This window comes from Bradysia coprophila, unplaced genomic scaffold (assembly GCF_014529535.1).
Source record: "Bradysia coprophila strain Holo2 unplaced genomic scaffold, BU_Bcop_v1 contig_350, whole genome shotgun sequence".
Lineage (NCBI taxonomy): Eukaryota > Metazoa > Arthropoda > Insecta > Diptera > Sciaridae > Bradysia > Bradysia coprophila.
The window spans coordinates 3946643-4018731 of NW_023503608.1; the positions used below are offsets into that span (position 1 = coordinate 3946643).

Consider the following 72089-nt stretch of genomic DNA (forward strand, 5'->3'; position numbering starts at 1 on the left):
TCGGAAACAACAGAAGACATCATTAAGTAACGAACCTGCTAATTTGCGTTTCAAAATTTATCGCACTGCTTACATCGTCAGTAAGTGGAATGTTTTTCATGCAGAACAAGTATAATACTCGTATCTTCACGCTCGCATAAAATATAATTTATTTGTCACGTGCCCCTTGTGCACTTATGGTATAATTATCTTGCAAAGATTGTGTGAATGAAACATGTCTGTGTTATTGATTATTATTTAGTTATTCTACATAATATTAGATGCAGACCGACGATCTATTTAGGGAAAAAGGTTCATTGACTTCAGTTAACACAGTAATGACTTTTTAATTAGAATAGCTTCGGGCTCGTAAATTTTAAAGTCAATAAAGTTTGATTTAATTTTTCAATTAAATTTTATCGGTCGTTCCGATCTACTAGACATCATCCAAATAAAACGAAAACATTTTATTTGGTTTTATGCGAGTTTGCAGGCAGACAATATATACATACAGTGGTAAAGGTTAATGTGTTTGATCGGGAGATATTACTCTCCGTGTGGCAAATCATTATTAACGGTCATAAAATGAACTTCTCTTTGTAAAAAAAGATTCTCATTTTTAAATAGAGCTTTCCATTTTTTTTAAACACGTAAATACATTTATCTTGTATAAGTTCATATCTATCAAAACTTTATACGGCTCTTGAGGACACGTAATTTTACACGAGTCATATCAGCTGAGAAAACCAGAGGCTTTTTTTGAGAAATCATATTTTCCCAAAGTATTCTCAAAGACCCACACTGACAAAAAAGATTTGAAAATCTTACCTGTCGCAGGTAACTTTGTCTCCTGGTAATCTACATTGCCTGTCACAGCTGTACTCTCCATATAAAAGCTACAGCTGTTGCAGCTATTGTGGATTACCTGTAGACAAAGTTACCTGTGACAGGTAAGATTTTCGACTCTTTTTTGTCAGTGCATAGAATTTACGTGACCAATTACCATGAAGTCATGATGGTTCATTTCTGTACAATTTAAAAAAATGTAGAGGACAACAGATCCACTTTTTTGTGCATTTGCACAAGAATGAGGCCAATATAACTTAACAGGGAAAAACGATTTAAATAATGTCTCGGTCAAAAATATATCGTTTAAGTTCTATGAGTTCTTCCACTTCCATTTCTTCCATTTTCTGAAAATTGGTGAAAATGTAAGAAAATTTGAGAAAATGTTTCTCCAAATGCATTAATGTAACATATAGCATATTAAAAATGGCAATGCTCCTCAGGATCTCAGGTGAAAATACTTAGTCCGAAAGCAATGACTGACACCTAGCATAATAAGGCAAGTGCAGAGAGCAAACTGAATAAGTAATCCAATCAAACAGCGCCATTGTCACACAGAGAGAGTGTGAGCCAATCAGTTGATAGTATTTGCCCTACGAGAGAGAACGAATTCTTTTGTTTAAATTTTTTGCAAATTCATGCAAATTACGGCAGAAATATTCTATGATCCTAGCCGTCTGTGAAAGACTCATAAAGATATGCTATCAACAGTCAAGTTCTAAGTCATCGTTTCATTTCAAGAGTCTCGGTCTCTCCAAAAGGATTTCTTTGAAAGATTTGTTTTGTGACAAATCCCAAATACGTTTTGATAAATGAATGCTCTTGACTCTTGTGACAATTTGTCACTTTGTAATACCGAGATTCATTTCAACATCCATTTAACAATGTACTGTTTTCATGTCCTCCACAAAGTCATTCATGTACGAATACATAACTAATATAAGAGTGTAACAACACTTCTTAAGAACGCCTTCTCTCGTCAAATAAGATTTGTCAGTCGTTTAGCCGTGTACAATATTTGCTTATTCGGATGTTCAATATTATTTATGCCACATAAACGTACACGAATTTTATTTATTTTTTTCTGTCACAGCTCGACAATAAACAACAATTTGGTTTTGAATATAGGCAGGCATTTTGTGTGTATCTTAATAATAAAATATTATCACCTTGAAAGTGACTGAAGAAAATATTGTCAATTAACATACGCAACGAAAGTAAGAGCATCCGCTAAGATGGGTGAGATTATACGCTATTATAGTGCAATACAAATTGTATATTGCGTTTTCCGTCATATTATTATTCATGATGAGACTTCTATGCCATTATTTATCATCTTCAATATTGTGAGTGATGCACCGATGCTAATTTATTCATTTCTTTTTGTTTATGTTTTTTTTTTTTGCGTCAAGACCGTCTGGTTACAAGAAGGGACAATGTTATTTGCATAAAATTAAAAGAGTGAGTAGGAATACAAGGATAAAATTGTCACATCCATTGAGGTAAATATTGTATTCACCACAATAGTCACAGCTCACAGACTTCTTTTTAAAATTTAAACAAACCGACACGGTTCAGCTTCAATGAGCTTGGGTTCAAGTTTCGCTTTATCGAAGCCCTACGAATCGAAAATATATCAAACAATAACTCTAATGAACAATTTTTACTAGGCCCCACTGTTTGTGGGTCAGGTCCCTTGACTGCCTTTTTAAATTTAGGGAAATTAAAGTAAATTATTTTTTTTTTTTAAATGAGGAAAGTTAGCAATGACCAGTGATAAAAACACTGGATTCTTACTTGTATAATGCTAACTGTAGCACCGACAGCACCGACCAGTGATAAGCTCACAGAATGTTTACTTTTACAATGGACTTTAGCACAGACTAGTGCACTCTTACATTTACAATGCTCACTTTAGCACCGATGTTATAGGTTGCACCCGAACAATATTTTTTGTTTAAATACTGGAATCAACCAATTCATTGAAAAATATTGAAATGAAAAGCGTCTTTCGAATTTTATAAATTGAAAGAAAAGAATTATGTCAATGAAAAGTTATTGGAATGCGTTGTTTTTTTGTTACTTCACAAAAGTTAAAAGTTATAAAAAAAATTGAATATTGTTAGAAATTATCCCTCATTTTATATTAAGCAGTGTACGACATAAATTTTATTAGTTTTTGAAAGGCGTTCAGATTTTCCATATGGTTTAGGATTCTTCGAGTTATCGTGCAATCAAAAACCAGATAAAATTGCTTTTGGGAATTACTTCAAGATCATGAGTGCTAAGCTGACCATCTACGAACTTGAACCCAAAAACGTTTTTCCTCGTCGAATACAACCAAAACTTCCAAATTTGGTTTACGAATTCTCGATTTATCGTGAAATCCGAGAGCCATACAAAAATGCTTTTGGGAATTACTCAGAGAGCATGAGTCTAACATTGACCGTATTCGAAATTGAGCACAAAAATGCTATTTCCCATCGAATAAAACCAAAAGTCCCAAATTGGTTCCGGATTTCTCGAGATATCGTGAAATCCGAAAGCCAGACAAAAATGCTTTTGGGAATTACTTTCAGATCATTTGTCCAACATCGACCACCTACGAACTTGACATGAGGAATTTTATTCCTCGTCAATTAAAACCAAAATTTCCAAAATCGGTTTAGATTTACTCAAGTTATCGTGCTATCAAGAAACTAGAAAAAAAAACTCTTTTGGGAATAACTCCCAGATCAGTAGGTCGATATTGACCATCTACGAACTTGACCTCAGGAATTTAATTCCTCGTCGATTGAAACTAAATTTTCGAAAATCGGTTCAGAATTACTCAAGTTATCGTGCTATCAAGCTTTACATGCATTTCAGTATTTTCCGTTTTCAAAAAACTCCATAGATTTTTGAGTGTGAGATGAGAGGAAGTTTTCTAAAATTTGTCATTTCTAGCATGAGCACTTAATGAATGGCCCAAAAAAAACATGAAACTAAACTGATGGAAACACGTAATTTCCTCAAATATGGTAAATTCCTTCGACTGAAAGAACATCAACTAATTCTAAAACCATTGAGCATACCCTTTCGATTAAAAATCAGTTGACATAGATTTTGAAAAAACAAATCTCCTTTCCAATTCCATTATGTTTAAGTTTATTGGATTAGCTGGCACGGTTCGATGTTCATTGTCATGTTTTTCCAATTCATCATAACAAAAAGGTGGCATGAATGTCAGCTTTGTGCATTTTATTTATTCACTTTACCAGCATATTTTGCACAATTTGAACTTGCAAATTAGTTATGACAACGAAAGGTTTTACAGCAAAAAAAAATTAACATTTTTTTTAAACTCAGTACTTTGTCTCCTATTTGGTGATTGACTGGCACAAAAGTAAGACGAAACGATCAGATAAAGTCGTGTCTACCTTGAAAAATGTTCGTTGTCTGATGATTTTAAATATAAAAATATATTTTTACGAAATCTCAACACTACAAATAAAATTGTTTTTTGTTTTTGAATTTTTTTTTTTTGCTTCTTTTACTTCTCTCAAATTCAATTTGTGTTACAATGTCTAACCTAAATAAATTCATCTCGTTTAATTAATCGCTTTACCGTTTTGAGTCTTGATCGCCACATCTAATTTAATAATAAAAAAAATTAAATAAAAGTATGACCATAAAACTCTATTGAAGAACAACCTATCCTTGAACTCTCTTCATAAAATTTAAAAATAATTGAAAGAATCTTGCCGCAATGGTAATTTTATATTAAACAATTTTTATGAAGAAAATAAATTTTTGTGCTAACTACTTCTAGCTATAAGGTGGTATTATGCTACTTTTGTTTTTATTTCAACCATAATTAAATTAGTCTCGCTGAATGGTTCTCAATAATGTTGTGCAGATTATTGTGTGCGGTGGTTTCTGTTTTTTTTTTCTTCTCTCCATCTCGTTGAATATATTTTTCTTGTTCATATCAAACAAAAATTTATATTTACCTTAGACAGATATATACTCTATCTATATACACAATGCATGATTGAGATTACTTTCAAATTATTTTATTATGCATTTAAATTCAACGTAAGTAACGAAGTGTAATGAATTTGTCTAAAAAATGTTACGAAATTATTTATAAAAAATACATTGTTGAGCTGCAAAATTTATTGTATTTTAACGATTTAACGATTTTGACTATAACCGATCAAATTAAATTTTACAATTATGGCTGGAATTTTGGATCGTGGAAACAGCGATGAAAAGTTATTGTTTGGTGCGCCACATTCTTCAAGTTTTTTTTTAATGATGGTCATTAGTTCTGCTAAAACATTATCTTCTATACGCTGAATTAGTAAAAGAATGTTGAGATTACGGACAGCTAGATGAATTATAGTACTTGTAGATATTTCCATAGAAATCTGTGTGGTCTGAAAGACGATCACTGATTATAGAGACTAGCGATTGCAGCTTCCATTCTTGTCTTGTCGTTGTATTTTTTGTATCGACTCTTGTTTATACAAACACCTGAATTTATATTTAAAAAAATACAATTTTTCTTCTACATTTTCAACAAGATTCAACTGGATTAGTTTACAAGCAAACAATACTTAGTGGAACACATTTTATCATTTTTAATCAGTCGTTGTTTAAACTTCTGTATTCATTTTTCGTTTTTTAAACTGCTTTGCAGACAACAAGCGTACTACTGTCGTTGAAATTCTTGAATCGAACTATTTCACAGCAACTATATTTGGGAAAACGTTTTCCAATACCCTCTCTAGCAACCTAGCTACGATACATTCATTAAGGTGGTAAAGTTACAACGTAGCCTTTGCATTTTAACATGTGAAAGAAGAACTTATTCACTTTTTTAATCGAAAATTATCAAAAAAATATCGATAATCGATAATTATTGATATTTTGATAATTATCAAGATATCGATAATTCGATATATCGATATTTCGGTCCGAAAATCCGATATTTATCGATATATTCCGATATATCGGTATATTATCATGAATTTTCGGATAAATATCAAAATATCGATATTTTTATAATTATCGAATCTCGATATTTTGATAATTATCGATAATTATTAAATTATCGATAACGATATGATTAATCGATAATCGATAATTTCTTTCGATTGATATTATCGATAATTTCGAACGCCTCCCATCCCTATTCATAGGTCAACAAATACAGAAATATAGTGTTATATAGATACCAGCTTCGTTTGCTAAAGAGAGTATTGCTCTTTCCCATATCTTAAAAAAAATCTCTTTTTTTTGTGAAAATGTGGGAAAACTTAAAACTTAAACTTTAGGAAAATTCGGGAAAATATAACAAAATGTTTCTGAATAAACGACTTGCTAAATAGGGCAAGTTTGGTATTTTTGGAAAGGTGCGGTCTCAGGCTATGAGATATGGTAGTAACTGAAGCTATACCCAGCAGTGGATGAGCTAGATATGACCAGAAAGCTTCCCGATGGTGAAAAAATCAGTGAAAGTTGTCCACATTCACAAAGTAAAAATGTTAAATTTTTTTTTAGTGCATATAATTGTTCGGTAGACCAGAGACAACCAGTATATAGCAATTAATTTCATTTTTAGTAGAACTTTCCATACATTTCCATTAAAAAATCCCCCTCTCAATTTTTTGATATGTTATGAAAAAGTCATGATTTTGAAATTTTCAAATTTTCTCAGAGTCGCCCGAGCCGGAGAGGTCGTTTTTAAAAAAAAAACTTCTTCTACGAAATGATCACCTTGAAATTCCCTATCGATAGCACCATAAACGTCCGGAAACAAAAATGGTGTGTCCGATTCAAAAAATTTTTCACCTGACGGCGAAATAATAGCACTTTTACACTGCTATTATTTCACCTAGGTAGATAAAATCTTTTACTTCATCGGTTTCAACAAACTTTTTGTTTTAAGAAAAATCTGAAATGAGCCAAATATTGATGTTTGAAAGCAAATAACTACTTTCAGCCAAAATGAAAAATCCAACGAACTTTTACGTGTGTATCGAGGTAGCAAATACAATAAGTATTTGAAAACTCGAATATGAAAAATATGAAATATGAATGAATTTACAAAAAGAGAAATAAATTTTTTCTGCAGATGAATGATAATTTAGAAGATAAAATAATCACAAAAATGCCTCAGAAAAATTATCTCCACCGCAGGTAGATATCGCCACCGACATGAACCGTAAAATAACACGAGGAAATCATTAAAAAATATTCTTCAGCCTAACTTGAAAATCAAACTTCAATTAGACATGGATTAGAATAAAGCACAAGAAAAAAATATGTTTACGTCGAGATTTATCTAGAAGACATGCGATGCGCAGTAAATAAATAAATCCAACAAAATAAAAATTCAATACAAAAAAATAACATTACGCTGTCTGATAATGAAACAATAGAATGAAACTCATCTCATGTCGTCATTAAAACAGTATAATTATTATTATACGAAGAAGACTTCTATACGACCTTAGTCATATAATCATATTCTTCTTAAACGAATTGTACGTTTTTTTTTAATATTTAGAATATTTACTTGTCTATGCGAAGCAAATTATTGTTCAAAGTCATGCAACATTATCTTGAAATAATATGCATGATAATCCCGAAGATATGTATGTTTTATTCAAATTAAATTGGTGGCTGTGTAAGGTAAGCTCACAAAAATAGGAATTTATGTAACTCTTTTTTATTACAACGAAAAAAATTAACATCTTCCTTGACGGCTCAGCATATATAGCAAAATAGGCAGTAAAGAAGGTTCAAGTGCGATAATTATTTATACTCATTTTTTTCTGAATTCTTATTTTTAAATATTTTTTTTCATTCATAGTGTACTCACGATTGCACAATTTATATTATTTTGCTATGACTAATGGCATAATATCTGGTAATTACGCGAGTGAGAAGATAAATAATTATTAATAAATTGTAATCAACATATCATTTTCCATTTTAATGCTAATGAAACGTACAACGCAGCCTCTAGGATAAACAAACATAAATAAATTGAATATAAATACTTATAAAATACGAGAGAGCTATATATTTTTTATCTGCGTCGAATGGCTAAGATTTAGGTGCACAACAAATTATGAGAAAAAAAAGGTTCAAGTACACGAACAAAAATCATTGTTATTGTGTCTGCATGACCGACTACAAAGCATTTTGAGATAAGGTTAACGATTTGTCGATATATTTATGTTTATTGTAAAGGTGAAGGAGTTTTCTCTAATTAGAATAACCATTTAATTGTCAACCGATTAATGGAAATTGAAAGCGATTTATTGAATTAGAGACGCTTGAGATTGTTGACGATCAACATAAAAGTAGCATTCAAAAAGATCAAGTTTTGGACGAAGTGACTGAGAAAATTGTTGCTACTTACAGAGAATTTAGTTTGTTGAAATGATTGAAAATTGCCGAAATTTACCAGGGTTTAAATCAAATAAAAATTTTCGGTAAACTTTGGTAGATTCAGGAACATTTTGGTAAATTTTGGTGATTTCCAGTAACTTTAGTAATTCCATTTAAAATATTGAGTTAATTAACTAATTGAGTTTAACGATGTATTACAGTCAGCGTAAGCAGTTACCTTAACAAATGAGACTTCAACTTCATTTCACCAAAAAAGAGCGATTTATAATTGAAGTATCACTGTCGAAATCATCATGGCTTTACTTTTTTCGAAATCGCCGTACAGAAACCGATATAAATTAACATAATTCTGTTCACAATTAGCTCTGGAACAATAAACTGCTTTGAATTTTACCTCGTAGGTAATACATACAGCAAGAGGCAAAAATTTAGTTTCTCACTTTATTCCGAGGGGGACCGCACTGAAAAGAGTTGCAAAGAGTTGCATAGAGTTGCAATCCGAAAAAAAGAGTTGCAAAAGAGTTGCACGCAAAAATTAAGAGTTGCAAAAGAGTTGCACTCGGAAAAAAAGAGTTGCAAAAGAGTTGCATGTGCCAAAAATAAAGAGTTGACACAGAAAAAAGATCTTCTTTCTATAAATAAATTTGGTAGATTCTATACAATTGAAGTAAGAATACAGAGATAAGAGATTCTATAAAATTATTAAAAGAATTACGAGAACGAACGTTAGAGACACAATCTGTTTTTGTAGAGAACACCAACTGGAGAGGGATAACGGCGTCAGTTCGCTTTTCTCTATTCAATCAAAACTCTTCTGATAGAGAACGATTCACACTTTCACTGAAAGATGTCACTGCAACAAAACCATTGTCAACAGAAAAATAATTAATTTTTTACTCGACGGATTTCAGTCAAATGAAATGCCATCATGATCTTAGGACTCCGGAACAGCAATCAGTTTTTCAATCGGCTCTACTATATCGACCTAGCGATTAAAGTTTAAAAAAAGGATATGATTCAATGACAGAAAACGTTTTGTGCATCCCACAACTGAAATACGACCTATTTTGCAATGATTTTTCATTAAGAAATGTCAGTTTTTCCCGAACTATATATCGTGCGGGAAAAAACTTCATTTCTTTACGATTTATAGTGCGGGAAAAGAATTAAGTGAATTTTTCTATGACTATACGATTGATTAAATTTAATATGGTGAATGTGAAGTGTGTATGTTTTCAAGTAAATTGATGTGTTTTGTCTATTTCAGTTGTCCGATGCACAAAACGTTGTTCGTACCTCGACAGGAAATGGATTTTTTCAGCACACGTCCTAACTTTCCTTACTCGCTTCGCTCGAAAAATACTATTTTTGTGTTTTTTCTTAAATGATTTAGTAATCACCCAATGAGCTGTTGAATTTTTCCAGTTTTCTGTTACTTTCCAATAAGAAAAGTCGATATAGCTCAGTTTCGATTAGAATTATTGGTGAATAAATAAAATTCTAATCGAAACTGAGCTACATCGACTTTTCTTATTGGAAAGTAACAGAAAACTGTTACAGAAAACAAGCCGAAATAGGGTCGATTGAAAAAGTGTAACTTGCTGTAACTTGAGTAACTTACTAAAATACAAAATAACATTTTATATTCAATTCATAGCCAACCATTCATTTCTATCTTCATTGAATTCAAGTAATTATATCTCTGATAATAACACCGATTTTCGGTATATCGGTGCGTTCGATCAAAAAGAGTTGCATTTTATAGAAAGAGTTGCAAAAGAGTTGCACGCGGAAAAAAAGAGTTGCAAAAGAGTTGCATACCGAAAAAAAGAGTTGCGAAAGAGTTAGACGAGGAAAAAGAGTTGCAAATTCAGAGCGGTCCCCTCGCTTAATTCTGAAGTCGGCTATTTCGGATATCTACTGGCTACGAAAAAATAAGTCGGCCTGCCGAAAATATATTTGTACATGGGATGTAAGATTCCCATCAACCTCTAAAGGGTTGACGATTTTTTTTTAATTGCTTTGGCTTCTGGGAGTAGATTTTGACATGATGTAGTAGTAGTAGTTCAGATTCGTTGACATTGAGAATCGTGACTAATGTAACATTAACTACCTCGTTTAAGTCGTTAACGCCAAAAATTCATGAAAAAGGTGAAACAGGTGAAGCAAATTCATGTCTAGATTTCATTGATGTTCCCGGTACTCTGAAATTATGATGGAAAAAATACAAAAAGACGAAAGCAAAAGTTCATGTTAGCTGTGAATCCTGTATGAGCTATCATTTGTGAGAATTAATAAGCGACTGCGCTGACAGATATCTGAGATTCGGTGACGTTACACATTATGGACCCGTTTAGTATCTTACTCTAACTATCTCACATATTTGACACCTTGTATAATCTTGTAGAAACAGAACATTAAAATTCCTGGAATCAAAATTAATAATTGAAAACAATAAATATCAAATAGGTATAGATGTACGTCAAGATGATAACATGCCCATTAACAGCATTCCTCGTCTCTTTTTTTATCTCCGTATACGATTAAAATGGGTACCATACAACAGAGTGTACGTATACATTGATCGGAAATTATTAGATGCGAAAGGCAACAAAACAATTCAATTTATGAGAGGCTTCTTGAAATGAATTCAACAATATCTTCGGTCATGTTATGGAGAATGCATTATTTACTTTGCACATTCTGTATCGAATAAGGAAACCAGAGAGAAGATAATACACAGCCGTAATTGCTGACAGGCAACATTGACAATGAACCGCTATTAAATTGCCATAATAATCTTATATTAGTGTGTTGTTGGTTTGACCATGCCATGCAGCAGCTACCATAATATAATACATTATGTTTCTTATGGCTATTTGGTGTACCTAGTACCTATTATCTTGTTTTTACTGTATTTTGAGCATCGGCATCTTGTGCCGTCCAACCTAGAACTTATTTCATTAAAATATGAAAAACGTTCGATTGGAAGTATGCTATTGCCTCTGGGACTGAATAATAGAATGTTTTAAATAACGACCAAACGTTACGATGCTTGTCGTTTATTTTTCATTCATGACAATGGCTTTCGGCTTAGTTATTGAAGCTGGGTAACAATGCTAAAAAAGGCATACAGAAATGCGGTTAGGAAACACAAATTAGATAAATTATGTGAGTTCATAATCTGAGTTGATTTGCATTTTCTCCATCTACTTTTCACACTGTATATACTCGTAAGGTGCTACATTCAGAGTGCTGCAATATTTTGTGAATCGAAGTGTTAACCAGTTCTGCAGTTTATTCAGACAAAACTTCATCGTTAACACCATTATGTACTGCATAGGTAGGTACTACGTATATCAGCAATCTCTTATGATCAGTGCAAATTATTTAAACAGTAGAATCTACTACCTCTTCTCTCATCATATGTTTATTTCGTCCAAGCTCATTATTTCTGGATGTTTACCAACTTCCTACTGTATTATCTCCTAATCTATGCCTTCAATTGTTTTGTTCTGTTTTAAAGTCGTTTTAAACTAATTGCGGCGCGTTTAGGCTTATGAATATTAGTCCAAAAAATATACATCAATAGGCATTGTAGAAGAATGTAGAAATTTTGCGTTTCACAGAGTGGTTAAAAATACTAATTATTTTTGTATGTTTGTCCACTTCCTCTGGTATCTTCCACATTAGCTTGTATCGAGTCTTATAATCTATGCTTTAGATTGCATTGTTTCTTTCTACAGTCGTTTCAAACTCATTAAAGCACGTTCGGTGGGCTTATACATTTTAAGCCAATCAATCTACATCTACATCAATAACCCAACATAGAGAATTGCCATACTGCGAAGTAGTCTTAACGAATATCAAAGCATAACCTACTCTTATAAGAGTCGAAGAAATATGATAATCCGAGATGATATGTACGAATATTGTTGTGATTTGAGCCAGTAGGTTTTTGTCTACCGTTGGCTTTTGTAAAATTAAATTAAATTAAATTATTCATTGCTGCATCAAAGATAAAGGCGTTTTTGCACTGTTCGTCTGTCAAATTAGTTATAGCAGTTAAAAAGATATATCTCAACCTCTCTAACCAATGTATATTCGTACATTTGAACAAATGTCCTGCAGTCAAGCTGTGGAAGCAGCAGCAATCATCAAAGAAGCAGTAAACAAGATGAAGGAAGTTTTCACCAAAGGCAAAAAAGCAGCTACCGAATCAGTCGATGACTTATTTGTTGCCACCTGATAACGCTCCATCACCATCATCATTGAGTTCAAGACTACAAAGGAAAGTTCTAGAACACAACTTTAATCCGGAAATGTTAAAAAAAAATTGAAGTACAAGATTTGAGATCAACCGATCGATGGAAGTAATACACCCGAAACCACATCTCTGATATTTCAAATAACCTTTTATACGGTTTTACCATTACCACGCGGATGCGTGTAACAGCTTCAAGTGTATAAACTAGTATAGCTCCGTCGAATTGTTAACAAACTGGAGCTAAGCGGTATGTAAAATATGTAAAACTTAATTTTTTTGAAAATAAATGAAATGAGCAGTTTTGATTGTATGGGTGGATCAGCTGAAAAACAACTGAAGAAAATTCATGCTGAAATTTCACTGCCTCGGTCCGCAGATTGTTAGGAGGTTAAAAATTTAACACGCGCAACCTGTAATTTTTAACACAGATACTTAAAAACAAACAACTCACAACAATACGCACAAACATCAATTCACTTGAAAACTAGGATTTGCTCATCACTGAACTAAATTAATCTCCTCACACTAATTTTAAACTAATCGCGCAGTCCCACCATTATTAACAGCGTTCTACTACATTTGTGTTTTACGTTCTGTTCCATCATTGCGGAATTTACTATGCGGCATATATAAACACATACACATCCAAAAAAACAGCTGATGAAAATAATTCTTGTTGTGATTTCTCATCTGTGGAGATGTTTATTGTTTATCGTTTATTACAAGGAACTTTTCATTCGGACGTAATAGTGCAACTTTAATTCATAAATTGATTTGAAATGGCCACAGACAACATCGAAGCCTCACCTATGGAATATAACGAAGATCCTCCAAAAGATGTGGAAATGTTAAAATTGCCCATAGAAATTATCAAGAACATTTTACTGTATGTTGATGACCACTCCCGACCTAATGCCGCTCTAGTGTGTCGCACATTTTATGAATTGATTTGTGAATTGGACCGAGACAAAAATCCTTTAGATCTGCTATATAGTGAGGTAATAACTCTGCATTATTGTAAAATACAACTCTCTTGTGAGCCATGTTCGGATTTTAGATCTATGATGATGACATTTACAAATCGCTGATTAACTCTGGAAGACAATTTAGTGAATTGTTCGTCAATTTGAAGGGTTGTCACTACCTGCACAGCAGCGATAGAATTGTGTCCATAGCCAAGAACTTTGGCAGTCGCATTAAAAAAGTAAAATTTTGGTGTTCTCTTCAAGCGGAGACACCCAAAGTAACTGATTTGGATTTGATGACAGTGTTAAAGTTCCTTCCGGACGTGGAAGAGATAATTTTATTCAACATTTACGTTTGTTCGGACTGCCATCGTTCACCGAAAAGCGAACTGGATTTGTACAAGTTAAAGAGATTGGATCTGAATTTTTGCTCATTCGACAATACGTTGCTTCTGGATCTCATTCCGACGAATGTGCTAACCGATTTGGTGTTTACGTTCGACTCACTCGATGAGACAATTTATCAGAATTTCTTCAATCGTCAAGGAAACATCAAGAAACTGGAAATTTTCGAAAATGACAAAATAAATTTCGACCATCTGGAACTGGAACACTTAAAGATCAGCTCAGGCATGGATTTTGTAGTAATGTTAAACCAACAGAGGACACTGAAGTACATCGATTTTGCTATAAGTTGGATTGATGGAAAAGTGTTTGCGGCAGTACTGCAGTTGAAGGATCTGGAAGTACTTCGAACACTCGTCGATCAGGTGCCGTGTGTATTGTTCAAGGAACTGAAACAACTGAAGCATCTCAAGGAGCTTCGAATCGATTCACATTGTTCGTTCGACTGTGGTCATCTGCTTACGCTGAGTATGATGAACGATATGAATTTAGAAAAATTGACCCTATACTATGTGCAGCGAGACATACCACCGGAAATTTTCATTCAAATTAGCAAAAACTTCCTGAAACTGAGGCACATCCAAATAGTCAATCGTTCCATTCAGAATCTTATCACAATAGCTCAACATTTTCCGAACATGGAGTCGATACTCTGGGACTTTTCCGGAATGTTTTACTCACCTGACATACTGCAAATCGATGATTATAGCCACAGACACGAAAATCTAACACAAATCGTTATAACCAATCTTAACACAACGGATGTTCAGAACACCCAGCCTCTGCTCAAATTTTGTAATTCTTGTCCGAATTTAGAGAGAATTTTTCTATCAAATTTGTCGGGACTGAGCTTAAGTGAATTCGAAGAGCTTTTTACGCAGCATCGAAAGTTAACCCATCTGAGCCTGGAAGTTGATTCGTTTGAATTCGATTACTTGGATATTGTTCTTGTGTCGAAGCTTATATCCGATTTACATCATTTTCGTGCGAGTAAATTGCTATCTTGTCCCACGTACTCCGTGCTAAAATGTTTGTTTAGAGATTTCTTTCCAAAAATCACACTGTACAAATATAGTACAGGTGAAGCAGAATTGATTATGAAAAGGAGAAGAGCTGTGGATTGGTATTCGAGCTTTAACATCAGAGATCATTTTTGAAATTGTTTTTTTACAGAAGAAGAGAAAATAAAAAAAATGTTACCATAAACCTAGCCCAATCTTTTAAAATAACTCACTTCTTCTCATTGCAGATAAGAGGTGTACTAAATAATGATTCAAGATCCCTGGTGGCATCGGTTCAAAGCAGTTTTACGTGTTGAAGAAATGTCCTTTTTTGAATTGCATGTTTTAGAATGAAGCTCTAGATGAAAGGATCGTCAGACTAACTTTCAATCAGACTCATAAGTGTTGGAATTAATTTGTAGTAAACATCTCCAAGAAATGGTCGAATTCTCTAAGGTGGTGTACATTATGTTCATTTTTCATAGTTCCAAGTGTAGGACGAGATTTGAAAATATTTCCATGTTTTTTGCTCGTCTCAGTAGGTATATCAGCCAGGCCTTGTAGCAATATGCAATTAAAATCAATGACCCCCTTCCGAGCATAAAATCAGCATCATTAACATTAATTTAATGGCAGTGAAATATTTACTCGACTGTCCACTCACTGTTGTGAGTCCATGTCCCCATATCGAAACAGCATAAAACATAATCTGCTCCATATTTTGCAATCATTTTACGTATAATAATATCATTATACAGCATCAACATCATGAATATTGTGTTTACATTTTTCAGTTTGTTTTATTAAATGCAAGATCTGTCTATTTTGTAGTTAAAACAAAACACAAAAAAGAAAAATTGCATAACATTTTCGGTTCTGTCTAGTCGTAGCTTGATGGAGTGGAGATGGTGTTACACGCTGTAACATAATTCGAATGATATTGCACTATGGTGAAATTGAGCTACCTAATGCGATGTACCAAACAATAAATTACATTTTTTGTATGATCTAATTTTCAGATAAATAATTGAATGATGAGAATGGGTCTCATGTTGTTTTTAATTTGAATAATATTTTACCCATTAAGTCGTACGCTTGAACTTAACAACAGCTTACTGGTATGTGTTGTTGATCTGCTGCTGCACGCCTCTTTGTTATTTATAGAGCAGTACTTTTATTAAGCAGTAAAAATTTATAAAATTTCATCTGTTATCGACAGCAAATGTATAAATAAATAAACGATAACCAGTGGTTAATGTGGTATAATATAGGAAATCATATTTTAAATCTAATGAAGTAGAAGATTTAGTCTTAATCTGATAATGTTTAGATAAAAGAAGTACGAGACTTGGTGGACTGAAAGGTTGAATGTTCGGTATGTCATCTAAAATTTAGTTGGATACACCGAACAACTCGCAACGTTGAAGGTTTAATAAAAATGGTAAATACTGATATTCGGAATTTGGCTCTGTGTCATCAAAATTTAATTTGTCAAAACTTTTCCATCGCAGGCAGAACAACCATATGTAGGAAAATTCTTATTCCGAAATTAAACATTCATTTTCATTTAGCAGCCTTTGTCAACCGAAGCGGGTTTCGGCTGACTCTACTAACTTCCTCAAAAACTTCATAGTGATCTTCTTTTTTGCAAGTTCATTAATCAAAAAAATAATGTTGAGTCACAATGACCTTAGTTTTCACTATCTCGCATGCACAGATAAACATAAACCGATACATTTATCGCTTTTTCTCAGTGCCGTATGCATGAAATCATTTATTCAGCGATTGAATTTTCACTTCTCCTAAATACTACAAAATAGTTATTTTGTTAAATAATAACGTTGAATCTTCCATTGAAGAAATTTTTTGCTTTTTAACAAAAGTAATAGTTATTTTCCCAATAGGCAATCAAAGCGAGTGAATAGTTTCCAGCACTAGTCGGAAGCGAGTTCTGGAATCTAACTCGCTAAAAGACTCCTACATAAAAGTAAAATAAATGGGAAACATACACTCGATATCTCTCAGGTACATCGTGAAATAGAAAATATCTACAAAAGAACCAAACTTTGACAACAATTGTTCTTACTAACGAGTCGTAAGTTACGACCCTCTACGGTATTATTCTAAACACGGCTCTGTTCTTTCTACCAAAATACATACATGTGTGTATGCCAGTTCCTCACATAATGAACTATATTTTTATAAAAATAATAGGAAAATTTTCAGTTTCTAACCGACTCTGAATATAGCTAAAAATAAGTGATTCTGCTGTCATTTTATTTAGTTGGATTTAAGTATTAGTTAGTGAATGGAAATAAAAATCTATGTGAAAAATTGATACATTAAATACAGGCGAGCCAATGCGGTGCATATTGATATTATCCATTGTGGCGATCAACATAGAAACCGCAAAAGAATAATCTTATCGTAGTAAATGCTTACCATGTTAATAAAAAGTATGTGGACCTTCAGTAGCATATTATATTTGCGAGGGGAAAACAAGTTGACGAAATTATGGGCAGGACTTACTATTGGGTATTTCAATTCTAAAAATTACAAAACGTAATTTTCAGAATTAAAATACTCAATAATAAGCCCTCATTGTGGGATATTCAATACGATCCTTAGATTTACGAAATATTTGATATTTAATCACAAAATAGTTGGTAGATTTAATGACCGGCAAGGAAAAAGGTAAGATTGACATTAAGTAAGAGACAATTTCAGGGTAATTGTCGATTTTCAAAATATCCAATAGATCAACTTATAAAATAATAGAAATCATATGGACGCCTGAGTTGGCAGCGTTACTTTCTATGTGAAACATGACAAAATATATTCACTACGATCTTGTGCCAGCACTGTCTTCGTGAAGCTTGGCACTTTGACTAATACGTTTTCTTTGACTAATAATTTTCCGCTACGTGTTGCACCCTTCGATGCAAATTGGCCGTCGACTTTTGCATAAAAAATTGAAAACGAAAGACCAAAGGATTTTCTAAAAGAAAATCCTCAAAATATTTTCTGACAATTTTCTTAAAATTTGAGGAATTCTTTTGAGAACAGGTGCAAGAGGATTTTCTGTATTGATCTGCCTTCGATTGAAATGGACTTTATGCTGGTCACAATTCCGTCTATTACTATCCCCTCGCAAACTTCTCAATCAACTCGAAGTTGATTAAGTTAAATAATAATTCTCACAACATCATATATATAAAGCAGCCGCGTTCATTGTCAATGTAGTGCCAGCATCTACTTATACATACATACATATCACATTAATCAAAACGATTAGATAATGATGACTGTGTGAATATATGCTACACAAAATAAAACTCTAACAATCCAGTACTGAATGTTCTACCTGACTGCGCTCAGCTGCTGTTCGTGTAAATACAAATCGAACTCAATATAAAATCTGTTCAGTTGACGGCGAAGTAGCTTAGTGAGTGATTTAGGTGCGGTGATTAGATTTTGGTGATAACAAAATTCGTGTTTCAAATTTACGACTAAAATGACTTCTAATACTCATCCAATAATTGATACCGAATATGGACCAGTACAGGGTGTACTGAAAACAACTGCCCTTGGACGGAACTTTTACGACTTTAGAGTTGTTCCATATATGAAAGCTCCCATTGGTAAGCTTAGATTTCGAGATGCTCAGCCGCCCGATCAATGGTCAGAACCGTTTAATACAAACATCGAACGACCGACTTACTTCTGTCCACCGTTCCCTCCGTTTCCAGCTGATGGTCAAGAAGATGCTGGTATCGTTAGTGTTTCGACACCGTATTTGGATAGGAAATTACCCGTTCTTGGTAAGAACAACTTTCGTTTTGTACTCGTTTTGTTTACGGCAAACTTTAAAATTTCATTTACTTTTCTGTATCAAGTGTATATACACGGCGGAGGGTTCCAAATAGCTTCTGGCAAATTGAATTTATTCGGTGGTGATTATTTGCTGCAGAAAGATATTGTCTTTGTAACAATCAACTATCGTGTTGGTCCGATCGGATTTTTGTCATTAAAAGATCCTGAGTTGGATATTCCTGGTAATGCTGGATTGAAAGATCAAGTGTTTGCACTCAAATGGGTCCAGAGGAATATCGCTAAATTTGGTGGTGATCCTGAAAATGTCACAATATTTGGAACCTCGGTAAAATGCACTGAATGATGCCATTTGGTCCCTTAAATACTTACGTTAAGAATTTCAGGCTGGAGGCGTGTCGGTACATATGCTAATGATGACGGATTTAGCAAGAGGATTGTTTAAAAAGGCGATACCTATGTCTGGAACAGCATTCATAAAAGCATGGCCCTTTGCAGCAAAAAACAATTTAACTGAACGATTGGCTAGTTCATTAGGCTGGGACGGTAAAGGCGGTGAAAGAGGAATACTTGAAGTTCTGGAGAACGCCGACGCCAAAGAACTTGTTGTAGCAGAGTCTAAACTCCTAACAACTGAAGAACGATTTATAAACCACACTCCGTTCCCATTCACACCAGTAATTGAACCGTATGTCAATGAAAAAACGTTTTTAGCGAAGGATCCCGTTCTAATGGGCCGTGAAGCTTGGTCGAATAGCATCGATTGTATGATTGGTGGAACCTCGCTAGAAGGTGGAATGATGATGTTGTGGCTTATCCAAGCAAAATTAGAAGAACTTTTCAAGGATCCAGCCCATTTCACCTTAACTCGTGAACTTGGTTTGGACATCACGATACCCAAAGATAAAGAAAAGGCGACCGAATATGGGTCAAAGTTGAAATCATTTTACTTCGGTGACAGCAAACCCTCGATGGATACGTTAAAAGAATATCTTTCGGTAGTTTGACTCAAATGCGCTTCATACTATAAAATGTTACCGCGAGTCTTATCTTTCCAGTATGCTGGCGATCTTCACTTTTGGCATGGTATCTATCGTGCGGTTTTGTCACGTCTTCATTCCAACGGAACAGGAAAAACGTTTTTTTTATCAATTCGATTTGAATACAAGTTTAAACTTTATGAAGCTGCTCTTTCAAAGAGACTATGAGGGCGCAAGTCACGGAGATGATATGTCATATTTGTTCAAAACCGATTTGCCCGGTTTGCCAGGAGTCAATATTGGTTCGAAAGAGTTTGAATTGATTAAGCGAATGGTTTCTTTCGTTACTTCATTTGCAATTACCGGAAATCCCAATAGTTTCGAGAATGAGATCAAGTGGGAGACGATTGACTCTGCCAAGAGTTTAAGATGTCTCAACATTACGAATGATTCGTCGGAAATGATTGATTTTCCGGGAATTGATCGATTGAATGTTTGGAATGAAATTTGTGAAGATTCAAATGTGCCGTTGTATTAGCTACTCAGTGTGTTGAAGATTTTTTTCATTGTAATAATTTAATAACAAAAAAAACTTTTTATTAACTATGTCTTGTAGATACGAAGATTTACCAAAATATCATTACTAACGTTCACTGAAATTAATTTAATTTTTAGTGAGAAAATAAACGATTCATCAAATAGATACGAAAAGTGATAATTTTTATAAAACTCGTACAAATCAACTGAACAATTGCGTTTCTAAACTTTATTGATTGGGACCGTAGCTTTAAAAAGGATCCAAGCCATTACTGCGTCATCGGCTTATGTCAAAGTATAGTTGATATTCATAATGAGTTTGACAGTCAATCAGAAAACACGATCGCCTTGATTTCATAAGTCGATTCCGCACGTGGATTTTTCTCGTTTAACTGTCATCAGTTTTCTCATCGGCTTATGTCAAACATTGCAGCGAAATTCATCATTAAATGCAAATTTTGCATCAATCTTATCATTAAATTCACTTTACCTCAATGGACACATCAGAGAATATTCAATTTAGACTTCCATATCTTTATAAACTTACACACACTAATTTATGTCTCGGTTTATCCATTTTGTTGATAAAAATAGGTGTAATGCGTAAGAACGTGTCGATATAAAATCAGTCGCTCCTACAGAAAACATCTTTCGGTATTGTCACCACGTAAATAATTAGTACCAGCTCTTCTTCAGGTTTCCAGAACAAGTAAAGATATTAAAAACGTAGTCCTTTAATTCCCGTCAAACTAGAACAAATCGTTTAAAACGGATGATAATTTATGAGCGTTTATAGTAATTGGTTTAGCAATTCGATTCAATTTACCAATATTTTCATCAAATTGGTAGTGTACTTCAAAATATTGAAATCCGTCCAAAAAAATGTGTTGAGACATTAAGAGATCGAAAACACAATTCTCCTGTCTCTCCTTGCTAAATTAGGTTTCGAAGAATTTTTGGGTGCAATGTAAATGTAAAACTGATTCTGGTTAACGTTTTGCAATATCGGTTTCACGATATTCACGAAAAAGCAATTAACTCTGTATTGTAATCGACCGGTGGTACAAAACTTTGTAATCGACCTTCGGAAGTGGCAGCGCCCAGTTTTTTTACGTTACGCTTTAGCAACGGACTATATGCAACAGTAGAACTCACCCACAGCGCGAAGCTATTAAAATAATCTAATTAAGTCATGAGAGAAAAAACGAAAAACCGAACAGAGCTCTTCACTCTTCCCTTGCCCATGGGTCGCGTGCAGCGAAATTGCAGACAAAAAATACTGTTTCGACCTCAAGTGCTAACGGCGGTCAAAGACTAGAGAGGGCTAGTCTTCATCAGTCGTTTCCGTTAGACTCTTCCCGAGACAGTAGTAAATTTTCGGTTGAACAAGCGTTAGAAAATTTACAATGTAATCATGCCATCTTCCGATGGAAATTGCGGATCAAAATTGAATTCTACTTTGTTCGGAAGTCTTCATTCGCAGAAATCCTTTCTGAAGTCAATCCTATTTGATTTGTTCACTTCTAAATGGACTAATTGTTATGATGACTTGTAACTCATAACCAAGTTTTGTAAATATCCTAAATTACTATGTGTGTGGCACAAAATTTTTACTTTTCTATTTTGTTCTGACTATATACTCAAGAGTTTTGAATCGAAGTGATCTGTGTACATTATTTACTAAAGCACTCATCAATCTAGTGAAATAGTTATTTGTAGTGTATCTGTTTTGGACGATTGTTTTTAGGCAATTTTGCGAGTTGTAGCCCGAACGAAGTGAGCGGGCAAGGTAAGTTTAGTTCCAAACACACCGAGATTACGTATCGATTGAGTAGGCCGAAAGAGTTACGTATTCAGTTTTCGCTTTCGCCCCTTGAATTGACATTTCTTTACTTTCGGTCCTCTTAGCAAGCATACAAAACTTAATACGTAACTCTATAGACCTCCTCAATCGATACGTAAATAACTATTGAATTGACATTTCAATTATTAAATTATCGATAACGATATGATTAATCGATTATCGATAATTTTTTTCGATTGATATTATCAATAATTTTGAACGTCTCCCATCCCTACGCACCCTCAGACCAACCGAAACCTGGAAGACTGTGGAAGAAAAATGAATCAATTCATCTTAGGGAGTCAGAACCATCCATAGTTTCCATAACTTTACCTTGGACCAATCACTTCAAAAATATGATCTGTGGCATTCTCAGGTGCTGCCAGCAATAGTATCAACTCATAAAACTCACTGACTGAACCAGATAGTCAACGATTTTAAAATTTCGAGATTAGCACTACACTAATAATTGTTTTTAATCTCTATACTGTAAAATCCACTTTACAGTAGAGCAAGCGATCTTTCAGACACTCGACAAATAAAACTATTTATATAGCTAGAAAAGTTCGTTCTTAGTGTCGTAAACTAGGTTGACCGCTTTACAGTTCTCGCCACATAAAATACTTACATTACAAAGTAATTAAATGAGAAAATTAAATAAAATGCAAATACTTATGAAAAATTTGCTTGTTCCATCCACAACTCCAAGAAAACTATAAATTTATCTAGACAAATGTTTTTAACGCTCTTCACAGTAAAATGAAAAAGGAGTTCATTCCCGTGCTTTTTAAAATGGGTTCAATCTGACCATCTGGTTTGTAGTAAGTCTCGTATCAGCGAGATCTAAATCTGATGTCAATTTCATCAAGTATACAGACTGACGGATAATAATAGCTAGACCATCACTACTCAGCACGCAATCTTTCAAGAATAGTTCTTTCAGCTGATCCAAAAAAACGAATTGGCGAAAGTCTTCAATGAACGAAACTCCAAATAGTCTCATATATCTCAACGACTTCAATGCGTTCAATGATTTGAACGAATCAGACGAACAAGAGTAATTGGAAGATGAAGCGAGTTGTCACAAACACCTGGACTATAAGTTAACATAAAAAAAGAAAATAAATTTTGTGCTGATTTTATTATTATATTTAAAGAACTGATTTATTACAAATTATACATTTTAAGGCTTATTATAGTCATAGATTTTACAATTTCGAGACACAACTACACTAATAGTTTTTACATAACAAAGTAATTAAATGAGAAAAGTAAATAAAAATACTAAAAGTTCCGAAAAATTTGCTCGTTCCATCCACAACTTCACGAAAACTATAATATCTAGACAATGGTTTTGATAGTTGTTCATGGTAGAATCAAATAAGCATTCCTCCCCGAGCTTTTTATATCGGATTCAATCTGACCATCTGGTTTCTGGTACGTCTAGCATCATAGAAATTACTGTTACACTCCAGCGTCAGCATATGATGCCTAAATTTGACTATATCAACAATTCTTGTAAATATCCTCACGTCTAAAACAAAATTTGATTCCAATTTCACCAAGTTTACCGCCTTACGTATAATAATAGCTAGACCATCACGACTCAGCACGCAATCTTTCAAGAATAGTTCTTTCAGCTGAGCCAAAAAAACTAATTGGCCAATGTCTTCAACGAACGCTACTCCCAATAGTTTCAAAGTTCTCAACGACTTTAATGCGTTCAATGATTTGAACGAATCAGCCGAACAAGAGTAATTGGAAGATGAACTTATTATACCCAATTTCTGCAACCCCATGCAGCTGTTTCCGATAGCTTGTAAAATGAGCATCCAGCAATTTTCATCGCATATGAGCTGTAAATCAATTGATTTCATGGTTGTATTGCGTGTAATGAAAGTCAAAATCTTTTCCAGAGACGGATCATCTGATCCGGTAATTGTCTCAAATTGGCGGTACATAATGCGTTCCAATTTTGGAAAAACATTCTCCAGAATGATACTAAAATTTTCGATGCACATGATATTTAGTTCAACCAGTGAATCTAGATCTCTAAATATTGATTTATCATCCTTAATGGCTACGGACCACAAATTAAGCGTCTGCAATCGTTTGAATGCGGGTTTCAAATCTACTGCAAGAATATCTGGAATATTAACTGCTTCCAACTTTAGCGATTTCAAATCTTCGTTACAGTACTTCTGTACCATACGGATTGTAAAAAGTTCATGTCCAGCGAAAACTTTTGTCAAACACATTCCGAAATTCCTGAATATTCTTTTAACTTCACTTCGTTTACGAGTTTCATAGGTGAGATTTACTGATTGAAATATATAAGATTTTTGGCTTGCAAATCCATTTGGGATTCCACTCATAGGAAGCAAAATAAAGTGCGTTAAAAGAAAACGTTTTTCCGATGACACACTGAGCAATTGATCGAAAACGCTTGCAGGTTGCTGCTAGTGAACACAAATCCATCAAATCGATTGAGCTCTCCGAAAATATTAGTAAAAGACAATCCTCGATCAGATCTTGAAACCGAGCGTTTGTTTTCTGCAGTTCTCCTGGATGTTTTGATTCATCGTCGCTTCTCTGAAAAAAATAAAACGAAACAAATTAACGCGTTTGAGAAAGGAAGAAAAAGACTGTAATATTCTTACCTGCTCCGCAAACTGACCACAAATTTCATTATTCATTGCGAGAATTTAAATTGGCTTATTCGAAACGCTCACACAGACGGTGGATAAACAAATGATGGCAATCGACGCAGCCTCTAATTTCAAAAGGAAATGACAAGCGGAAATGGTGTCGCTTAAGTAGTTCCCAGTCGATAAAATTCACTACTTGGCTGCATAAATAGAAAACGGTTGATTATCTTTGAGCAGAGCAGTCAAAGTACGCACAGGATTTGTTCACTTATTTTGCGCAAAATTGGATATTTAGACACTGTGCCAATAGTTTTCGGAAAGTTGTTTCATAGCTAATGTTTTATAATAAATATGGTGCGCCTGTTTCCAAATATTTATTTCACTGTGGTTATTCGCACGCGAACAGCCATTCCTTATTGTAATTGACTATTCGCACATGCGAGATTCATTCAAAATACGTTTAAAATTATTTTGAGATCAGAAATAATTAGAAATATCCAAAGTAAAAATATCGAAAGGGTCACAATAAAAATTCGTAAATCCTAGAGAATTTTTCCTTTTAACGACTTAATATAACGACAAAGCGTTTCGTTCATTCATCACTGAAAAAAAAAGTTTTTTCGACAACTGCTGTGTGCCGGATATTGTAACTTTATTCCTTATAATATAGGTAAGAGATCCATAATATTATGGCAACTGATCCCATATTTGCTTGATATGGTTAATGTGCCTATACTATAAGCTGTATACCCATAATATGGACTAGAGACACATATTATCAGTACATTAGGCATAATGTTGGGGTCGCTAGGAATTTCGCGCCGCGTCATTCACAATAATTGACAAAATGACATATTTTGTATAAGGAAAATGTCACTTTGTGGTTTATTGTGAATGACGCGGCGCGAAATTCCTCAACACCTAAAATCGGCAATAAAATCATCCGTTCCGGCCAATCGAATTTCCTGGCACACCATTTTTAGTGCTCACCGATAACTTTTCGGTGAAATTGTGTTAGGACTTTGTGATAAGAGGCCAAAGCAACTAATAAATTCAAATCCATAATATTATGGCAACTGATCACATATTTGCTTGATACGGTTAATGTGCCTATACTATAAGCTGTATACCCATAATATGGACTAGAGACACATATTATCAGTACATTAGGCATAATGTTGGGGTCGCTAGGAATTTCGCGCCGCGTCATTCACAATAATTGACAAAATGACATATTTTGTATAAGGAAAATGTCACTTTGTGGTTTATTGTGAATGACGCGGCGCGAAATTCCTCAACACCTAAAATCGGCAATAAAATCATCCGTTCCGGCCAATCGAATTTCCTGGCACACCATTTTTAGTGCTCACCGATAACTTTTCGGTGAAATTGTGTTAGAACTTTGTGATAAGAGGCGAAAGCAACTAATAAATTCAAAATTCTCTCAACATTATATGTTTCTTTGCCGTATCGTACACAACAATTTTCCAAAAAATTATTTATGTACGGGATCACGGCAGAGTGAAATAAACCAGGCAGTAGCGGTTCATCTTCGAAACGTCAAATAAGGGACCTAATACACTGTATGAAAATGAACTCAAATGAATACTGACATAAATTGAAAAATTTTGTTCGCAAAAAATATTGGGCTACTAGATTATTCAGGTCCCTAGTCAAATCAGCGCTCCTGCCTGGTTAACTTTACTATGTCGTGACGGGATAATTACCTCAGAACAGTTTACCGAGTTTACCGCAATGTTCTTTTATAATTTAAAATATAATTTTGTTCAGCGAATCGTTTTTTTTGTTCTTGCAGACGTAGCAACTTATTTTTTATTTTGATTTAAGCAGATCCTCTTCTTGTACTCGACAAGGATTTAATTGGTTTCATTTTGAACTAAGTGATTATCAAGATGGGTCGTAGAAGTGTTTACGGTGTTAAAGTGTTAAAGTGTTAATTGTGTACGCAACAATCTATATTTTGTGAACTTTGTAAGAGGTCAAGAAAATGTCAATGATGTCGACACACTTGCATACATTTCTGCAACACTGTATCGCAACACGACACAAACTGTCGATATGAGAAACAATGCGGAAACTTGTGTTGTTTATCAATTGCAGGCGAGTGTAACCGTTTATGTTCGATATATTGTGGGAATTGAGTCGAGATCTGAACTAAATTCACCGGTTCATCCACGAACGCACATTTTTGTGGATAGCTCACCATCATAAAAATAGGTACCTACACATACCATGTGTAAAATACGCTTATTTTGGACGGTAGCATTCCTTCTAAAAAATATTTATCTGTTAACCAAGGAGAGAAAATAGGCACTTCCAACCAGGGTGAAGTTGGTGGCCAGAGCGAAGCGCAGTATGATGTTGGTTCTGATCCTTTTCATAACTTTGCGAGCTCGGGAGATTGATAGATTATAGTTATTTTTACATTATTTTGTTTTATCTAGGATCGAAAGTGAATCATTGAAACGCTAAGGAAAACAAGAAAGTCGGGTGAAAGTGTGGGGGCCTTCACTGAAAAGAGTTGCTAGACTGAAATAAAAAAATTAATTTCAAGCCGAACATATTTTATTGACTTTCGTATCATCGTATCATCAGATGCGTGTTCGATTTTTGAAATAAATGCGTTTCACATTGACATTGACATTGACATTGAAATTGAGCAGCATATAGACCCGACGAAACCTTTCAGAAACGGATAGTCATCTGTTATCAGAAATGATGACCGAAATAAGCGATTGACTCGGCGTAGCATTCTATTTTATACAAAAATTTACTTTGTAACAAACGAAGTATAAGACTTCGAATCGAAGAAAACGGAATACTACAAACAAACGAAGTAACAGATCTGGCGAAACAGATTTGCAGATTATATACGTCTGCCGTTTCTGAAAGGTTCAATTTCTGTTCGTAATTGCTTTTGCTTTTTTTGTTCTAATTTTTGTTGGGTATCAGGCCAATATTAGCAGAAACTTTATATCGATTTTTTTCTTTGCGGTTTGCATGATAAAGAGCATCAAATCCAGTGCAGACCCCCTTGATCAGAGCTCAAAAGCAAGTAAAATCCACGATTTCGTGTGATTGTTGACCTCGGCTTCGCCTCTTTTTATTCCTTGCTATGCATATAACTATTACTCAACCAACGATAGCAATTTATTGTTCTATATTTTCACGCGTAGACAACACAAAACTTAGGTCAAAACGTTCTTCAGCATAATAATTAATTTTGTTTTTTAGACCCGTACGAAGTACTGGGGTCTTATAGGTTTACGCATACGTTTGTAACACGTCGAATTGGACTCCCTGAGTAAGGGGAAACCTATTGTGGTTGTCTAGAGATGCCAAATCCGCGAAAAAAAAAATGTCCGTCTGTCCGTCTGTCCGTCTGTCCGTCTGTCCGTCTGCACGATAACTTGAGTAAAACGCATCCGATTTTGAAAATTCTTTTTTTTCCCGTTTGGTAATGTCAAAAGACAGGCTAAGTTCGAAGATGAGTGATTTTGGATCGACCCCTCCCCAGCTGTGGCCCAATAAGTGCTTTACGGTTTTTCAAAGATATCTCCGGACATTTAAACGTTAAACTTGTAAGTGATACGTCAAATAAAAGGTATTTACAATACCGATCGACAAAAAAAAGTTTATGGAAATCGGATGACCGAGTCGTGAGTTAGACCCCTTGGTGTGGAACAGGCACAGGGCGGCAAGCAGTTTTTGCTTGTAGGTCGGCCACATTTGAACATATTTCGTTCGTTTTAGCTTTATTAGATAGGTATTGACCGTACCAATCAGGAAAAAAAAAGTTTATGAAATTATGTTCTCCGGAGCGTGAGCTAGGTCTCTTGGAGTGAGCTCTTATCTGGCTACTCGGCCGTACAGTGAACGTGGAGTATTTTGTCAATATCTCGAGTAAATTTTGACCGAATTTCATGATTTTTTTTTTGTTTGAAAGGTATTAACGAATGTAAAGCGTCGGTACTATTTCCGGTCTCCTAACAAAATGGCTGCCGGCGGCCATATTGGATTTTATTAAAAGTGATATAAAGTGGGAAAAATGATGCTTAGAGAGTTTCTGTTAACATGGAAATAATGTGTTAAGTGTGATGGGCTTCAGGGATTCCATATATGGACATCTATATATACCTATATACAGCTATATTGAGCTATATACAGGCATATAGAGCTATATAACAGCATATATTTATCTGTGAAATGTTTATTTATAGTGAAATATAGTTAAATATAGCGGTATATAGCTGTTTAAATAGGAATTTATGAAATTTGTCTTCGTACGGGGCTGTCTATATTGCCTCCGGCAATTTAGTTGTATATGATAACAAGGCAAAGAGTGGATAATGTAAGTGATTTTAAAGGGAGAATAGTTTTTCAGCAGAGAAGAAAATGAAGTAAGAGAAATGAAGAGTTTCACATTAAAGGCTTTTGATACGAATAGGTGTTTCGTACGGGTCGGCGTTAGCTATGTTTTTCTATTCTTTTCAGGTATGTACTTACAACATTTATTAAACATCGAAACGACACGAGGTTTGCCAACGAATTTAAAGACATGTAAAGAGAATTGTTTTATTCGAGTTTTAAGAGGAATGACCACTGAGCTAAAATTGTGGCCAACATCGAAGCGTTTCGTTTTTTTTTCAACGATATCATTTTGCAAAAATCTTTTTTCAAAAATGCGGAACCATTATTTCGACCAAAAATGTGTTAGCCTTCAATGAAAAATAGATTTGTTTGTGTAAGTTTCACCAGGGCTGAGTAAAGTGGGCATTTTACCGAAATAATCATACACTGCACACTTTCCTCAGCGCTGGTTGAACATACACAAACAATTCTATTTATCATTGAAGGCTAACACATTTTCCGTCGACATAATGGTTCCATATTTTGAAAAAAGATTCTTGTAAAAATATATCGATGTAGACCACAATTTTAGCTTAGTGGTCATTTCTCTTAATGAATTTGTGCAATGGACAACTAAGATACGACACACAAAGTATAGAGGAGGATGTAAAAATTTAAAAGAACAGGAAGCAGTGAATATCCATTTTTGATTTTTTTTGCGTTAGTTCCTTTTTTACAATTTATTTATTGTATCAGTAATAGGTAAAGAGGAGATTGATTGCACACTTGAAGATCCACGTTAAATAAAATTTAACGTTCAAAGATCCATCCAATAAGCCGTTCCCCTTATGGCTCTGCACCAATCATCAGCATCTTCAATATGGCCGCCGGCAACGATCCGGTCCAAATTTGCATATCTCAATATGAATCTGGTGTCTCTACCTCTTATCGCTTCTATGCAGAAAATTGCATCGTCGGAACATCTTCGTCGAAGGAAACTCTCAGCACAGTCGTCAAGTTGGTAATGACACGCTTCCGACCTAACGGAACCTTCATATGTGTCACGAACTCTGAGGTCGAAGATTTGAAAGCATTCGGGCCTTCCACTAAACAGCGGCCAGCTGCAACTTGTCCATTTGCATATTGTGGCTGGTGTGCCCTGAATGAAATCGACCATATTCAGCATAATTATGAATGCGACGATTGTAATTTTCTTCATTTTCTGAGATCTGAAATGAAGAGAAAAATTCGAATGTATAGTTGAAGAGAAGTGTCATATTAGAATAGGTCAGTGTAACCATAGCACTCTAGTGTAACACGTTAGAGCTCAATGGAACAGTGTAATTGTTAGCATGCGTGATTAGTTTTTGAGCAGCATTCAGAGTTTCTAATATCGGTTTGAAGTTGGAAATTTTTCTAGTGTCTGACTTACGAACTTTACCCACGTCACGTGCGACCTAAAGTTCTGCCGAATTCAATTTCTTTGGATTAAACTTAAATCACTAGCTAATTGCGAACCGCAATATCGTTAGAGTGATGCATGTTATATGATTTGCCACAACTAATTATATGGATCTGTTTCTCTACTAACTCATTTATTGATTCTTCAAAACAAAATTTAGTTATAGCTCTGCCATAATACCACATTGGAAGTATAATATGAGGAACCGATAGTAAGATATAGTACATTTTCTACCTTGGTGTATATTTCGAGAATAACTTCGTATGTACAATTGTATATAACGAGCGCCAGCGAGTGTATATACAATTGTACATAAGAAGTGATTCGAGAAATATACACCAAGGTAGAACAATGTTTTATCTCCTGCAAGCTGATATTTCATACATTAGCGAAATAACCACAAAAATTTGGATTTAGAATTAATCAATTAAGCATGTTGTTTTATAACGCATTCACAACAAAAAAAACATCATACAGAGAATCCTTTATTTACTTACTCACACACATATACTATCCACCTCAACATTTCGTTCAAATCACATCATTCCGACTACTCTGATTATTTGATCGATGTAGAAGTGACTAACGAACCGCTAACGACACCAATTGCATCGCCTTATGTGATTTGTTGGCGTAGTGGTCAGCATGTTTGGTTGATATGCTGCTGGTCCCGTGTTCGCTTCCGCCGTTCGGCGATTTTTTTTTTTTTCAAATATGTAGATGGAAAGTAAATTTACCCTAGGTGGGTTATGTGTGAATTATCCAATCGTATAGGCTGTGGTTATGTATGTGTTTGTGTTTATATGCAGAAACGCGTAATGTATGAAATATCAGCTTGCAGGAGATAAATATTGTTAATATTGTCACAAAGTAAATAGAAAATTGCGTACCAGTATTACAGTCTTTCCTTACTAATGTATAATCCTTCGACTTCAGAACGAAATAAACTTGTCACACAACGAGCACTGATTTATATACAAAGTCTATTTACCTTGTCTCTATCTAAACAATGAACTGGTTCTGAAGAACCCGAGTACTTAGAAGTATAATCGTTGACTAAAAGTGGGAAAATTGTTTTTTTGTGAAAGTTTTTGTATGCGTGCACTGCACATTACACACGTGCACTGCATATGCATATACGTAGTATACGTGCTGTATACTCACGTTTCCTATTGTCTTTCCAAATTAGAATTTTTACCTGAATCTTGGTTTTGGTCAGACCGAAAACGATTTAAATTTTTGTCGATTATTTTTCCGGTATTTCCGACCTATTACTATTTACCGTAATTGATCAATTTTCAAGTCATTCATCTCCACGTATTGTGTTTTTAGTCAATTGAAATTTTGTTAACGTTCAAATAATATGTACGCGTACGCATTACTAATTACTGACCATTGAACGATGTAGGTAACTAATATACGTATAGATTTCACTTTATTCTATTTTAAGTTACTGCGCGCTGCGGTACTCTGATGTTTCAGGGTCGTATTTCTCTTTCCAGAGGCCCTGTGCAATATTTTGTCAGCACACTGTAGAGTAGTCGATAATGTCAAACTTTTACACAAGTTTTCTGCTGCAAGCTCTCTCATCCAAAATACTTCTAAGTGTGTTCTAAGAAGAATGGATTTTTTTCGTTGCAGCAGCTTGGTTAAGAGCTGACCGCTGAGCTTAAATATTAGCCGACATCGGGGCGTCTCGTATTTTATTTTCGACGATATCTTTTTACAAAAATATCTCGACCAAAATTGAATTCGTTAAAAATGAAGAACAGTTAGTGAAGTAGAAGTAAAAGTGACTGACATTCGTGAATACCGTCGGGCACTAAGAATACATAAGATGACAGTTCCTAGTCGGTTCCTAGCTTTTTCTGAGAACGCGGCTTTTGAAAATCATAATCTTTGGCTTCGTTGGAAATTCTTTTGATATTTCTTTTCAAACTTTTTTTTTTCGCGACTTGTTTACCGCTTCATTGTGATTGTGATTTTTTTATACTTGCGTATCAACATTTTCTTAAACCCACATTTTTAAAATAGAAATGTGTTAGTTTCCTTTGCAAAAAACTGAAAACACTCGGTGTTAAAGATTTCGATTAGGAAGCCCAGAAAAATGATGTCAAATTTTCGGTTGTCTAAATAAGACTTGAACAAATTTTGTTGACAATTAAGTTACCAACCATTTGATTGTTTTTCACTATTTCGAAACAATTATGACAACCAAAATTGTTCCATAAAATGACTAAAAATGCTGATTAGTAAATGCTAGCAAGTGTAAAATATTTCATAAATTTTGTTCAAAACTTCATTGTTATCGAATAATATAGCTACACAGTCCATATTGTAATAACAACGCTTCAAAATAAAAACATGTCATAGCACAAGTAAAGTTAGCACATCAGTAGCACAGGTTTCAGTTAGTTTCTCGGGTTAAGCATCAATCGGCGCGGTTAGTACTTAGGTGGGTCATAAACGTCATAATATGAGTGGTGTACCCATATTATAAATCACACAGCTATATTATGTGTCTCAGGGCTATAAGAAGTAACGCTATAATATAAGTAGTACAGCCATGTATATCCGGCATACAGCCACATATATCCGGCATACATCCTTTTTCACTACAGTTTTTCCAATATGGGGCACACAGCCTCGGCCAAAATAAAGACCGTGCTAAGTCCACTTATGGGTACCACAGCTACATTATTTTTTTCCGTGATTGGTCCACTTTGGAACAAATCATTTTTTGGTAGAATAAAGCGAAAAACGTTTTGGAACATATGAATTTACAATGGAGAACATCTTCATCATATATATTGGAAAATATGGTGTTCGATATTGGAACAAAAAGTTTTTTTTTTGAACACTTGAGTTTTTATTGCTCAAGTTTAATTTTAATCACTCACTTTTTATCACTCCTTTTGAGCTATTAATCGTAAATAATAATTCTGTTCTGACCGAATCTTGAACCCATGACACTAACACCAATTGCTCATGGAGCAACATCTCTAACCATCACGTAATTTTCCGTAGTTCTGTGTTTTCCATTTCAAAAGTTCACTTTTCGCAGCTGGTTGCAAACAACCTTGTATGTAACACGTTGCGAAACCTCTTTTCGCAACTTTTTGCATAAATACCTATTTCGGAGCTTGTCTGTGTATAAATGAAGACACTATTTCATTGCCGTTTGTTGATCTATGAGTCTTACGAGTATTGGCTATTCGCACGCGAAATCGAGCGCCCATGTAAAATACGAATATGATTTTCGCGCCGCGCCAATACTCATAGGCTTATAGCTATTCGCACGCGCGTGCGAATAGTTAAATCCAATGTGAAATGGCTATTCGCACGCGCGTTTGAATAGTCTTCTACAGTGTGGAATGGCTATTTGCACGCGCGTGCGAATAGTCAATTACAATAAGGAATGGCTATTAGCACGCGCGTGCGAATAGCATCAGCCTATTTATTTTGACGAGTTGGTGGTTGTGATTTTAAGCCGAAAGCGCGGATCATAATCCAGCTCGTCAAAATAGACATTTGGACACACACAGGTGCATAATATTTATTATGTGTCGCTGCAAAGATAAACCCAAAGTCCCTCTCCTAGCTGATGCATAATGTTAGTCTTACCACACAGAGACATCAAAAACAATATGCTACTCCGTTAGTCTCCAAGACCGATAATTAGATCACGTCGCTTAAGTAAAGAATCCAGAATTGATTGGAGCCAATGAGGTTGTGTTTTATACTCAGTGCATCAAGTCCAATCTAGCCTACGCTTGCATCATCAGTGGAAAAAGTGCGATGCTTATGCTTAGTGAAATTGTTCGGGACTTCTAAGCTTCCAATCAGTAAAATCAAAACCACATCGTTATCATTCTATATATAAAATTGTATATTTTATATATCATTGTTCACTGTATATTGTTATTTATAATCGTAAAATTACATAATTCAAAATTATTATTTTCAAAAAAAATTCGAAAGTAAGGAAATAATCTCCTAATAATTTTTAGTTTTACTGGGATAGAAAAGAGGAAAAAAAAAACAATTTGCAATCAGAATAGAAAAATGTTTTACATTATTGCGTTTCGTTATTCGATAAAACTAAATTTCAAAAATGTTTTTCTTATTCTTGTTTTTTTCGTCTTAAATAACAGCGACGGACATAAGTCACTAATAAAACCGTTTTCCGTTTCCGCATATCTTACCAAATCATTTATAACAATCACTGAAAACAGATGAATGCTTCGTGTCTTTTACTCGGCAGTCTGTCGCTACATGTCCAATAAATTAATCTTTAGATCTTTCTAGTTAATTTGTTAAATGCACAAAAAAAAAATTATTTAACTCTTAGACTTAAAGTTCAGAAATGCATAGTGTGGTCTTGTCATTACTAAAATCGATATTACACTCTTAAAAAATCAAAACGCAAATCGATAAATTATTACACTTTCCGTGTGTTCTCAAAATGTAAATTTTCACTAAATTTCTAAATTACCAGAAATCACATAAATAGTAAGGTCAATAAAACATAAAATGTTTGGGATGCTGGATATAATTGGATTTTCTTTTTGTTCTTAAATTAAACAATTAAAGCATTTTGCTCGTTTTACGATCCCTGACAGTAGCAGCTGACAGTTTGATTTTTTTTTCTATAAAAAGAATGCCTAAGACACCATTCAGACTATTTCGAAATTCACTCACATCTTTTCCTTTTATTAGACTTTGACTATTTCTAATTTAGATTCTAATTGGTTTGTGACCAGAAAGTTTTAGAGCATCATAGGACACCGAGGTGAAATTTAATTCTTATTCGATTCTTCAATAGCTTCCCGTAAATATTTTGGTTTAGATCACTAGTTCAATAGTAAAAAATTATTGAGGAAAAATGTGGGAATCTAATCAAATAAAGAACTGGTGTCTGATGCGTAATGTTATGTGTAACCAAAGTTGGACGTTAACTCAATTGAATGTTAAACTCGTTTCTTCTTAATTTTTCTTTCCTTTCATCAGCTACTGTGTAAAGGATCATGAAACTAGCAAGTGGCTTCGATAAATGGAAATGGACAAAATGGAACATACGAACGCCTATGCTATTTATCTATTATAATAATAATATTGTGATGGTGTTTCGAAAGGGGAACAATAATTTCAATAACTTATTATGAAAATGTATGAACAACTTCTTTAAATACATGACATGTGTGGTTTCAGAGCCTAACATTTGGGAATTAATTTCCAAAAATTCCCAATTTTTTTTCTTTACATTTTTATAATTAAATGCTCAGGAAAAGTTCAAGAGCGTTGAAATACTATGGAAATACTATGAAAATGCAAAGAAAAAAAGGGATTTTTTTTGGGAATTTTTGTGAATTAATTCCCAAATATTGGGCTCTGGGCTCTTGCGGTGTGACGACGATGACGATGATGATGATACTATTTTTAATTATAAATATTATTCAATTTTTTGAAAAAAATTGCTTTTTACTTCAACCTATATTTGTCGTTGTGTAAACGGGTTATGTTTTTTCATTTGAAAATCAAGGACTGTTTAAGTTGCACGAGTGTTTTCGGTTGATTATTATTTTTCAACAATTTTTTTTCTCAAAATTTGTCTATAAAAAACATCAATTAATGCACAAGTTGAGTTAAATACAATACGATCTAGTCATTGTCATTTACATGTTTCAATCAATTTTATTATTGGCAATGAACATTACATCAACGTGGAAGCTAACATGTTGTCGACTAACTTTTTTATTATTAATTTTAAAAAACCATTTTTTTCTGACGTCAAAGCACTTATGTTATTACAAGTAATAATTTTTATAGTCTTCTTAATCGAATTCGTTTTAAGAAATTTTTTTCCGTTATTTTATGAGATCAAGTTTTTCCGTTGCGTTCATTGCAGTCCTTTAACATTGTCTATTTTTGTTTGTGTCTTTCAGATCACTGTTCCAATTGTAACATAATGGAGTCTATAGGTAATATTTTACGAAGTGAATTGCAGTTAGTTTCTAAAAAAGGTTCTTCAACAATGTTAAGTAAAGTTACTATGAGAAATCTATAGGAATTGAAACTTTTCATAAACCCAAATAAGCTACAAATTTTGACTGAGGTGCCTTTTTAGTTCATACACCAGATGATACTTCAAACAATGGAAGTAAAAGATTATTCATTGATCATAACGAAATACGTTTGCCATTTTCGAATTATTCTGCGTTTCTAATTCCAAGTAATTATATATTTAATCTTAACATCCGGAAGGTGTGATTCAGTGGTTACGTACTGAAGTTCCACCAAAATGAACTGGGTTCCAAATTACACATGGAATTTTTCGAACGAGTATAAGTATATACATTGTGTATGGTATTAGAAAGGAAGAAACTATTGGCATCGGGTGCGAATAGTCTCTTCATAATACTGTGATTAATGGAACCGGGTGAAATTAGTCTCTTTATTATACTAAGGCTAATCCCATCCGGTGCCATTAGCCACAGTATTATAAAGAGACTATTGTCACCGCGAGAAATAAAGAAACTGTGAAACTCGTACAAAAATGGGGAAAAAACGCTTAGAATAGATCTGTTAATAAATATACGTAAAGAAACGGTGATCGAGAAACGTCGAAATTTTTCGAAACCTCCGAAACGTTTTTCGAATTCTCCGAAATTGTACCTCAGAGCGTCAAAATTTCCAAATTTCGGAGATTTGAAATTACGAAAATTAAATTTTGCCGCTTCGGAAAAATTTCGGAAGTTTAAAAAACCCGAAGGTTTGCAAAAATTTCAGAGTGAAGTCATCCTTTTACGAAATGTAACGTAAAGGTAGATTGTTTGATTCGTTAAGATCTTTTTTATAAAATGTCAGATCGAACAAAATGCCTTCAAACTACTTTTCGTAAAAGGTCGAATTCACTCAGATCGAACAAGTTACCTTAACGTTACATTTCGTAAGAGGATGCATTCCCTCAGATCGAGCAATCCGCCCTTAACGCTACATTTCGGAAAAAGATGAATTCTCTAGGATCGAACAATCCGCCTTTGCGTTACATTTCGTAAAAGGATGAATTTCCCAATATTCTACAAAACGCCTTTACGACACATTTCGTAAAGGGATGAGTTCCCTATGATCGAAAATTCTTCTTTGTGTTACATTTCGTAAAAAGATGAATTCCCTAGGATTGTGTATTGGGTGCCAATAGTCTCTTTATTATACTGGAGCTAATGGCACCGGATGCCATAGTTTTTATATAATGCTGTGGTTAATGGCACCAGGTAAAGAGACTATTGGCACCCGGTGCCATTAGCCCCAGTATTATAAAGAAACTATTGGCACCCGGTGCCATTAACCACAGTATAATAAAGAGACTATTGGCACCCGGTGCCAATAGCATATTCGTATTAAAAAGAAGCAAAAAATATTTAACCGCCCATGTCTAGACTTTCCAATTCCAATCGCCTAGATCAAAAAATTATCTGGATTCACCACTGTATGGCGGCATTTAATTCAACAAATCAAATTTTCATAGGCAGAGCATACACCTACATTTACATTAAAAGAATTAACAGTCAATTTTAGATGTGTGGAAATGGAATACTAATTATGAAATTCCTACCCAATCCACCCTATAAATTATTTCGTCTAAATTGAGTAAAGCAGATCAAAAATTGACTGATAACCATCGGGCCGTAACGGCATAGTAAATTATCAATTTCCATTTTAAATAATATTTCCGCGAATTTATTCGTTTATTTTAATGTGAACCACTAGCCGAATGATGACACACTTGTGTGGTCATATGAAAACTATTGCGTGATTGTAAGTCATTAACCGCACCCTATATGAATACAGTTCAGTTAATTATCCGAAATTCATAAAAATTTGAAATAACACACCAATCGTAAGTGTTGTGTGTCTAAATGCATAAGACTGGGTCATGTAGAGTCGGAGAATTATTTTTTAATACAAAGACAGACGATTCATTTTTTTAAAAGACTAATCACTGTGACTTCTGCGGCCATTAATTAGCAATTGGAACATTTTCACTGGCTTCATTTTTTTTTAAATTAAATTTTATCGTTGGAACCTGACGTTGTATGTTAAGATGTTGTGTGGCAAAACTTAAACTTAAGCTAGCATCGGTATCTAAATTACTTTCGTCAATCAATCAATCCATCAAACAAACACGAGAGGAAAATAAAGAGCGTAGATAAAGAAAAAGAAATCCAAACCAAAACCTCATCGAACCTACAATTTTAACTTTTGCATCTTTTCCACATTGGCATCATCCTTGAATCCACTCTCATTCTCCGTTGCCATCTTATTGTTAATCTCAATTTTTGAATTGCTCACGAAATCGATGACATTTTTCATTTTCTTCTCTTTGCCATCTTTCTTGCTGTGATTGTTCTTTGACTTAATGAACGGGAATATGTTGTGACAACCGTTCGGCAAGAAGCCACCGAGTTTTTCTTTTTTCATTGATGCGGGCGGTGTGACTGCATTATTCGCCGCTATCGGATTTGTGTTGGCAGTGGGGGGAGTAGGAGATTTCAATGAGCTGGCATCGGTACCAGACTTTGTTTTCTTATTTGGCGTAGTATTTGCTTCAGCTTCTATTGGCTTAACCGGTTTGGAATCGGCGTTCGTTTGCACGTCCGACGAGATTTCTTTCGATTTCTCAACACTGTCCAGTTTATCTTCACCATCTTTTTCGCTCGAATTGACTTTGTCTTTGCTATTCTTACCGTTGATTGACTTGTTGGTTAAATTAATTGCACTTGAGGGCGATGATTTATTCAGATCGTTTGATGATTCATCATTTGGTATTGGCTGTTGGATTTGTTGTGTGGATTGTTGCGTTTGGTAAGGCGACTCGTTTTGCATTACCTGAGCAGCTTGTTCCGCTGCAAAATCAGGGCCGAATTCGATGTACGTCACCTGTTTTTGGGCGGCCAGATAATTTTCATAGGATGGTGCAGCCGTTGTGTCTGTACTAGGACCATCCTTTTCGCGTTCCCGTTGGGCCTGTACAGCACCCCAGATATCTTTTAGTTCGCCGGATAGGTCTCGATCTTTTAGAACTTCAGCTTCCCTGCAACGATAAACGGTTGGATAGGTTGTTAAACTTACGGCAAGTCTATTAGGTATTCTGAGTAATTCATAATATTCATATTATAAGTGACTAAAGGTAAATGCTTAAAGCTCAGGAGTTTTTACCACTTGTGTTATGCAAATAGGAATAGGAAAGAACGTCTTACCTTGCAAGTTTCAGACCAGGATTCATAGCCTCTACGAAGTCACACATTAGCTCAATTAAAACACGTTTCTCCTAAAAAAAGGGTGAACAATGTAAGCTTTAATTTAAGAAAAATTGGAGTAGCAAAAAATCGTTGGGTGGCCTAGCTAAAATAATCTAAAAAGGGTCGATTTGAAGATTCGGTTAAAAAGAAAATTCTGATGTTCGATTCAATAACCCAAATATATTTTTCAAATATAACAAAAACCATCTGCATGCGCAATGGTGTCTAAGAGGTCGCAGCAACGGAGTGTACATGTCTTAAGATCTTTTTTGAAACCACTCTCCGCTCTCTTCGTGGTCACTCTGTGGTTTGAAAGACATTTGTCTGATAAATCTGTTGTTTATATCTCATAAAGTACATATAGTAACGAACCGCTTCCAATTAAAATAGTATGAAAATCGGTTAAGATTTCCTCAGTTTAAACGTTATGAAAGAATATTGCTCGTCGGAGTAGTTACACCTTTACCAAAACTTTTTTCTAGACTAACTTTTTTCCTCGACATAACTCTCATTTTCCCGTTTTAATAACTGCTTCCAAGCTTGTGATTCCACAGCCTTTGAAACCTATCCACACCTAACATTCAACCGTTGGTTCGAAGTCTTACAGAATTTGTTTGTATCTAATTCGGATACATTCAACTTATAGTCAACACGGGCGAACTGGACAGACGAACAACTTGTTATTTGCAGAAGACACTTATTTCATTTCGGAATTAACATTGTTGTTTGTGAGTGGATAATAAAATGTTTAAAGGTCGGCATCCGGTATAAAGTGTGAAATTGAGCCGTACATGTAATTCTAATTCGAATATTTTCTGTATACGTGTGAAAACTCAATGAAACTAAAAAATTCACTTTCATTTCGAAGCAAAATTCATATACACGAGACTCTGACGTTTATTGGGAATATTCAAAACAAATACATCGGTTTCATTGACTATACACGTCGGGTATTTTCCAACAACGAAAATCTTTGTAATTAGAGCAACACCGAATACAAAAACAAAAATTATAATAACAAAACAGCCATACCTCTAAGTCAGGACAATTGCGACCGACATGTTTTAGAAAATCTGGATTAGCCATGACAGCATAAACTAAAGGCGGAGATCGTGGACTGCCTGGCAGAACCTGCACAAATTTATTCATCACATTAATTGACCTGAGCCAATTTTCCTTTTATCCAATCATTCCAACAAACCTTCATCCCCCCATACAATGGAATTGGATCATCCGAATTCTGTGGCATCACGATTCGGGTCCAACTCATGACATTAATGAATAGCTCATGGCCATCAACGGTATGATCTCTGATGCACATGTGAGGCTGTGGTGGATTTTTAAAGTGTCTGAATGCTCTGCTAGTACGTATGATCAGTGGTCGTTCCTGTGGTTCCATTAAATATTTATTCATGTCATCATCTTTAGTTCCTTGTGTTTGCGGTCCATCCGCACTGTTGTTTGTTGGTATCTTTGTGGCACTGTGTGATGGCGAACTAGACATGTCGTACGAATGTGTCGAGAAAATATAGTCTGCAGTTGCGATATTAAAGAACAAAATGAAGGTAAATTCGTGGACCGATATTATTTCTCTTTGCTTTCACACTCGTTTTCTGCTAGCCACGATTTTTCGTCATTTTCACAAGCAACGACAAACCTATAAAATTATGTGAAAATTCGATTTAAATTCCGCAGTCGATGCGTTTTTATTTTTCTAGTTTGTTTTTGTAAACACTAAACAGCATACATCCAATACATATCACACAATTTATATTATTGCCGTGTACATGTACTGCACAAGGAAACCGAACAAAACGATTGCATATCAGAAAGGAAAATGTGAATTTTACCAATCAACAAACGTACACAAATCGTTAAACCAAAATTTAATTGACTCAAAGCAGTAAATTAACTATCACTAGAACTATTTATTTTTGCTATTTTTGGCATTTTGTTTATTTAATTTTAGGTCTTTCTTTCAAAATGTTTTTATGTTCGTTCTTCACTTGTACCAACTCACTAGCACATACACACAAATTTATGCTCTTTTGGGAGTGTTTGAAACATTATCGATGCTTGACAGTTTTCATAAGTTCCACTCTTTAGCCGTTATGGATGCAGATGTTGTCCCAAACGAAAAACTGTTTTTGGGATAGTAAAGAATGAATTTTGAAAAATGGCGCGATATTGATTTATTTTTGATTGTCCAAGCGACATACAATGCTTTATTACAACGCACTTCAAGCATGAATTGAATAATACTCTAAATAAGTGTACTGAAACTTGACAGTGTGTCACACAACTGTAAAACACTGTACTCTATTTAAAAGCTGTCGACTATGATAAATGAAGTGCGTTGATTATTTTTAATAAGGGGCCGTTCATAAATTACGTAACGCAAAAATTGATAATCTTCAGACCCCCCCCCGGGTCTGTAACGCTAACATGTATGGAACTTTAAAAAAAATGTATGGACCGTAACGCCAGGTCAACACCCCCCCCCCCGGGTATTTGCGTTACGTAATTTATGAACGGCCCCTAATACGTTTATTTTTGTATCTCCTAATCTGTTTCTTCGATCCAATCTGATAAATCTACATCAGGGGGCATATTGCAGAAATTTTCTGTTTTCCAAAATGGTTGAAAGAGTTAATGCGGAATCGATATCACGCGTCCGACCTTCTTACAGTCGTTTTTAGCTATTTGCAATGAGTTTGGGCTTATGTATTTTTAGTCATCAAATTTACATCAGTAGGCATAATTCCGATAGTTCTTTGGATGTTTCTCTACTTCCGGTGGTACAGTTAGAAGCAGTGAAATTTCAGCATGAATTTGTTTCAGCTGTTTTTCAGCTGATCCACACAAACAATCGAAACTGTTTATACGTCTTTATTCGGTCTTACTATTATCACGCGCGTGCGGGTATATTATACACTGTATACACTTCATCCGCATGAAGCTAGTGCTGAAATTTCACTGCATCTTACTGTATTATCTCCTATTACCTTCGATTGTATTACTTCTTTTTACATTCGGTTTTAACTCATTGCGTTTCAGCTTGTATTTTAGTACATCAATTCAGTAGACTTAATGCAGACATTTTTAGTATAACAAATGGGCTAAAAATGCCACATTCTTAAATTCAACTATTTACTAGGCAGGATAAGAAAATTTTGATGAAACACGACATCACTAAACGATTTTTGATACAAACAGAATTTAACTTTTATTTGGTCAATGTCAATAACCTGCAGAAATAAATATTTGGACGTTTTTTTTCCTTCTTCAAAAATGCTAATTTTATGGCAGAGAAATAAATTTGATGATCTATTCTTGAATCGAGGCGCAATTAATTCCACTAATAAATTTGGCAACAAATTTTTGTTTTAAAATAAAAAAAATCGATCTCTACCATCAATGTTCGATTAAAGTCGCTCACGGTGTGCTTGAATACACATATAAGTGGTAAATTTGATATTTTTGGATAGTGTTCATCAGATCTGAAAAAGTTCGCCGTAGAGGGACATTCCTCACGTTAACGTGATGTGAGTTATATTAAATGTGGTGTCGTTGGAATGTGGTAACAGAGCCCGCTCAATGTTATTGCGAAATGATCCAGAAGGGCGAAGAGGAGTTGGACGCCCTAAAATGCGATGGATAGATGGCGTCGAATCAGATCTTCGGGCGCTGGGAATAAGAGGTTGGCAAAGTGCAGCGAATGACCGGGCACGATGGAACCGGATTCTCGACCAGGCCAAGGCCCACAAGTGGCTGTAGCGCCGGTAAAGTAAAGTAAAGTTGTTGGAATAAATAATTACGTTGAATGCCATAAGCAGTGAGGGTGTGACTCAGATGTCATCACGTTTCGCCGCTGTGGTCAACTGTGAAGAAAACGTTGATCTGCTGCCGTCTTTTCTACGGACAAATTAAAAAAAAAATTATGGGTTTTTGTAAAGAAACGTCACTCTATACTACAACTGTTAACCGACTATGTCGCTAGAAAAACTACTGTTCGAAAACTTTCGAAAATCTCAATTTTTAAAATGCAAACAGTCTTCACTAGCTTCCCTTGCACCCATAGCACCAATTTCTTCTACCATTACTTTTAGCATTTCATCGTATAACGATTACAGTCTGAATCAGTTCTACTCAATTCAGACGAATCAGATGAATACTATCCAATAAAAGATCAAATTTGCTTAATTAAAGTGCAATGAAGCGCACCGTGACTAAAATGTCTTTAATACCAACTTCTTTATTGGCTTGATTATTCTATTTATTTTCAAAATAAACAAGATGGAAAAACGATGACAAGAATGGGAAACATCAATGCCCTCTCTAGCAACCTAACTATGCAACAAAAGATGGTAAACATTGACAATGTCCGCTATCATAGAAAATTTTACACTTTTAAAAATAAATTAAATGAAATATGAGCAGCGATGTCCTTTTTGTATTTATGTTGTATATGTAAATCGATGTGACAAGTTGATTAAGTCCGTAACACTTTATACAGACGAATCAAACCAATTTATCGTAGAATTAATTATTGAAATGTATATAAATCATCCTCATGTCATCAATATACAAAAGGCTTGTCTTCTTTATCGTCTATAAATACTCATGTCGAGGTGCATGCTCAATTCTCAAGGAACAAGATGTTATAACGGAGTAACAAGTAATGTCCTTGATGCATTTTATTCGATGTGGATATCCATCTTCTCTTTTACACGTATAAATCTTTACGCAATCGGTGCATACAGTTAATTAATTTAATCGATTTTTCAGACTTCATATAATTTTCCGCCAACTAATTATTTCTTACAATGATTTCGATGTAAGAGTTTTGTATTTTGTTTTTAAATCAAGTGGATAATAATAAGGCAAAGAACAAAAATGAAGAAGATAAACAGACTCATGTACTCCGTTGAATAATACTCTTTTTTTTGTCCAATTTCATTCGGCAACAATAAATCATCTCCATAACTTAAAGACGCGCTTAAGTTGTCGTATAAAATTAATAATGAAATACAAAAACATTTAATTGAATATTATTATCCCATTATACCATAGAGGTAACGAGTTTACGCAGGTCGCAATTTTATATTATATTCCGAACAGCCGTCAATTTTTCATAAATTATTTATAAACGCAAATATTTGCTAAAGATGTACACCCATGGATGGATACCGGTCATCTGATTCATCGATCGTCAAGCTTGTCTAGTTTAACAACATTAACTCTTTTTTTGTGCTCCATTATGTTAGCGATTAGTAGTGAACTGGTTATTCGGTTAAATTGATGATGGATTACCAGGTGTATTTTTAGATTTCATATTGATCCTATTCGACTTGTTTGGCAACACTGCATTTTTTGCTATTAATATTGTAATCGCAATCGGATTGTCTTTTTCACAACTCCGGTTAGAAAATGGTCTTTTTCGCAACGCAAGTGATCAAATTGAGAACATGACTATTTCATCAGGTGAAACTTCGGACGAGTGGGAGACCACACTTTTTTATTGACGTGATTAACATGATTAACATGATTAATCAGTGATTAACCAGCATTTAACCGGGGGAATCGTCTCAAAACTTCAATAAATCGTGAAATATGGTGGTTAATCATGGTTAATCACTGATTAACTGTGCGTATTCACCAAAATCATATTGGTGATTAACCGATTAACTGATTAACCATGTTAATCACAAAAGAGTGGTTTCCCCTTCGACTTCGGTCGGATGCCTTGTTGTGAAGACAAATGTGAAAAAGTAGAAAATTTCATTTTCTCGTCAAGTTTTGGTCAGAGGTTAGCAAAAACCCTCCTGATTCATCTGTTATCAATCACAACGGCAGAAATAAACGAAAACCCTGACTATTGCACTCTTATGAAAATCACTCGTTCAAGAATATGAAGTAAAAGATTTGAAATCGAATATTGAAATACGTATATCAAAATACGTAGAAGATCTGTCCTAATATGTATGTCGTCTGTGTAGGTTCAACACGCAGGATGAACATCTAAAATAAATAAGATTGTATTTTTCAACATTGGAAAACATTTTTACGTTTCACTGGTAGATAGGTAACAATTTTTTTTTATACTGTGCTTACCGGAACTAGATCTGATCTTACCAATAAGCCTACATTAACCCATATTCCCACTCCGCAGCGCTCAAAATATTTGAAAACAAAATTGCTCTTTTCGAGTTTTGAAGGCATACAACTGACCTAAGAGTCTGTGAAGAATATTTGAAGCCGGTTTTGAGACCTAGGGAACTAGTTCTATTATCATTTTTAATTCAATCTTATGAATCACTTTGCATCAAAGTCTTCTATAAGAATGCTGTGCAAAGTCTACTGTTATGTAATTATAAGGTCCATCGATTTCACTCAACGCACTGCAAGCAAAAGTGGTACTCTAAATAGGGTACTGAAACTTGACAGTGCTCCATACAAAATTTTACACTGTAAAAAGAATGGGGATAAAATTTCATACAAAATAGTACTCTATTTGGCAGCTGTCATTAATAGCACTTTTGCTTGAAGTGCGTTGTTTCACTCCAATTCTTCCTACGGTAGCGGAAAAGTGAACTGTCTGATTTAGGAGTTGTGGTGTTTTGAAATTGGTTGAAATTTTGTCCAAGAAATGTAAATCTAGACTCGTTGCAGGTCGTGAACGCGTGCCTAAGAAAATTTTCCGAAAGCTAAAATCTAGATTATCATTTGTTAACGAAACTTTTGCGGAAAAAATATCAATCAACAAGAATATTTGTCGGTATTCACTTTTCCGCGAGTGTATTATTTCCACTGACTTTGCGTACTTTAACATTTATTCCCATGTGGAATGAATGTGATACTTCGCATGCAACGATGGAACTTAGAATTCTACAACAGTAAATCATTAAATTCAATTTGGAAACGGCTTTATATCAAAAGGTTAAGCAATAAATAATTTTCCAATGCATCTGATATCGGCAGGAAAAGAAAAATATTTTTTTTATTATTTTTTTATTCAGCGAAATGGCTCTGGTGACCTCTGGCAAAACAAAATAAAATGTAGAACTCTAAACCAGTTATTATTTTTTTGTTTTGTTTAAATAGATTTAAATCCAAAATTTCAGGAATTCTATTTTAGTTTCGTCATAACACTTTTCAAAGTGGGTTCTTTACTGCGCATTCTGTAATTTGAATCCAGTGACGAAAGCTGGTGGTCTGAAACCGGATTATGATAATGAGAACATACAGACACATTTAGGGGTATATTAAATGTACATTTTATGCATCTCCTATTAAAGTTTGAGACATGCATGTAATAGAATGTCGAACAATAGTTTTCTACGTCGAATTCAGATAAAAGTAAAATGACTGCAGATTATATCTTTCGGATGTGAAACACAATCGACTAAATTAAACTATATTCAGCAGTTGTAATAATAACTTAAGAAGTAGTGACATACATATCCTGGTAATTGATGTCATTTTTAACTTGTAAAATGTCTGAGTAAAACAGAATATCATGAATTTTCCTTTTAGAAATGGCTTGGCTATCTCTTATCGACAACGACAACTAGAGGACCTCTAGATTATGTTGTCTTATCTAGCCAAATTTATGTTAAAACGTTCGAAGTTAAATAATTTGTGTCAAATATTAGGCGACAATTCAAAAAAGAAGTAGCAGATTTAATCATATATGGTGATACGATCTGCAGTTTACAAAAGGTTAGCATAACAACCATCATGAAAATATTAACGAAAATTTATGCCTGACATCGTTCAATTGATCAACAATTTATTGATTTAAATTTGCAATTTATTTGTTTAGAAATGTCCATTTAATTCAAAGAGGAATTTATAAATGTTATTTTTTAGAACTACGTATAGTATGTACATCCAACGCTAAGAAAGTACTTGTATACGGCAAATAGCTAGAGTTAAAGAATTTAAAATGTTTGTTTTATTTTAGCATTCTATGAGAACAACCATTTTATGTTTCTACGTTTTTTTTTGTGTTTCTATACACTAAAGGGATGTACCGTTTAATGGGAAATTGACATAGTCTTATGTAAATTTCCTGTTATTATTCAACAAAACATATTATCCAACAAATTTGGATTAATGGAAAATTGCAATGCTGATAAACTATTTGTGGCATTTTTTTTTGTTTGATGAATGGCAAAGAACTTGTGTGAGACTGGTATTGCCAAAGAAACCTACAGAAAAGAAATAATTCAAAGTTCTTCATTTTGTTTGCGATTGCAGTGTTTTTTCGCTTTAGGCAGTTAGCATGTATGTACGATTGATAATGTTTTGATTTTTCAAATTATACGAGTCTTTAGTTAGTAGCAGCTATGAGCTGTGAAAGATTCGAAAAATTAATGAAAGTCGTAGATTTGTCGATACAGTCTCTCGGTAACATTGTTTCGAATCTTTTACTTCTTCCCAAGTATAAATCAGTGTCAAATAACGGTTTTTCTCTCAAAATAGTGTCAAATGAGTTGTCAATTTCACAAAGCTAACCTCAAACAATGACAGCTCCATATAAATTTTTCTAACATTGTGGTTAGCTTTGTGAAAATGACAGCTCATTTGACATCTCAAACGACATTGACAATGATCTATTATGTTTGAAATTGCGAGTCCGTCATATTAAAAGGCATCGATGCTATATATTTGTTTGTTTTTTAAATACTGGATTTAAGTCTACTTTTGATGATATCTTTCCCTCAGAATCCGTTTTCAACGACATAGGACCACAATAACGACCACGAATATGTTAGCTTTCAACAGAAAATAGATTCGGTTTTGTATAGCAGTTTGACCAGCACTGAGAAAACTTAGTAGTTTATGAAAATTTCGTTAAACTGCTGAATTTTCTCAGAGCTGGTCAAACGACTACGACGAAAACTAATTTTATCTAAAGCCCACAGTGGTTGCTATTGCTGTCGCACATTTTTCCAAAATGATTCTGATGAAAAGATATCATCAACATAAAATGAGGGATTCTTTTGAATTTCGACTGACCGAAATCGGCGCTATTTATTCCGGGACTTTTTTATATATGCCTAGTTAGGCTTTGGTGCCTAGGCCCCAAAACCACTCTCAGATATTTTTGATCTTCCATACCTGGCTGGTTGTAAGTGGCCAAAAGTCGAAAAATGGGGTTTCGTAGTCCGGATTTCATCTCCGTAAGGTGGTGAGGACACTGGCGTGTATGGGTTCGTTGGAAAGTTGATGTCGAGTACTCCTGGGGCAAATTTTAACTTATAAAAATTTGATGACAAACGGCCGAAAAAATGACTCCCGGAAAATTTCTCAAAATCGATGTACCCTCGGTGAATTTTGATGAGTGCTGTGACCTCGCTAATGCATTTATTTGATTAAATTATTACTTATTATGAATACGGAGAACCTCAGCTTTACAGTGATACGCATATTTAGTAGTTTGGCGGAGTGAAACACCCAGTTTTCATCTGTTACATAGTCACGTGCCAAACTACTAAATATAGGTACCGGTGTAAAGCTTAGGTCCTCCACATTAATAATAAGAAATAATTGAACCAAACACTCATCAAAGTTCACCGAGGTCACATCGATTTTGAGAAATTTTCCGGAAGTCATATTTTCGGCCGATTATCATCAAATTTTTAGAAGGTAATATTTGCCCCGGTAGTACTCGACATCAGCTTTCCAACGAACCCAAACACGCCCATGTTCTCGCCACCTTACGGAAACGAAATCCGGACAGCAAAACCCCATTTTTCGACTTTTGGCCACTTACAACCAGCCAGGTATGAAAGATCTAAGCATCGATGTCTTTTAAGTCTCAGTCTTACCGATAAAAATTAAACAGACGGCAGGCATATAGTTTCGAATCTTTTACTTCCTCCTACTCAAATTTTTCAAGGCGCATAATCTTATACTTCATTTGTTTTACCATTTTGCTATTATAAGACCAAAATAGCCAGAGCTATTTACTTGATTTTACTGTCGCTGTTGATAACAGATGACATAAAGTCTAATATAGTTCAATACAGTTCCTTATATACAACTCAGTAGTAACTTTTAGCAGATTGTGAATATCGCGACATCAATCAACTCATTGCTGAAACATTAATTGAAATATGAGAACTCAAAAAGAATATTTATGTTCAGATCAGTGAAAAAAAATGAAAGTTTTATTTTTCACGTAATGTGACCATAACGTGTCATCAGAACTAAAATAAAATTATTTAATTTAAAATGTTTTTTTTTAAATTATTCGTTACATGGTATACCGAAATTTATGTTTCGGGTAGCCGCTATATTATACGCGTGACTGTACACAATTAATTTATTCTTAAATTTCTCATATTCTTATAATGTGATGATCATCGAATGTGATCGATGCAAACATTGAAATGACTGAGCGTTGAAATGGAAAGTATACTGCACTTCAGGGATCACATATATACCTATATTCGTATGTGAACACAATGTTGGCAACTTTTGAGTATATAGTTACTTCATAAAAAATGATCAAGACATAAAACACAAACGATATGCTTCTTTCGGATACTGTGTTTCAAATTCTCACGTAAACGGTAGCCTTTTTCACTTATCTAAAATCTGAACATACGTTCTCATCAATAACAAATCGGTGCTTGTGTTACTATCATCTGTGAAAACAGTTACATTCATAAGATCATTGAACTTAAGCCCGTATCAATACGAACCTAAAACGAACATAAAATTCATGATTATCTAAGCATCGAAGAAATTGTGAAAAAAAAAATTATTATTCAACCATTCCAAAGCGATATGCAAATATAAATATTGTGATTACTGTATCCAACATCGAAACCTTGACATCTAGCAACAACCTTAACATTGAAATAATTAATATCGAGCATATGATTCAACAGCCGATGGCACATGTAGAAATATTGAGATATAATCAAAGAAATCCATCGCAAATCTGCATTCAAAGCAATTTTTGAAGATCAAATGGAATAGCAAATGTAGGAAGCTATCGGTTTATTGGTCCAATGTCTCAATATATTATAGCGATTTATCTGTTTCAGATAAAATGACATTTTCAACGGAAAAACGAGTTCTATAAATTTTGTATTATTTAAATTATAGAGTCGAAGCATCTAGGAGGAATTTAAAGAAATTAGTTTTTTGTCGGAATAAATTAATCGCAACAGTTTGGATACCACTGCCTGTGTTTTAGAAAAGTTTTTGAGAAAATCAAGAAAAATTTGTGTTGGCAGTGTTGGTTGCTCATATTAAAGTTCTAATTCTACAGAATAAGGCATCTGCTATCGACAGACATGACAAGAACTCTGGGCGTAATGTGCTTTATATAACAAAATTCATAGTAAACCTAATTAAGTAGCAGATTTTTGATCTATTTCTTTAAAACACTTTTTACACCAAAAGAAGTAATAGATTCAGGACTGGGAAATCTCCACCGATAATAAAGATGTTAATTAAGGTTGCTTTTCTCTTTCTGGTTGCCTAGATTCAGGTGTGAAGTTGGTAGGAAATCGAAACTTAAATTAGTATTTGTATTATCTGTACTTTCTGGAATACCTCCCCAACACACCACTTTGGTGGTAAAACGAATTCATTAGTTTAGTCATTCAAAAAAATCCGAAATTTAATTTCAAACAGAACTTTTTGAACTGAAGTTACAAAGAAAAGCGACAACACCAGCCAAAAAAGCCAGCGGCGATTAAATATTTGTCGAAGACTATCGAACTCAAAGATATTTTAATTTCATATTTACGATGGTCTCCGCTAATCGCGATCATTAACACTTTCAATTAGCAATGAAATATTGTTATACTGCATGTAGTGAGTACACTGTACCGAAAATTAACACCTATGAAGAGTGATATAGTTGTATAGAAGAGCCTGAGTCTGGTTGAATTCTCTACAGATGGTAGGTATAATAAGACAAAACGCATATCAGCTTACTGTAGGCGAAGGTCTGCAATTTATTTTACCAGATGCAGATATCTATTCTCATTCTTTGCTTTCTTAATGAACTGTGATTTATATATGAATGGATCATGTATATGATCAACTAAGCGAAAATCAACAACTCTTTCTAATTGAATTTATTCTCAGGCTCGACATAGAGATTGTTATCGAAAAATCCTCTTTTATTACGACGATGAAAAAAAAAATGGTTTTTCTCACAAAAGAATAAGTTAAATTGACATTATTTACGTTAGAACGAAAGGTTATCAAGTATCCAAGTTTATTGATCATGACCTAACTAAAGTGGTTATTAAAACTGCGACGCAATGTCTTTCAACACAAATTTGAGTTTGATTAGTACTATAATGTGCAATGTTGCGTCTGTTTTTTTTGTAAATTTATTTAAACTGTAATCGTCTCCAACGTCGCACAATACATTGAACTAAAATATTGAGATTATTCGAATTCCCTCCACTGCATTCATCTGGCAAACAATAAATTTTTTCTTAGTTCCGATCAAATTTAAACGTATTTCCAATAATATACACACACTGAACGACATAACAAACGAAAAATCAAGTCATTGTTGATGATCGTTCGTTTATTAAATCAGAATGCAGAAAAATAAAAACCGGAGACGACAATGAAGAGGATCATCTTCGCTCTTGAGTCTTGCCTCTTAATATTATGCCTATTGGGTTGGACACTAGCATACCAAAACAGAACAACGAAACGAACAAAAAAAACACACCACACACAATACTTATATTGAAAAAATAAATACATTTCAAGACTCTAGTCAACCAAACCGACTAGATGTATATAAATGTTGGATGTTAAGTTTATCAGAAGTTATTGTATCTTAAGAAGCGTTACTGAGCAGAACACGCGTTCGATTATTAAAATACATTTTCGTTGATTTTAGACGTAATTTTTAATTAGTTGACTGGTGTTTCAGTTTTATTATGTGCTAGACAGACACTCTTAACACGAAAAACGTTAAACGTATAATAATACTGCGCGATTGCATTTTACAATACAGTGACACTATACACGAAAATTTTTACATTTCCTGAGATAAAGACTGCAAGAATTTCGTTACAAATGATTGCGTTAATTATCTTGTCGGTGGTATGTTAGAATTTATATTTAATTTATGACAAATGCGATGTATCACCAGGTGAATGGGATGTCATACGGGTAGATGGAAACGTTTTTATGAAAGTAATGATAGTGGTCATTTTAATCGGAAAACCTTTACATATACTAGGTTCGTCGTCTAACTCTTTCTCTCGCTGAAGAAGACTAAAAATAAAATTGTAAATTCGGTTCATCAAATTTTTTCTAAAATTACTTGAACAGTACTTCTAAAATTAAATTTAAGTGAATTTTAAAAACGGTTCTGGATTTTTTCGCAAGCCGGTTAAACGATGTGATTAGAATATTAATTTCAAATAAAATTACCGACTATGCTGATGAATTGGCTTGATTGAATTGCCAAAAGAAGAAAAACAAATAAAACCAAAATTCGTAATGATTGCAAAAAAAAATCTGACAAAGTTCTATGCGTAGAACGTGCTTGTTTAATACGATGTCTCAATTTATTTAAACGTTTTTATAGGCAATAGATTGACTGATAGATTTTTTTCTACCAAATGTAATATTCCACAAATCAACCAATGAATCATTAGGAGTTTATCAAAGTAGTTAAAAATAAAGTTTGAGTAAAAAAAAAAATTTAAATTCAAATCACTGCCACCATAAATCATAAATAAATTTATTCTTTGAAATTTCTAATATACTTCGATGACCTGACGATATTTGATTACTTATTATGTCTTTATCGACTTTGGTTTTTTGTGTTCAAAATATATTTTTAATGACTGCGTGCAAGAACGTTTTTATGAAAGCAGAAACCTCGGCAAAAGATGTACTACACGCCTCATCAATAAATAATTTGTGTAAAATATCGTACAAAGAATGAAACGTCGTGAAAAGAAAAAAAAAAAGTTGTTGAAGAACATGTGTAATTAATTGATCTTTCAATTTTTAAACTGTCTGGGTGAATATTATATATAATCACATGCGTAACTTGTGCCAGCCAGTGGTTCAATGTTTCACTCACTGACGTCCATCAATTACCACGATACAATCTGCTACTTCTTTCAATAAAACCTTTGAAACGATAAAAATTTTGGCAAAATTAGCCAGAACTATCACCTATCTTTGTTGTCGATAGCAGATGGCAAACAACACCAATTAACTCATTAAACTCATTACATGAATATTGTGAGCAGTGACAATATTTAGATACTAGTATCATGATGAAATTCAACGAATTTCAATAAACGCTTACAATTCAGAATCTCAATGTTTGTTGGATGTCAGAGTATCGTTTTTATTAATTAACTTTCCAAAAACGGCTAATCAGCTTTTAGAAACAACAAAGAGAACAATAAGGTTCTTATACAGTTAAGAAATTGTTAAATTGAATGAAGTACAAGATTTCCTATCAAACACTATGGCCTAGTGAGGAAGAACAAAATAAATAAGAGTGTAAATAAGTTGTAAGGCGGCGAAATTTAGTAGTTTTATGGTTATATCCTTACAGTTTGTGAAAGGTTCAAAGTCTAGCAACTAGAAACACTTCGTCAGTAATGATAAACTTTGTAAATGAGTCTACATAAGCTGTAGCAGAACATGTACCTAATTTAATTTACTGACAATTTATCTTAAAAAAACGTAAAACGAATGATGCAAAAGATTTTCTTTCAATCTATCGCATTTGTTTTGATCAAAAGAAATAACAGATTCGACAACAGTACTGATATTATGCTTGCATTACGTAAAAGGTTTGTGAAACAGGATTTTAATCAAAGACCCATAGAACTTAGTTGAATATTGTGGCCGAGACATTCTTCCAATCTATTTTTTACCATGAAAATCATGGTCGCATGGCATTTTTGTGCAAATGTACAAAAGATAGGTCGTTTTGTCTTCCACATTTTTCCATTTCGGATTAAATTAACAGGGACAAAAACGGGTCTTCGTTAACCACACACACTAAATTTTTAAAATTTTCGTGTTTATCAAAATATTTGAGTTTCAATTAAGATCAATAACAAGCTCAGAAAGCATTAACCTGATAAAACCAAATGGAAATATAAAAAAAATCCAAAGATTATCTAAAAATTAGGATTACACATCATTCAAATTACATTTAATCTCATATAAATGTTGCACCTTCATTTTTAGTTGCTCTCTCCTAACCAATTTACAACTGATAAAATACTAACCTAAGCTTCTTGGTAATAAATATACACCTCAGATGAATCAAGAGCATTAAATAAATCACGGCCATGAAGAATTAATAACAAAAAAGATTAAAAATATGAAATCATTCCAAGACTCAACCTTCTGTTGAATCTAATCCTACCAGTGTAGTCAACAATTTTTTTCTCGCTAAATGCAATTTGTTTACAAAAAAGTATCGACAACGTTCTTAGATGTCACCAAGATATATATTTCATTTCAAAAAAATATGAAAACATAAATCTCTTGAAAAGGTTACACATTACATATCCTCATAACTTGTCTCAAACAATCGGAAATTATTAAACGAAAAAAATATTCTTATCAACCATGAAATGAGTGATACGCTCACGCATACAATTCGGTTTATTTAATTAAAAAAATGTAAATGGACGTTTAACGTAGCAGCAACAAGTGATGTACGAAAAAACGAGTATAATTTTCTTAATCCCAGTCTCACGACTGCCACAAAAAGAATTTTTGCAAATAATGTTACGCAAGCTCGAATCATCATTCGAAGCCGAAGTTCAATTCCAATATTTTTAAAAGGATTTTTTCATCTTCTGCTTAATTAATGACATTCATTTATATCCATCCTAAAAATCGTTGATCCATTCGATTAAAAGTGATATTGTGATGCCACCTTTAATTGATATTATGATGAAACTGTTTTTAGGAGAATTTCGTTTGACTTTTTTCTGTTACTCATTGGGATTGTCTCAAACGGATTTTTATATATCGTCAGATGGATTATATTAAATGTTTCGTTTAATTTTTTATTTTTATTTTGTCGCAACTGCAATATAAAAAGGCTAGACTGTGTATCATTTACATAATAACGGCTTTGTCGTGAAATTATCGTTGGTATAAAAACATCAATGAAAATTAACAGATTCTTCACTCATCGTCATTTTCTTTCATACGTTGAAACTCTGGCAAGACATAAATAATGGAAGTACATCATTCAATCCGAGTCAAGGTGTTAATGATGAACGCAATTATATTTGGAATAATGGAGTGGCATTCGGTTTAGTCATTCCATATATTTATGTGCCCCCATAAGTTCATGAATATTATGATTGGGTATAATCGAAGATTTACATTTTTATAATTAAATTATGCGACAAATAAGCACCAGTTACGAATTATTCCATGCATTTCGAAATTGATTTTTGTTTCTGATCACACGATTTGTATGAGCTTTTTCTCGACTTTTTTTTAAAGATTTGAGGACACATTTCGAGCTTTTTATTGTTGTTAAGTTGTTAAGTCTAGCTGTTACGTTCTGTGTAAATGATTGTTATTCAGCTCTACTCTAATCTAGAAATCATAGTTTCGATAATATCTCACAATTTCTTTTAATTCTAGTTCATACCTCAATTCCTGTGCGAGAGTGTGGTTCTCCTAGACCTAGCTCCCGAAGAAGCCCAAAAATTGATTGCTGGTCGAAGTTTGGCAGTAAATTATGCACGAAAATTGGACGAAGGACCACTGTCGGCATCTCCGGACAGAGGAAACCGAAAATTCTACCACAACGGCAAAGTAATCGATAATCCGAACGATTATGTTCAACGAACATATGAGGCGAGCCAATTCCATGCTCAAGATGGTTTAGGGCGTTCGATGTTTGGATATTCTGACTGGAATCAAGGCCGCTTGGAAGCGAGAAATGCAAATGGTGAAGTGCGAGGATCTTATCAATATGTTGACCCATTCGGCGAGGATGTTATCGTAAGTGAATGATTTTCGTAAATCTAACGGATTGGTGATATGATTTTTTACAATTAGGTTAATTATTGGTCGGACAGCCTTGGATTTCATCAAATGGACAATCGACCAAAATTTGTGATGAGTCCTGTGACGGAAACACCTGAAGTACAAGCAGCACGTGAAGCTCACGAAAAGGTACAAGTTCAGATTGCAAAAGTTAGTAATTTTCTTTAGTCGTCAATAATCCAATCTTATTGTTACAAGGCCTGGGCAGCGGCAGCTGCAGCAGCTAGAGTGAATCCCGACCCAATGAGTGATATCTACAACGCAAATTCCAATAAGTTAGATGAAGAACAATCCGAAGCTGATCAAGCAATGGAAATCAAGCAAGGTCTTAGCCGATATCCAAACCTCGCATACACGAACCAAATTGAGGAAGAAGACGAGGAAGGGGCCTTTTCACATGATTCAGTCGTTGTTGAGTCAACGGGAGAAGCAAGGGATAACAGTAAATTGGGCAAAATCCGAATAGAGAATGAAGATGACGAAGTGGAACCAAGTAATCCCAGAGGATTCTACTACAGTTTTGAGTATCCAGTGCATCTGATTTTAGGAAATTCGGACGATCGGCAACAGCGAAGCGTTTTAGCAGAAAAAGGCACACCGAAAAGTACAGAGACCGATATAAGCAAACTAAGTTCTCCACTGGAAGCTGAAGTGGCAGACTATAAAATCGTCAAAAGAAGTGAAAACAGTAAGGACGCCGGACTTGTTTCAGAGAAAAATATTGAGAAAGCCGATACAGTAACGGTAGTTGGAAAGAATTCTGAAAGTCAAGGCAATGTAGAAACCCCTGATGATGTGAAAGAAATCGAAAAGAAAAATCCGAAACCAATCAGTAGTTCTACCCATCCAAACTCTAAGACAGTCGAGGCTCAGATTCCGGTGTTTGTTAAAGTTGAGTCTGAGGATCAGTCCAGTGAATCGATACTATCTGAAATGGAATTGAAACGTTTAGCCACCAACGCAGATGTAATAGATGCAGTACATGATGCTCAAATTCATAGACACCATTAGGCTTAAAACTTTTGGATCCAATCTAGCAATAATCTAGGGATGTGTCGTCTAAAAAAAATTGTTAATATTTCCGGCACGAGAAAGGCTGTACAACTTTAGACAAATAAATTAAAAAAGAAGAAAATATTTGATTCTTGCCATATTTGTATCTTTTACTCGTTGGAAACAGACTGGAAGAGTAGCAATCAGAAGAAATTTTCATTTCAAGTCATCTCAATGAACTCAGCGAAAATAATTTTAATCTTTCGTTCAACCTAGTATCGTTAGGGTAGTATCTATAGTTCAAACAAACGGAGCCTTACATTGACACCGAAAACAAGATCTATCCTGCAACTCGATCGTCGATAAATAGCTGTTTTCCTAACATGTGCAAATTCTGCGACAAAAATTCGAAAAAGGTGAACCCGAAGCGAAGTCAACAAATCATCGTATGCGCAAAATTCCAATTGAGATACAAGCTTACGAACAAGATTTTATGTACAGCAGTGAGTGCTTCGAACTCACTGCAGTACCTAAAGAATACTGTAAGTTTCTCAGAAAACTATAAATCCACAAATTATCAGCAGCAAGATCCGTACTATATACCTGTATCGAGTGCATAACATCAGGCGATTCTTTTTTATTTGGTAATTTTTATTGATTCCAAAATATTACGTGCTGTAGGTATCGGTATGTTTTGTTTTGTTTATTTGTTGGTATCTATAGCACAAGAAATCAGCGAAGGTAAAATTTGTGGTGCACACTGCAATTATAATTAAATGCGATGAACCGATACCGGACATACATCACATAAAGTATATGTGGAAACCATAGAGGTAGACTACCGTGGAAACAGATGGCATTGTTTTAGTGATAGTGTACCCTGAATTACCCTACGCAGATTTTTTTTAAATAAATCTGTTTCCTAGTCGGTAGATGTTCACAACATTCCAATATATAGACTAGGCGACATCATGTCTACTATAAGTGTTATTTTAATAGTGATAGATGAAGCAAAGAAAGAACACAACTTTATTCCACATTCACCAATAAAATTGGCAAACTCTTAAATAATTAGGATTACAACCTTTTTGGTGAATCAAACAATATTCTTAAAAGTCCAAAGAATGTTTTCCCAAAAAGTTATGTACGTTTGACAGTTTGACACTTGTTGATGTTCTTATTGTTTGTGCTTTTAAGTTCTGTTTTTTGAGTGATAAAATCATTGTTGAAGTTTGTAATTCTTTTCTTTTGATTTGCTGTGCCTTTTGGAAAGTGAAATGTTCAAGGTTCATGTGTGAAAATTCAGGATAAGCACGAAAGCGACGTAAATTCAATTGGTTTTGGAGAAAACTTCCATTGTCTAAAGTCACGGCCAAGATATCAGCTGTGTTCACATCGTTCAAACTGACAGTGGTCATTTTCGAAAATCGTTCGAGGCGCATAAATTTGAAATTCTTGGATCCAGTCTTTTTCTTTTTGGGTGTGTTTTCTTTTTCTTGATCAAATAAACGAAAAATACCCTACCAGGTAACATTCCTCAATTCTAAGCTGACATTATCAGAAAAAGTAATTGGATTTCTTTGTCTCGGCAATGTCACCGATACCGTTGAGGAAGTGTTCGAGAGAGTGTCCACCTGAGAAGATAACTACGGAGACTATCTGGTACTGCTTTGTGTGCAATGGTCCGATGCATTTGCCGTGTTACGAAATCGAGAAGCGGCCGGAGGATATTTTTATTATTGACAACATTGTGATGTTATGCGACGAGTGTTTGGCCCGTCCCAAAGATTGTTCATCACCGAAACGGAAGCAACCGAATCCGACTGGGACTGGCAACATGGTTCAAAGCACGTTTGACGTCCTGAATCCCAATCTGACGTTGTCGAAATCTTCACCGGTTGTTGTTAATTCGCCGAAAACCGTAGCTACCAAGCAGAATCAACAATTTCAAACCGCTATTGAGGCTTTAACTCAGAAAATCGATAGTCAAACGAACGTGATCTCAAGTCTAAAAGTTTCTGTCGATTCGATGAAGGGTGCTGTTCAGCAGAATTCGGTCGCTGTTGGTGAATCGATCAGGGAATCTCGTACAACATACGCTGACATTGCCAGGAAGGGAATTTCGTTCAATGCTACGCCTAGATCATCTGTAAACGTTCAAACGCCAAAATCAACGAAATCAAAGCATATGCAGAAAACACCGAAACCAAAGCAAACGTCGAATCCTGCGAAGCCAGTTATTGCCGGACAGTCTAACTTAGTGTTCGGTAAACCGCCATCGCCAGTCCGTAAAGTTGCTCGACCGAATCCTGAGAAAGCAGTTTGGATTTCGAATATGCATCGTGACACGACGGTAGAGGAATTAGCTGACTACATCAATAAGGCTACTGGTTTACCAATAACCGATTTTGACGTCTGCAAATTGGTGAAGAGGGATCGTCACATCACTACCTACCGTTTCGTCTCATTTCGCATTGGCTGTACTCAGGCTCATTTCCAGACCTTGATGAATCCAGCATGCTGGCCATCTTATAGTCTGATCCGCGAATTCGAATTCGGCCCGGAACCGTCTACCGGTGGTGTAGTTCCAAAAAACATGCAAGCAACGACGAATGCCAATCAGTTACCGGTCTTGGCACCGATGGAAATCGCACAGGTAACTCATTAAATAGTATATGCTCTAGCCGAGCAAGACATGACGCTACACCAATTAATTTGAGTCGTATTTCCGTTCCCGCATGTACATACCGTAAAACAACCGTTCAACCGCTTATAACAACGTTCTTTCGGAGTGCTATTGGAGATGGTACTGATACTAATGCAACGACTCAAATCACAATCGACGAACCCGAACGCACTAAATCACTGGCAATATTTTACGACAATGCCCGCAGTATCACGAATAAGCGAAATGTCTCCATGAAAATCGAACTGTCGCCGTACAAGGTGCTCTGTTTTACCGAAACTATGCTGAATTCTGGATGTTATAGTAGCGTATACTTTCCAAGTGTGTTTAAAGTGTACCGAAATGACCGTTTGAACCAAACGTTAAGACGAGCCGGTGGAGTAGCAGTCCTTGTTCATCAATCATTACCCAGCAGAACTGTGACATTCGATTTCGTAGTTGACATCGATCAAAACAGCGAATTTTTGGCAATCGAAATTCTCATCAAGCCACAGTCAATAATCGTCTACGTGTGTTACCAAAGTGTTTTCAACCTGCAAGTGTCAATGAAGCATTATCAGCGCGTCAAATTCATCGTCGAAAAGTACCGCACGCACAAGGTCATGGTAGTCGGTGATTTCAATCTCCACGATATTATTTGGTCGGCAGACGCATATGATGACAATGCATTTCTGCCTCACACGTTAACGAATGTCAATACGAACGGAAGCTTGTCAGTATATCAAACCGAAGCACTGGATTTTTTGGACAAAATGCTCAGCCTTTCCCTATCACAACTGTCAAATTTTAGAAACACATCGTCTAACGTGCTGGATCTGGTTTTCGTCAATAATGTCAGTGAATTCAGCATCAGTAAGGATAATTACACTATAATCGAAGAAACGCAACAAGATTCCAGCCACGTTCCGTATGAAATTATAGTTGATTACTGTGCTGCCGCATCCGTCATCACACAAGACATTACGGTGTACCAGTATTCACGCGGACATTACGATCGAATGGACTACCAACTTAATCAGATAAATTTCCAACACGAATTCAGAATTAGAGATGCGGAAACGGCGTATGACTTCTTTGTACACACGATCAAAACTCTGATTGAGAATAATGTGCCAAAGAAAAATGTCAGGAAATATTCAAACAAGCCAAAATGGTGGTGTCCGGAATTGCAGCGACTGAAAAATCGACGTAACAAATTGTTCAAACGTAAGACTGGAATTCAAGCAACGTTGGAGTACGAAGATGCACAGAAGTTATTCAGCGATGAGTGTGACCGTCGATACAACGAACATATCAGACGTATTCAAGCGAACATCAATTCAAATCCAGCGGAATTTTGGAAATTCGCCAAACTGAAGGGAGACAACGACCATTCGTATCCTGACATAATGTATCTTGACAACAGAAGTGGTAAAACAACGAAAGAAATCGCCGAACTGTTTGCGGATTATTTCGAATCGATTTATGTACCGGACGAATCGAATTGGGAGTTCGATGACGTGTACGTTCCAGTGAATGGAGCTACAGACATCAGCCTGACATTGTTTGACATCGAAGCGGCCATTCATACGATTGATTGGAAAAGTGGATCTGGACCAGATGACATTAAGCCGAGTGTAGTCAAATCATGTGCGACAGCAATGGCTTGGCCCATTTGGTTGCTATACCAAAAGACATTCGACGATGGTAAAATACCGGCAGCATCGAAGGCTTCACGTATTGCTGCAATTTACAAACGGAAAGGAGACAGATCAGATGTGAAAAATTACAGGGTCGTAGCCATTCAAACGATTTTATTGAAAATACACGACATCGCAGTTAAACGAAAGATCAGTGAAAGAATCCAGCCTCAACTGACCAATGCTCAACATGGGTTCAGAGATAAAAGATCAGTCGTAACCAATCTGCTCTGCTTGTCAACTTTGGCTCACGCTGCTTTTGAACGATCGTGTCAGCTCGATTCTTTTTATGGCGACTATAAGACAGCATTCGACAAAGTAGTGATTCGATCAATGGTTGTCAAATTCGCAAGATTTGGAATTGGAAGGAAAACGGCGAAGTGGTTGTGGCAATTCTTAGTTGGAAGGACAAATTACGTTCAAGTTGGCAGTGACAAATCCAGGACGTTCGAATCAACCTCAGGAGTGCCTCCTGGAAGTTCACTTGGACCAGTGATGTTCACCGTATTTATCGACGACGTGGTTGAAGCCGTAACATTCGCTTGTGTTTTGCTATTTGCCGACGATATCAAACTTGCTGCCATCATCAATGATCATATGGATATACGAAGATTACAGAATGACATCGATAACGTTAACAGTTGGAACACGGCAAACTGTCTTCAATTCAACATTGAAAAATGTCACGTCTTCAGTATTTATCGACTTGATTCAGCATTCATCAAAGCCGATTACACTTTGGGTGGTCAAATTATCGAAAGAGTCGAGGAAATCAGCGATTTGGGTGTTTTGGTCGACAGATGGTTCCACTTTGGTCACCACATCGAAACAATGGCAATGAAATGTCGACAGACGATCGGCTGCATAAAACACTTTTCGAACGGTAATTTTACGAAAGAGACGCAGCGAATATTGTATGTGGCGTACGTTAGATCAAGACTAGAATTCGCATCGACCATTTGGAATCCGGCGGCACAAATTTACAAGGACGACATCGAATCTATTCAAAAGCAATTTGTCATTTACTTGCTTGAGAGCCGAAGAAATGCGTCATCATATCGGCTAGCACCATACGTCGATCGGTGTAAACAGTTGAATCTGCAAAGTTTGGAAACGAGACGTACGATCGCGGACGCTGTTCTTGCCTTCGACATATACAAAGGGAATATTGTGGACGATATGATATCACCGAAGTTTGTACGCAACACGAGCGCATACGGCCTGAGGGATTCTACGATGCAGTTGCTTATTGAACCGCGAATGTCCAGAGCGTATCTTTCGAACCAGCCAGTAGTCCGGTTAATCAGAATTGTAAATGAATATAAATCGCTAGTGAGACGGACTAATAGCAGAACGGTTTTCAAGAGTCTTTTGTTTGATGTTTTTAACCTTTGACGCGCGTATCCGTTAACATTGTACATTGTCAAATTCATTGTATTTTTTGTATTATATTTATATTCAGCCAGTTTTTGGCGGTGCAATAAAGTTGATTGATTGATATAGCACAAGAAATCAGCGAAGGTAAAATTTGTGGTGCACACTGCAATTATAATTAAATGCGATGAACCGATACCGGACATACATCACATAAAGTATATGTGGAAACCATAGAGGTAGACTACCGTGGAAACAGATGGCATTGTTTTAGTGATAGTGTACCCTGAATTACCCTACGCAGATTTTTTTTAAATAAATCTGTTTCCTAGTCGGTAGATGTTCACAACATTCCAATATATAGACTAGGCGACATCATGTCTACTATAAGTGTTATTTTAATAGTGATAGATGAAGCAAAGAAAGAACACAACTTTATTCCACATTCACCAATAAAATTGGCAAACTCTTAAATAATTAGGATTACAACCTTTTTGGTGAATCAAACAATATTCTTAAAAGTCCAAAGAATGTTTTCCCAAAAAGTGACCACCATAATCTTTACAAGCAAAACATTTGCAATAAATTTACATAAATACGATTAATCTTACCGATAAAAAACATATAACACGGCATACCACACCACAACCTTGCTGTCCGAAAAGTAACGTAGACTCATAAGTGCAGTGGAAACGAATTTACATTTGTGCTTCTTGATCAGAAAATAAGCGTTTCCCAAAATTGGATAAATCGACTCGAAATTGAGCTTCAAGCTCTACAAGTTAATAAAGATTTGTAGACTTTTAACAATAACACTTATTTGCTATTTTAAGTTCTAAAATATTTTTTTTTTTTGCAAGTTTACCGTTTTACTGTACGTCCGAGTGTTTTTAGTTTGTTCGGGTCTAGTTCATCGCCAATAGTTTATTTAAGAAAAATCTGTATGTTTGCTGTCGTCACTGATTCTCCGATCAACTTATTATTGCGAATATAATCATTCACAATTCACACCTATTGAGCATCTTCAATTTTTTAGTATAAAGTTCGAGAACTATTGGCTCGTCTTTAGTTATGTGAATAGAAGTTAAACAGATCGGTTATCGGAGCTTCTTATAGTTGAAAAAAGGCACCTTTAAAATATTTACCATTCATCTGTCGAAACAAAAGTCTTTCATCGATTCTCATTAGAAGACGAAAGTGATATTGTTGTTAGAAAATGAAAGTGATAATTGCTGTTTTGTTGGTGGTGAGTCGTCTAATAAATCATTTAGATCTTACGCATGGTTCTATTTCATTTTACAAAAATATATTTATACGTGTGCTATTATTGAGTGACCATGCTAATGTTTGTCTAATATAAAATTGCAATGATACAACGGTTGTAATGGTACTAATTGGAGGTCTATGAAACGAGTCGTTAATTATATGAAGTGTTACACATTTTATCACAATTTTAGACATTTAATCATTAAAATTAATAGGTTGTTAAAGGTGAAATACCTTTAAGAAAGTGCCTGTTAACTTGATAACAGGACAACGACGACAAAAATGTATGGCATACTTTGGTTGGTGTCCGTTTACTTCATTAGTTTCGACGTATACACTTTTGATGTTGAAACTAATGAAGTAAAAGATCTCGCATCAAAGGCTACCACATATTTCGAACATTAGAAGTAATAGATTTAGTGACCACTTATAACGCAATTTCAATATCAAAAGGTTAAAAGTGTACATATAGTTTCTGGTTAGTTTTTTTTTTCGAAACACATACAGTCACAGATAGTTGTATAACAGAACATTTCAGGGATACTGAAAAAAACGCCTCATCATTTGTAAAAATGTATCGACTGCAATTAAAAAGTTGAAAAATAATTCTTGGACGAAGCAAAAAAAATTGAATCTTATTCCGGATCAATCAATCAGCGCTAGCAACTTTTTTCTATTCGTTCAAACATTAAAGATCGTAATACTATCCGTAATAGAATTTCAATAAATCTATCTTCTTGTTAAATAATCGAGAAAAAATAACTAATAAATTGAAATGAAGATGAAACATCTCGTCACTACAACAAAAACCAGTTCTTTTGCGAAATCAATAAAACAAATCAGCCTCATACAACAAAGTCATTTAAAGTCAGATAATATTTATCGAGACGCAATCATTTATTGTTTAGAATCGATTATAGAAGGTTCTTTCATGCGTTGTTTTATATAATCGTTTAGTAAATACTTTGAAACAGGAAATTGTATTCAATATCCTAATGTAATTTCGTATCTTGCAGTGATTACTTGTTACGTTGCAGAGAATTTTAAAAGGCTTCAAAATCCTAACTTTTATTAAGAATCAAAAGATTAAATGCGAATTTGCTCTACAAATAATTTCGAGAAACTTACGTAATACCGATTGGCATGCTACATGTGTCGTAAGCCTTACTTTTCCTGTTTCAAGTTCTACTTTCAATGAACTCAGCATGCATAATCGATTGCATACCAAGTAATGCGCACATTATGATTTCCGCAAAAAGACGTTTGAAATTCCCGTTTTCGTCATATTGTTGTTGATCCGAGGCGAAGTCGGGGTCAATATATACATGAAAACCCAACTTTTTCCTTTTATCCCGAGATTTACATGTACAATCCCTAGTTACGTAAAAGGGGATCGTTTAACCTTTCACACCTAAGCAAGGCAGCTGTCTTGAAAAAAGTCTTTGTGATTCTTACAATTTTTACCTGTCGGGAAATCGAATTCACAAGAGAGCTATACCGAACATTTTCTAAGATTTAAGTTTAGTAAATAGTTGACGTTCATGTTCAGGGTTGCATAACAGTATTTTTTTCGTAAAACCGTTAACCGCAGATTTCAACTATCCATTCACAAAACTGTGAAATCTGAATTGATGATCCTAACAAATTGGATTCCAAGTTTAATTACGTTAATGAGTTTTTAAGATCGAGTCTCACACGTTGATAAGTTCTAAAATTTTTAGAAAAATATCTTTAATTTTGTGACATCATCATTATGTTTGTTTAATTTGAAATCAAATGACAAACACATGCCATACGTCTCCCAATCACAATGAGTCATTTTGAATTGGACATTTTTTTCTTGAAAAATTACCATATAAATGTCGTTACGAAGGTGTGAGATAACACATCCAAAACATTAATTTATTGCAACGAAAACAATAATTTTATTGAAATTCCTTTTCGTTTCATTCTCAGGTTTTACCACAAATTCTCTGTGAAAATATTATCAAATTGGACCTCTCACCGGAAGAAGCGCAAAAGTATATTGATGGTGCCAACTCGGTGCTGAAATTTGCACCGAAACTCAATGCTGGTCCCATTCCGGATGGCGAAGAAACCTATTATCGCGGTCGAATTATTGACAATCCATCAAATTTCATTAAAGAAACATATCTGGCCAACCAGTTCCACGGTCAGGTTAGTCTGAATTCAAGGGGCAAATAATTACTGAAGGCGTTGTTGGAAATATCGCTATCATTTGTTATTTATCCGGAACTTTATTAAATCTTTAGCCATAATCAAAATATTTTTATAGAATGGCTTGGGACAAGCTAAATTTGGTTACTCGGACTGGAATCAAGCTCGACAAGAACACATCGACGTGAATGGAAAAACCGAAGGATCCTATAACTATGTTTTACCTAATGGACATAATTACGAAGTAAAATACTGGGCTGATAGTGAAGGATTCCATCAAACCGATAATCGACCGGAACCAGTCCTAGTTCCCGTAACTGATACACCGGTAATGTTCCGTTGACGCATCACTTCGAAATTATCATTTCAACGTTTCTTTTTCTAAACAAAGGCTGTAAAGGCAGCGAAAGAAGCTCATGCTAAAGCTTGGGAAGAAGCAGCCGCTGCAGCCAGGGCATCAGGCTATGATGCAGAAGCATCCGAAGACCAATATAATTATAAGAATTACGAGAATGATGGCCCAACAGGACCGCCACGTGGATTCTTCTACAATATTGATTATCCAGTGCATTTAATTGTTGATAAATCCGAAAGCAATTCGCCTTAATTATGTACTTAAAGGAAAAATGATGAATAATCGTTTAATAAAAATAATCTAACTCGGTTTACACGAATTTAGATGTTATTGAAGCAGACAAATAAGTCGGTGCTGAATAAATAATATTTTGAATTTCTCTCTCTTCCGATGCTTCATACACTATCATCTGTTATTATTAAATAAAGTACGCGACCAATCACCGACTAAAGTATGTCCTTGTTTCGGCAGAGATGTTTACTCTTTAACAGCCAATCATCGACTGAAGTATACCATTGTTTTGGCAGACATGTCTACTCTTTGACAGCCAATCACCGACTAAAGTATGTCCTTGTTTTGCCAGAGATGTTTACTCTTTGACAGCCAATCATCGACTTATGTATACCATTGTTTTTGTAGAGATGTTTACTCATTGACAGCCAATCATCGACTTAGGTATATCATTGTTTTGGCAGAGATGTTTACTCATTGACAGCCAATCATCGACTTAGGTATACCATTGTTTGGCATAGATGTTGACTCTTTGACAGCCAATCACCGACTAAAGTATGTCCTTGTTTTGGCAGAGATGTTTACTCTTTGACAGCCTATCATCGACTGAAGTATACCATTGTTTTTGCAGAGATGTTTACTCATTGACAGCCAATCATCGACTGAAGTATGTCCTTGTTTTGGCAGATATGTGTTGAATGCAATCATTTAATGTCCCCCAACTCTGCAATCGATAAGCACATGCGTCAATACCGATTGAATTTATCTATTCACTTTGTGTTTGACTGAGCTATAAGAAGCAATAAATTCTCTTTGTTCAACATAAAGATTTGTCGGTTATCATTTTCCTGTGCAAGATTCTTCATCAAGTATAAAGGTAAAGAACTGGATTTCATCAGGTTATGGGCCCAGTATAGAGAATTTGCCAGGAAACCAGTCTAAAGTAAAGATCGGTCTAAAAATTTCCAGAGCGCAAGGAAAAGCAAAATGGTCGACAACGTGAAGACGACAATCCCAAAACTCAATAACGAAAACTACTTCACGTGGAAGTTCCGGATGGAACTGTTGCTTATTAAGGAAGAATTATGGCAGGTTATTAGTACGACAGGCCCAGCAATATCGACCGAACGAGCAGCAAACCAGTCCGCGATAGACACGTGGAAAAGGTGCGACGACAAGGCACGTTCAACCATCGAACTGCTAGTGGAGGACAACCAATTAAGCCATATCAGAACCAAGACAACAGCAAAGGAGATGTGGGACGCATTAAAAGAGTATCATGAGCATTCTCAATAACAAAGTCATTCTGATGCGTAGGATATGTAAAGCGAGAATGGAAGAGGACGGCGATATGGAAGCGCACATTGATGAACTTACTGGACTATTTCAAAGGCTGGTCGCACTGGGTGAAACTCAACTCTCTGACAATTGGACCGTCGCAATGATCCTGAGTAGTCTCCCAGAGAGCTATAGCACGTTGGTAACGGCACTGGAGAACTGCCCAGAAACCGATTTGACATTGTCTTTGGTGCAGTCGAAGCTGATAAGCAAGTATCGTCAACGTAAATGTAACCAGCAGCTCAACGGTCATGGAGCCAGTGACTCGGCGATGAGAATTAACGAAAGAGACGGAAGGCTCTGTTTTTTCTGTAAGCGTAGCGGTCATCTCAAACGCTCGTGTGCCAGCTACATTGCATGGAAGGACAAACAAGACAGAAAAACATCCGAGCAAGCGAAAGTCATCGACACTGCAAACATCGCATCACCGAATAAATCGAAACTGGTCGACACTGCAAACATCGCATCATCGAATCAAAGTGAACAGAGCCAAGAATTTTTGTTCATGTTGACAGTAGCAAGGAACGAAATGTCAACAAACCAAAACAACTCTGAATGGACAATTGATTCAGCGGCCACAAGTCACACGTCGGGAAACAAAAATTTATTTACGTCGTTGCAGTACGGAAATTATGGAAGTGTTACGGTAGCAAATAATTGCACAGAGAAAGTCATCGGCAAGGGCAACATTCAAATCGAATTCGTCAACGACACAGGAAAAAGGTCAACAACTACACTGTGCGACGTGTTGTATACACCAACGATCACCGACAATTTGCTATCGGTTACAAAGCTCACCACCGAGGGATTCAAAGTAAATTTCGAGGGCAGTCTATGCAAAATTCTGAACGGTAATCAGCAAATCGGAATTGCAGATCGTCACGGCGGACTTTATAAATTGAGACAGCCAACACGGACATACGCCGTAATGTCGGAAAATTTTCACTCCTCAAAATGCATCCACTATTGGCATCGTATTCTTGGCCACCGTGACCCAGCAGCAATCAAGGAAATGTACGAGAAGCAGCTGGTAAAGCAAATGGAACTGACCGAGTGCAAGAAAAAATTATTTTGCGACGTTTGTGCCATGATGGCCAAGTCAACACGAAAACCATTTCCAAAGGCGTCAACGAGCAAGTCGACATCAGTGCTGGAGCTCATTCACTCAGATCTTTGTGGGCCAATGAGAACCGTGTCGCCGAGCGGAAAAGGATACATCCTCACGTTCATCGACGACTTTTCAAGATTTACAAAAGTCTTCTTCATCCGTCAAAAGTCAGAAACCAACGCAAAGCTGGGCGATTTACGAAATTCCAGCAAAAGCCAAAGATGATACGGTCAGACAGAGGAGGAGAATACGTGGCAGGAGTAGTCGTGAAACGATTAAGTGAAGAAGGAATACAAGCCCAGTTCACTGCACCGTCCACTCCACAGCAGAACGGAGTCGCAGAGAGAAAGAATCGGTCGTTAGTCGAAATGGCCAGGTGCATGTTGCTGGACGCAAAGCTATCACTAATGTTTTGGGCAGAAGCGGTGAATATGGCAAATTACTTGCAGAATCGTCTACTGACAAGAGCGGTCGGGACCACGCCGTACGAGCTATGGAACGGAAAAAGACCAGGTATCACACACTTTCATGCATTTAGTACTAAATGTTTCGTTCATATCCCAGCTGAAAAAAGGCATAAGTTAGAGTACACGGCAAAGGAAATGTTATTGGTTGGATACGATGAGCAGTCCAAGGCATACAGATGTTAGGATTGGTCAAGTAAGAAACTGGTCATCAGTCGCGATGTAGCGTTTTCGGACGGAAAAATTCAATCGGAAGTTGACATTTGCTTCGACGCCGAAAACAGGTAGGAATCAAATTATGTCTCGGAGGACGAGGAAAACGAACGATACGAGGATGCAGTCGAAGATCCGAGCGATTTAACGATACGACGATCGCATCGGATAAATAAAGGAGTCCCCGAACGCTTGATTGAAGAAATGAAAATTGTGCAGCAAAAGGTAATCGAGCCAAAGTCACTGAAGGAGGCGCTCAGCAACGAGTTTAGTTCACAATGGAACCGTGCAATCGAGGAAGAAATGGGATCGCTTAAAGAGAACAAAACGTGGGAACTTTGTGAGCTGCCAGAAAATCGAAAAGCCATCGGATCTAAGTGGACGTTTAAGGCTAAGACAGACGCAAACGGCAACGTTGCACGATTTAAAGCCAGACTAGTCGACAAGGGTTTTCCAAAAGTTCGGGACAGACTACGATCAAGTCTTTGCACCTGTCGCGAAGCAAGCCACATTCAGAACGCTTCTAGCAATTGCTGCGAAGGACAACCTCATCGTCAGATACATCGACGTCAAAACGGCATTCCTGAATGGCGATCTGAAAGAAACAATTTTCATGAAACAGCCACCCGCCTTCGAGAAAGGTGGCCCGAACATAGTTTCTCTGCTGAGGAAAAGTTTGTACGGGTTAAAGCAGGCGGCAAAAGTGTGGAACGACACGGTACACAATTTACTTATGAATGTCGGATTCGAACAGAACCCAGCCGACCCTTGCCTATACAGAAGGAAACTGGACAACGGCTGGAATTACTAATTGATCTTCGAACTTGATGACATCTTACTAGCCGGAAAAACAGATCACGCAATCGAAATTATGAAAAAGTTTATTGTATCGAAGTTTGAAATCCAAGACCTGGGAGAGGTGAAGCAATACCTCGGCATCGAAGTAACAAAATCAAAGAAAGGATTTTACGAGCTCTGCCAATCGAAGTACATTAACGCGGTTTCAGTCGATTTCGGTCTCATCAACGCCAAAGAGTCAAGCATTCCGATTCGGGTCTACTATGGGTCATCGTCGCAGGGCGACGAACGATTGCTGTTATCAAATTCCGAATATCAAAGACTCATTGGCTGCCTTTTGTTCCTCTCCGTCAACACGAGACCAGATATTTCCGCTGCTATCGCAATTCTGGCTCAAAAGGTCAGTCAACCGCACCAGGAGGATTGGGACGAGCTTAAGCGTGTCGTAAAGTACCTAAAGGGAACGGCGAAAACAAAGTTGGTCTTGGGAGCTACATATCAGCA

At 35.2% G+C, this 72089-nt stretch overlaps 5 protein-coding genes across 8 annotated transcripts; 4 read left to right on the forward strand and 1 right to left on the reverse strand.

Moving 5' to 3' along the window:
• Positions 1-13136: 13136 nt before the first annotated feature.
• LOC119080316 lies at positions 13137-15054 on the forward strand. The gene is made up of 2 exons (XM_037188591.1): positions 13137-13497; positions 13557-15054. Exons 1-2 carry the CDS (start codon positions 13279-13281, stop codon positions 15024-15026), a joined length of 1689 nt encoding a protein of 562 aa, XP_037044486.1. The 5' UTR covers positions 13137-13278; the 3' UTR covers positions 15027-15054.
• A 3059-nt stretch (positions 15055-18113) lies between these two features.
• On the forward strand, positions 18114-20272 carry LOC119080317 (esterase B1-like). Its single transcript, XM_037188592.1, has 4 exons — positions 18114-18691; positions 18767-19029; positions 19088-19699; positions 19760-20272. The coding sequence occupies exons 1-4, from the start codon at positions 18385-18387 to the stop codon at positions 19907-19909; spliced, it is 1332 nt and encodes a 443-aa protein (XP_037044487.1). The 5' UTR covers positions 18114-18384; the 3' UTR covers positions 19910-20272.
• Positions 20273-38406: 18134 nt separating this feature from the next.
• Positions 38407-41879, reverse strand: LOC119080319. 4 transcript variants are annotated; one of them, XM_037188596.1, is made up of 5 exons: positions 41711-41879; positions 41046-41501; positions 40877-40975; positions 39803-39873; positions 38482-39636 (listed from the first exon to the last, which is right to left on the reverse strand). In XM_037188596.1, exons 2-5 carry the CDS (start codon positions 41346-41348, stop codon positions 38790-38792), a joined length of 1320 nt encoding a protein of 439 aa, XP_037044491.1. In that variant the 5' UTR covers positions 41349-41501; positions 41711-41879; the 3' UTR covers positions 38482-38789. The 4 variants fall into 4 exon arrangements, with proteins under 4 accessions (XP_037044489.1, XP_037044491.1, XP_037044490.1 ...); XM_037188595.1 differs by having other exon boundaries at positions 41695-41879; XM_037188593.1 differs by having other exon boundaries at positions 41046-41578; positions 41695-41879.
• A 10775-nt stretch (positions 41880-52654) lies between these two features.
• On the forward strand, positions 52655-58037 carry LOC119080320. The gene is made up of 4 exons (XM_037188598.1): positions 52655-52945; positions 56495-56857; positions 56915-57031; positions 57101-58037. The coding sequence occupies exons 1-4, from the start codon at positions 52919-52921 to the stop codon at positions 57911-57913; spliced, it is 1320 nt and encodes a 439-aa protein (XP_037044493.1). The 5' UTR covers positions 52655-52918; the 3' UTR covers positions 57914-58037.
• Positions 58038-64689: 6652 nt separating this feature from the next.
• LOC119080321 lies at positions 64690-67746 on the forward strand. Its single transcript, XM_037188599.1, has 4 exons — positions 64690-64880; positions 66857-67078; positions 67197-67406; positions 67470-67746. Exons 1-4 carry the CDS (start codon positions 64851-64853, stop codon positions 67683-67685), a joined length of 678 nt encoding a protein of 225 aa, XP_037044494.1. The 5' UTR covers positions 64690-64850; the 3' UTR covers positions 67686-67746.
• Positions 67747-72089: the final 4343 nt, after the last annotated feature.

Excerpts from the sequence above, each read along its gene's own strand:
- LOC119080317 (XM_037188592.1), top strand. The coding sequence starts at position 18,385 with ATGACTTCTAATACTCATCCAATAATTGATACCGAATATGGACCAGTA. Across the intron at positions 18,692-18,766 it reads TAGGAAATTACCCGTTCTTG|TGTATATACACGGCGGAGGG; the intron begins GTAAGAACAACT and ends TTCTGTATCAAG. Across the intron at positions 19,030-19,087 it reads TCACAATATTTGGAACCTCG|GCTGGAGGCGTGTCGGTACA; the intron begins GTAAAATGCACT and ends TAAGAATTTCAG.
- LOC119080316 (XM_037188591.1), top strand. The coding sequence starts at position 13,279 with ATGGCCACAGACAACATCGAAGCCTCACCTATGGAATATAACGAAGAT. Across the intron at positions 13,498-13,556 it reads TAGATCTGCTATATAGTGAG|ATCTATGATGATGACATTTA; the intron begins GTAATAACTCTG and ends TTCGGATTTTAG.
- LOC119080321 (XM_037188599.1), top strand. The coding sequence starts at position 64,851 with ATGAAAGTGATAATTGCTGTTTTGTTGGTG. Across the intron at positions 67,079-67,196 it reads CCAACCAGTTCCACGGTCAG|AATGGCTTGGGACAAGCTAA; the intron begins GTTAGTCTGAAT and ends ATATTTTTATAG. Across the intron at positions 67,407-67,469 it reads TTCCCGTAACTGATACACCG|GCTGTAAAGGCAGCGAAAGA; the intron begins GTAATGTTCCGT and ends TTCTAAACAAAG.
- LOC119080320 (XM_037188598.1), top strand. The coding sequence starts at position 52,919 with ATGATTGCGTTAATTATCTTGTCGGTG. Across the intron at positions 52,946-56,494 it reads CGTTAATTATCTTGTCGGTG|TTCATACCTCAATTCCTGTG; the intron begins GTATGTTAGAAT and ends TTTTAATTCTAG. Across the intron at positions 56,858-56,914 it reads CATTCGGCGAGGATGTTATC|GTTAATTATTGGTCGGACAG; the intron begins GTAAGTGAATGA and ends TTTTACAATTAG.
- LOC119080319 (XM_037188594.1), bottom strand. The coding sequence starts at position 41,348 with ATGTCTAGTTCGCCATCACACAGTGCCACAAAGATACCAACAAACAAC. Across the intron at positions 39,874-40,876 it reads GCAATTGTCCTGACTTAGAG|GAGAAACGTGTTTTAATTGA; the intron begins GTATGGCTGTTT and ends CCCTTTTTTTAG. Across the intron at positions 39,637-39,802 it reads CCTGGTCTGAAACTTGCAAG|GGAAGCTGAAGTTCTAAAAG; the intron begins GTAAGACGTTCT and ends TTATCGTTGCAG.